This window comes from Canis lupus, chromosome 5, assembly GCF_003254725.2.
Source record: "Canis lupus dingo isolate Sandy chromosome 5, ASM325472v2, whole genome shotgun sequence".
NCBI lineage: Eukaryota > Metazoa > Chordata > Mammalia > Carnivora > Canidae > Canis > Canis lupus.
This window is the reverse complement of record NC_064247.1, coordinates 66,300,400-66,357,878: the sequence shown is the minus strand read 5'-3', so window position 1 is coordinate 66,357,878 and position 57,479 is coordinate 66,300,400. Positions and strand designations below refer to the sequence as shown.

The 57,479-nt window shown below is 51.8% G+C and overlaps 2 long non-coding RNA genes across 6 annotated transcripts; both read left to right on the top strand.

The window, feature by feature from the left end:
- The first annotated feature begins 281 nt into the window (after positions 1 to 281).
- On the top strand, positions 282 to 8,970 carry LOC112646786 (uncharacterized). 2 transcript variants are annotated; one of them, XR_003127887.3, is made up of 3 exons: positions 282 to 1,237; positions 3,698 to 3,843; positions 4,971 to 8,970. It is a non-coding gene; the product is annotated as an uncharacterized LOC112646786 (long non-coding RNA). The 2 variants fall into 2 exon arrangements; XR_003127888.3 differs by having other exon boundaries at positions 282 to 1,248.
- A 22,090-nt stretch (positions 8,971 to 31,060) lies between these two features.
- LOC112647603 (uncharacterized) lies at positions 31,061 to 40,736 on the top strand. Of its 4 annotated transcripts, XR_004816034.2 has the most exons (4): positions 31,061 to 32,305; positions 32,521 to 32,594; positions 33,049 to 33,154; positions 34,245 to 34,773. It is a non-coding gene; the product is annotated as an uncharacterized LOC112647603 (long non-coding RNA). The 4 variants fall into 4 exon arrangements; XR_003128375.3 differs by having other exon boundaries at positions 31,062 to 32,594; XR_007410559.1 differs by adding an exon at positions 40,464 to 40,736 and having other exon boundaries at positions 31,064 to 33,154; positions 34,245 to 34,517.
- The last annotated feature ends 16,743 nt before the right edge of the window (positions 40,737 to 57,479 follow it).

Here is a 57,479-nt window from a genome sequence, read left to right as displayed (position 1 = left end):
AATCCCTGCACTTCATTCATAGGTCTGGAAGATTCTCAACACTGAGAATATATCCCTGTTCTACCCACTTGAATGTAAGCATCTCCGGTGAGTGAGGGAGGAGGAACTTGACACATGTGTTCTGGGATAGTTTGCCTTTTGTTAGGTAGGCACGATATTTTAAAACATCTTGCTGTTTCCTATTCTTTTTCTGCTTGTTGGTTTTGTTGAAAAGTTACCTGATAGGAGACAATCGATTGAAGTTTAGAATTCTGGTTCAAAGTATTCCGGTTACCATGGTTCCGGGTGGTCAATGCTGTCTACACAGCGGCTCCCGTCTGCCGCTGGACAGGATGCTGACTCCTGACTCCTCGACTGGCGTGGAAATGCTGCCTAGGCCTAGATGTTAAAATAAGCTACCGCAAGCTCTGTAAGAAGCAATAGCAATGACCGAATTTTACCCCAGAGCACAGCCCGCAGCTGATCCGTCAGGAATTCATGGGGTGATCCCAAGGTGGAGCAGAGGACCGGTGTCCATGGATGGCCACAGGGCAGCTCAGCCCAGCTCCTGGGAAAGTTCTCCCAGAGAGTGCTGCCGCCTGGGGTCTTGTTATTCCTTTGTTGACTTAGGTGTTTCCTCTGGAGTTTGAGGGTGGTCGCTTCGGGGGCAGCCCCTCATTGTGTTCACTATGGAAGGTGGCCCCAGGCACTCCGGCGTCTTCTCTGAAGGGGTGTCCACGCGAGGCCCGTGGACAAGCTGTTGGTCCGGCAGAGCCACGTCGGCTCACTGTTTCCCCCTGTGGTCTGGATTCCTGTAGGAACCTTTGACTCTTCTCATGCTTTTCCACCTTATTTACTTGGGGAAGAAGTACAGAACACATGAATATTCTGAACTGTTTCCAGAATGATTACACTCGCTGGCGGGCGATCCTTTCACGTTTCTACCACATGGAACGCCATCTGGTCACCGCCTCCCCCCCCCCCCCACCGCCGCCCACTGTGGCCTTTTTGGGGGCGATCAGGAGGGGAGCACAGAGACCGTGTACATTTCAACACAGCAAATTTGATTCCAACAAGGGAAGGGCCAAGGGCCTCCGGACCTTCTACGATTGCCTCTTTATTTTTCTGGACCATGCTGAAGTCGGCCTGGCCACATTTCTGTTCTCTGGTGCTGTGGGTTGGTTGGCGCTGGCCCTGGTCAGAAGGAGAACAGAAAAATCCTCGGGGAAAGTACAGGATGTGACAGAAAACGGAGCTGGTGAATCAGGGGTGGGCTGGTCTCCATTGTGTCAAAAGTGCAAGAGTTCTTGAAGGTTGTGGGCAGGAAATGGCGTTGCTGAGTCAGTGGAGAGGGCCTGGCTCCGTGAGTCAGGACCCATGGACAGACACACCTTGGGGCTTGGATGTAGACGCAACCCCAGACAAGGTTACAGCCGGGTTAATAAGAAAGGGGACCTGTAAACCTGTGGAGTCTTATGAAGGAATATGTCCCGAACTTTAGGCTTTTCAGAGAAAATAAGATCTTGAGATGCAGTTTCAGGTGGGTACCCTGGGAGCAGACTCTGGGACGAGATTAGCGTGAAGGGATGTATTGGGGAAGTTCTCAGGGAGGACAGGGGAGGAGGGAGGCGGAAGTGTGAGAAAGGAGGGGAGCCAGGCGAGGGTGAGGCCCACGCACAGCCTTAGCTGCCAGCGTTGGTGGCCCGGCAGCCAGGGGGTGCACAGCGGGCAGGGGGCCGGAGGGCACTGTGTTGTGCCAGAGCCAGCTCGCCAGGGATCGAAACCGCAGGCGCTGTGCTTCCCAACTCCATGCTGAGTGACGGCCATGGGCTTAGCTTGAAATCAAACATGTGGGAATATTTACACCATGGAAATTGGCAATTGCTACAATTCGGGCCTTTTCTCTTTTTTTGAGAGTCTGTTGTTGCGTGCCTCCCAGCCTGGGTGGACCTGACACTGTCCGGTACAGGCGCACACAGCAGATACTTCTGAGTGTTTCCCACATGTCAGGCACTGTTCTGGGCATTTTCTTTTTTTTTTTTTCTCTAGTTTTTTTTTTAAGATTTAAAAAAAATTTTTTTTAATTTTTTATTTATTTATGATAGTCACACACACAGAGAGAGAGAGAGAGGCAGAGACACAGGCAGAGGGAGAAGCAGGCTCCATGCACCGGGAGCCCGACGTGGGATTCGATCCCGGGTCTCCAGGATCGTGCTCTGGGCCAAAGGCAGGCACTAAACCGCTGCGCCACCCAGGGTTCCCTTTTTTTAAGATTTTATTTATTAATTCATGAAAGACAGAGGGAGGGGGAGCGGGGCAGAGACACAGGCACAGGGAGAAGCAGGCTCCATGCAGGGAGCCTGGCGGACTTGATCCTGGGTCTCCAGGATCATGCCCTGGACTGAAGGCAGCGCTAAACCACTGAGCCACCCGGGCTGCCCATGTTCTGGGCATTTTCACACTTTAGCTCATTTTATTCCCACAGGGACCCCTAGAAAGAGGACTATATTTCATCCCCATTCACAAACAAGGCACAGACAGGTCCGGGCTTTTATAAAAATAAGTCAGGCAGTTATTTGGTGGCAGAGCCGCAGCCGAAGCATCCTGGTCTGAGTTTATGGCCTTACACGTGCAATGTTCAACAGCGCAAAACATGCAAGTTTGTACCACATACCAAACGCTCTCTTTGACAGAGTACACAATGACATGGCATTCTTTCTAACTCTACACATAATTGCAAATGATGATATTTGGAAATTACCAGAATGCCCACATGTAGGAGATCTGTTGGAATGACCTATGGTACCTTCACGTGGTGAAGCACTGCGCAGCTGTAAAAAGGAATAAGAAAGTCGGATATGAACTTATGTGTGGCAATATCCAGGGTAGAGCATTAAGGGGGGGAGTCACCGAAGTGCAAAACGGAATGTACAACACACTATATTTTGCACCTAATATATATTTATTATGCATGCGTATATTTCTTATACACATATATAGATGCATGCATGTGCATGTGTGTGTATACATACATTATTATATATATAATATTTCTTCCCCCTCCCAAAATACAGGAAGGACAGACCAGAAATAACTAAGGAGGTTGATTCCCTCCAGGGTGTGGGAGTGAGAGAATGGATAGGGATGGAGTGAACCATCCAAGTGTACATTTTTGAAATTGTTTTGATTTTTGGAACTAAGTTAATGTTCATATTTTACTGTTTAAAAGATTAAATCCATAGGATGGGGGGCATGTCTGCGAGGGAGTATGTACGTCTGCTGGTGTGGGCACCTCTTTGGCACGTGTGGTCTTCACACGTTGCTTACAGATGTGCCTGAGGTCTGGATCCCTCTGGAGGAAGCCCCAGCGCAGAGCCTGGGACGCGCTCCCTGGTGGATGGCAGCATGAATGCCACAGGGTCGGCAGTGAGCTGCTGGGATTGCTGTGTGCCAAGAAAAAGTTCTCACTGCTCAGATTCGGGGGTGCTTGGAAACGACAGGAAACCATTCCAACCTGACGGCATTGAGAGAAGACTCCCCAGGTGGCAGCAGACAGCTCTTAGAGGAAGGGGACCCCCAGTGGCCGCACTCCTCTAGTGAACTGCCTTGTTGTGACCCCCAAAGCAGGGGTCAGGGGGCTGTGATGATGGGTTTTAGGTAGAGACGTGTTGTTCAGCTTTTGTTCCAATCCGGGTTTATTGTCCCCATCTTGTGCCAGACCCTCCCTCGTGGGGCCGAGGACGAGCTACAGACGGAGCCAAGCAAACCAGCAGATAAGAGAATGTGAAACCAGACTGAGCTGCGCTCCCGCTCTCAGCCGCCCCGCCAGGCTGTGGATTTCATGAGAACAGGCTCTCTCTTGAGGTTTGTGCTAATTCCTTTTCCCAACTGTGCTGGGAATACCATCAAACAGCTGTGCTGGTGTGGTCCAGGGTGTCTGCATCTATCCTGACAGCCACCGGAAACCATGCACGTCCATGGACACAGGGTGGACGTTTTGGGAATCTGCAGCCTTGTGGAATCTGAGCTCCGTAGTTAGGGAGGGGTTGCGTTGCTCGGTTTTCTGGCTCATTCTTGGGACTGGTTCTGATCTCGCATTCCTGCGTCATACGGGTAAGAGTCACCTTCTCGTCTAATGTAGAGGAAGAGGGTCATTTAGTGCAGACAAGAGCCCTGTGTTCCTGTCCCGATTTCCTTCATGTCCAAGCTGTGTGACCTTGGATAGATCACTTTCCTTCTCTGAACTCTGGATGATAAAATGAAAATACTGATGCCCACCTGGACAATAATGAATTGCACAACCCCACTGTGCAGAGGAGGCACCAGAGGCCGAGCCTCCACCCACGGTTGCACAGCAGGTAGGCAGAGGAGCCAGGTGCGCCTGCACCCCCATGCCCACTGGCCTTCTCACCCCATCAGGGTGGCTGGAGCTCTCCTTGCTCACCCTTACATTGTTTAGAGTCTGTAAACCCGCTAATCCCCGACCACGTGTCGTTCCCAGACAGTTAACGGGTCTTGCTTCAGAGCTCAAGCCAGAAGGCTGGCTCCCCCCTCCGTTCATGTAGTGTCCAAATTTCTAATTTACTGGGGGAAGCCCAGCGCATCCCCTCCAGCCTTGATAACTAGAGCCGGCGGAAAGGCGAAAGGGTCTTGGAATGTATTTTCAGATGGAAGGAGAAGGGACATCAGTCTCCCTGGGGAGATCTCAGGAGAGCTGGTTCCTGCTCACCACTCCAGCACCTGGGAGGCAGTTAACCTTCACTGGATAAACCTGGAATTCTAAACCCAGCACAGAGCTGGGACAGCTGGGGAGGTGTGGGCAGAGGCAGGGAGAGGCACCCCACGGTTGAGCCTAAGGTGCTGATGGGGAAACGATGGGGCCTCTTTAAGCAAACAGCTTATCTTTGGGTCTTAACTTAAATCCCTGCTGAATGTTCAGGACAGAAATCAGGTTCACCCACCAGAAGTCTGATTTATTATTATCATGGCAGATACTGGAAACTCCCACCGAGCGGCTGTGTCCATGCTCTGCGGCGTGTCGGCATCAATCCCACGACTGTTGGCCACGTTAGGAGGTGGTGGTCCATGGCAACAGCACCAGACTCCGTCAGCCTCGGCCTCCCAGGCACTCGATCATCCCATCCAGAGCCTTCTGAAAGGAGAGCTTCCATCAGGGGCCCCTGGCGTGAATGGGGACCATCTCCAGCCAGTCAGAGCTGCATGGGGCATCGGCACCCAGAAAGCGCCCCATGAACGTCACCTCTGGCTCTGTCCTCCTGTTCCCAATGCCGGGTCCTTCTGGACACCTTACAGCTACCAAAGTTGTTTTGCTCTGGCGGGTGACACAAAGAGGGAGGACTGCTGTTATTTCTGGGAGCAGAGGTCCATCAGCCCTGGAATGTAGAAATATCCCATTTTATTTCTGTGTCGCAGATGTGGTGCTGGACACCCCACGGGTGTGTGTGGGGGTTGCTAGCTGTTTCAGGGGCACTTCCCAGCCGGTGCACCCGCGGGGGGCCAGCGCGGCCCCTGTCCTCCTCCAGGCTCCACCGTGAGGCTCTCTCCACCACCATCTTTGAAACCACCCGTCCTTTTCAGGAAAAAGGAAAAAAAAAATCAAACCAGCAAAATGCAGTAGTCTGACATTCCAAGAAACCCCAGAAGGAGGAATGCAGAAAGTCAAATGTGCTGGGCCCCTTCCAGGGGCCACTCCGGGGAGGCGGGGGATCGCAGGGCTAGCGGCCGGCCCCCCAACACTGACATTTTCCTACAATGTTCTTAGGTCCGGTTTGTGTTGCTTTCTGTCTCCACAACAATTACCAAGATTTATTTTTTATTGCTCTGGTTAACTGTGCCAGGACCACACTTCCTTTTTCTTCTTAAAGGAACAGCCGTATGCACAGTGGGGCCTAGGAAGTGAGCATTCTCGATCGCAAACATGAGCATAAACAAGGCTGCACATCTCCTCTGGCTTCTGGTTCTTCTCTGCCCGGCAGATGGGCTCACCCGGAGACGTGGCCGCGGTCCCCAGGCGAGGCGGCGTTGTTAAACTTGTCCTCCCCGCGGGGTTCCCCAGGGCACCCACTGGGAGCTGGGAAGGCACTCAGTTCCTGACATCAGGGGCCCGCATTTCTTGTGTGCCAATGAGGATGACATCAAGGGTGCATCTTTCTCAGAGTTGATGTGGTTTTGCAAGACGAGGGTTCAGAGATGAAGAGTCCCTGTGTGGTGTCCAGGTGGTCTTTCCTGGGAAGACCTTTGCCATGAAGGCAAAGGGCCCTGGGGTTGCCACGTGGAGATGTGGGGCTATTCCAGCCAGGTGACACCAGCGTCATGACCAGGGTGTCATTCCTGTGCCTCCAGGTTCAGGTCATGTGGCCTGAAGATTCCCCTTCCTCTCTGAGCCCCAGTTACATCGCTGCAAAGCATCTGCCTCCCTGGGCTGCCCTGAGGATCCCCCGGGACCAGGGGTGGGGAGGGGCTTGCACCTGGAGTCCTGCCTGCAGCTGGCTGTCTAATGGCCCCACCCTGGCATGGAGAGATGCTCCTGGATTACCTGGGTGGGGCCACTGTAAGTAGAGGGTCCTCATAAGCAGACACGGGAGGTCACAGAGAAGTGACGCCCGAAACAGAGGTTACAGCAATGTACGGCCACCTGCCACCTGCCACCCTCCACGGACTGTAGGCGGCCTCTGGGTGCTGGAGGGCAAGGGGACGCACACTCCCCGGAACTCTCAGAGGAGGCGCTCTGCTGACACCTCGACTGGAGCCCGTGAGCCCTGTCAGGCTTCCGGCCCCAGGCTGTGAGAGAAGAAATCTGTGTTGTTTTAAGCCGAGGAGGTTGTGGCCACTTGATGCAGTGGACACAGGAAGTAATCTGGCGTCTAGAGCCACCATCACCACGCCCAACAGGGTCCGCGAGGAGAGGACTCCACACTGTCTCCCCTCCCCACCTGTCCCCCCAGGGTACATGTTGGCCTCCAGTGCCCTGAGGCTGCCGTTCATTCATTCATTCATTCATTCACTCACTCATTCATTCATTCATCCTGAGCTCCCAGGGCCTGCTAGAGACATGTTGCCCAGTGCTGACCCCTCAGGCTCCCTGCCTTTTCCCACTACCCCCCACCTCCGGTCTGCGCCCAACCCAGCAGCTGGAGTCACCCTTGGGAGCTATGTCGGGTCTAACCCCTCTGTCTCAGCCCCAGCACCAGAATCTAGAACCCAGAATCCCTGTCACTTGGCGCTCCCATCCCCTGGCAGTTTCCAGCGCTTAGTAGGTGCTCCGAAAAATCCCTCATGCATAAGGCCAGGGAGTGTCGTCCACTCTGCTTACCGCTGTGGTGCCAGGGCTCAGAGCAGCATCCGGCTCACGGAAGGACTGGGCAATACCTGACCAGCAGGGACCTGTGCCCATCAGCTCGCCCTCCCACAGGCCTGCCGAGGTGAATGGTGCGCTCCTGGCTCCCGAAAGAGAGGGAGCCTCTGGCTGCTCTTGGGTCTCTCCCCGCAGCTCCCCAACACAGGTCTGTGTGCATCAGGAAGTGTTTGACATGGAGAGAGAAAGGTGGTCAAGAGGCCACGAGTCAGCCATCCCTCACTCTTTCCAGACAAGGCAGCTCCAAACGTCTTCTGCCCAAGTGGGGCCCTGGGCTGGTTCTCCTGAGGACTGTGGGTCACCATCTCCCCATCAGGGCCTTGGGGCCAGCAGCATCTTCTGCAAGAAGAGAACTCCATCCCGCGTTGGCGACGTGTGCCCACAGCCCGGTGGAGCCCCAGGTCCAGACTGAGTGGGGGGCTGTGACCTGCGGCTTCCCCACGTGCCTCCCTGCAGTTCTTGCTGGTGACCAAGGTCCAGGGAGGAGGCTCTGCCAAGGTGTCCCTGCACATCCCACGGGCACACACACCTGGCTAATGCAAGGAGGGCCGAGCCCTCGGCACGCTCCCTGGGGAGGCCAGCCCAAGCAGCAGCTTCTTGCCGGGAGCACACGTTCCTGGGACTGTGGGTGGGCTGTCTTCCACAGTCAGCCACCAGCCGAAGTGGGAGGATTTCCCCCAAACAGGACCTTTGGCCGGGGCAAGGATGTTCCATCTCCAAGGCTCTGGGCACGTTCTGAGATACTGTGGGTTTGGACTTCAACGTGTAAATTCTGGACGGACAAAACAACTCTTACGCCCTCCTTGAGATGTATGCTCCTCCATCACCGCTGTCACAGGTGGCTCCTTCCACTTTCCAGAAGGGTTTTCTGAATTTTCCGAGCCTTTCCTGCGTTCCTCCTTCTGCACATTTGCTATAGGTGTGCAGGCCGCAGAGGCTGCGGTGAGTGTGGCTGGCATGCTGGCATGTGCCTGCACCCCCCAGAGGGGGCCGGGCAGGTGGTGGGGGGCTTGGCATCCATCGGGTGACCGATCGAGGGGCCTGCCTCCCGCCTCCCCTGTCAGGCCGTGCGCCTGCCTGGGACAGGGACGCGGCGGCTCTGGCGGGCCAAGGCCAGGCCCCAAGGTGAACGCTCAGTACATACTTGGGAATTAGAGTCACTCTGGTCCAGGGACGAAGTTTCCTGTGAGTCAGTAAATCACTGTAACTAACGAAGGAGGCGCAGTCCCAGAGGAGCAGACGTCTCAACTATGCAGATTATTCTTGAGTTTTTAAAAAGTGTCTCTTTAAGGAAAGAAGTCCCCGGGGTCTCCTAGCTCTTCATGAAGACCCACTTCCCATTCTCTTAAGTAGCTCATTTTGGCTCCGAGACAAGATCCATTTTTAATAAATAATGTTTTGTGTTGCAAAAGTTAGCGTTGAAAATCGTCACAGAAGTAGAAGGAATTAAGAAAAATAACCCATCGGCCGCAGACAAGCAGGTTGTTAATGTGACATTGTATTTCCTTCTGCTCTTTCTTTATGTGTCTATTTTTATGTGGTGATAAACAAATTTTAGTGCAAGTAGGTTGCTGCTCCAATTAAACAAAAATCCATCTTGAAAGCGTTCTCCAGTTTCCACATACTTGAGAACCCCCAGGCGCACGGGCCAGGGAGGAGGGTGGGGAGGAGCTGCGGGGCTGGGGCTGGGGCAGCGGAGGTGCCGGCCCGCGGGCCATGTGGAGGCCGAGACTCAGAGGCCCCCCGTGGAGGACACGGCTGGGACCGGGCGTGCACCTGCTGAGAAGCCGGGCTCCTGGCCTGGCCCTGTTCCCGGGGCGTGGTGGGAAACCGGGGAGGCTACCCACCCCCGCCCCCCGCCACCACGCCAGGGAGCGGCTCCAGGCCGGCTGGGATCTGGGACCAGGCCGAGGCCGCCGGTGTTTTGGAGGGAAATGATACATCCTGATGGCTGGAAGCACTGGGGCCGATTCAGGCTTTGTGGTGGCCGCTGATGTCATTTCAGAGAAAGAGCTAAGAAAGCTGTTTTGTTTTTCAGACTGTGTCTCCGAAATTGTCTTCTTTTTTTTAAAAAAAAAAAAATCTGATTTTATCCCAGAGTGGACGTTCCAAACCCCAAACCTCTAATCCAGGCTTGCCTGCCGGCCCCTGCCCTGGCCTGGTGCTGGCGCCGGGTGCGGGGTGCCGGCGGGGAGGTGCAGGGGTCGGCTGGTTCAGCCTGCCGCAGAGCTGGGGCCAGTGGGGTGAGGCCTCCTGGGAGACCCTCATCTGCTGCTGGGATGTTGGGGGGCCTGGGGGTGGGGAGACAGTGGGGAGGCCAGAGAGAGGGGCTGGTCAGGAGGCATTTGGTGAGGGGCACGTGTCTTCCAGAAGGGAGCTATTGGTATCCAAGAATGCCACAGAGTGCCTTCCAAAATTCTATCTTCTGAGTGTGTGGGGGAGGCTCACCCTTGGCTGACACGCTGGGAACGCTGTGAGTGCTGTGTCTGGGCTGGCACTCACTGCCCCAGATGAATGGTGGGGGAGTGCGGAAGGGGGAGATGCAGGGAAAGCCCCCGCCTGCAGGCTGGGGGCAGGAGGGGTGAGAGCAGGCCTCTTCCTGACCAGAGAGCGCCCCGGACCCCCTGCCCGTCCTCCCAGTCTGCTGTACAGAGAGGGACTGAGCCTCCCCTTCCAGGGACGCTGCTGTCTGCTGGATGGGCAGAGTGTGGTCGGCTGCTAATTGCTAGGTCAAAATAATGCCTGGTTGCCAGTTACTGAGGCCCTACTGTGTGGCCACGTTCACCGTGGGAGGCTTTCTAGGCGCCACCTCAGTGAGCCCTCACGGCGATGCTGTGGGTGATTCATTCTCCAGATGTCCAGATGGAAAGATTGAGGCTTTCAGAGGTGACTGCCACCTGGCTGGAGGGGGCAGGGCTGGGGGGCAAAACTGTGGGGTCCTGTGGGGCTATGAAGTCCTTTTATCTTGTACCATACTACCCTTAGTGGGTAGTGGGTTTGCACGTGTTCCCCCTAGAAGGATGTGTACCCCGTGAATGGGACCTTATCTGGAGAATGCTTGTGTGCAGATGTTATTTAGGACCTTAAGATGAAGTTGGAGAGGACCATGAATCCAATGACAATTGTCCCTTATAAGAGACAGAAGAGGAGGTGACACAGGCTCAGGGGAAGGCTATTTGAAGACCAAGGTGGAGACTGGAGTAACGTGCCTACAAGTCAAGAAGGCCAGGGTTGCCAGCTGCTTCCAGAGGCTGGGAGAGAGGCACCCAACAGACTCTTCCTCAGCACCTCCAGGAGGAACCAGCCCTACTGACACTTTCACTTTGGACTTCTGGCCTCCAGAGCTGGGAGGCAGCAACATTCTATTGCTTTTAGCTACCGAGTGTGTGGTGATTTTCTTTACAGCAGGCTTGGGAGGCCAGCGCAACTGCCTTGAGGGTGGGCAACCTCTCCATGCTCCATCTTCTTGGGTCTAGACAAGCATGGGGGGCTCTGGCTCCAGCTCGGCCCCGACGGTTGGAGAACGGGGTGAGTTCCCAGCAACCCGGAGCTCCCCCACATGCAGACCACTCCTCAGGTCCTTGGCAGCGTCTGGGTGCCTATATGCGTGCGTCACCCCCTTTATTCTGCCTACGAACATCCCAAGAGCCATAGGTCAGCCCAGTGCAAAGAAGATGGCAGCCATGATTTGACAAATTTTTACTGAGTGTCCTTGGGGTGCGAGGCCCTGATCCAGGTGCCAGGCTATGGCAGTTAAGAAACACAGAGGAGGCAAAGGGAGAGGCCCATAGGAGTGGGCAAGGAGGTGGCCAACATGCAGGGAAACTGGGGGGAAAGGGTGTGGGAACTGTGAGCAGGCATGGGGGTGATGCCCTCCAGCTGGTTCACCTGGCTCCCCCAGAAATGCTCACCAGTCAGCCTGGCAGTACTCACTTGACTGGTAGAGACCCAGAGGCCCCTGGGAATTCACTTACTGGTATCAGATGTGTGTGTGTGGGGGGTGCCACTCTTCTCCACTCATGTTGGCCACAGATCTTGGGGCGAGCGGCACATGACGGGCACTTCTCACACAGTTGCAGTTAGTTGGGGGTTGGTCTCCACCAGGGAAGAGTCATGCACACAGGTGGTGCCTGGGCAGGGGGATCAGGCAGGTGGGGACAGATCTGGATCTCTCTGACTCTCTTCTCTCTGGCTCTCTCTGCTCTGTCTCTGTCTCTGTCTCCCTTTTCCCAGACCCCATGACGTCTCTCTCTGTCTACATGTGACTGGATTCTGGACATCATCTGTGCCAGTCAAAGGCTCTCAGAGCAGGCATTCCTAGAGGCTGCCAGGCCTTCTCGAAAGCTCCCCCAAAGCCCTGCCTCCCAGAGGTCTCTCAGAGCTGCAGGGGCTGCCCCATGCTCCATCCAGATGCAGCCACTAAGGCTTGTGGGGGTTGAGGTGAGCCTCCCCCGCAGGCTGACTTTCGGGCAGAGCCTGCTCCTCCTCGCTCTCCCACAACACAGAGCCAGACCCTCTCCCCCTGCTCTCTTCCCGATGTTTGGCTCTCCAGCCTGCTGCCCTAGGACGCAGTGAGAACAGTCCCGCCAGGGAGCGGGCCCCACTGGCTTGGCTGCAGGGGCCAGAGCTCTGCACCCACGACTGCTCATCCCCCACGCATCCGCCTTGCTGTGTGAACACAACTGCCTCCCAGGGAAGGACGGGCTGGGCAAATATCCAGGGATCCATGGTCTTCCCGAGACACGGCCACAGAGTCGTCAAACTTCCTAAAGCAACACTTGTTATAACTAAAGTGTATTTTGGGTGTTGGAAATGTAAACCTCAGTGCTTGACCAGGTGTGACCGTGGACTCATCCGTAATGGGACAAAATGCACAGTCTGTGGATTTCTACCACAGGTTTATATTTTTAACATTTACAACCAATAAACATTGGTTCCAACATCAACATAAGAAAAGGAAGACCATAAATCCTTCCTTTCCAGTAGTAAAGGGAGTGGAGTCCCAGACCATAATGCTCACTGTCATCTTTTAATAGCAACTGGTAACAGAATGCTTGCCCCATGCCAGATTCCTGGCTAAGCCCTTGGCATTTATCATCTTGTGGTCCTCAAACAACGCTATTATTGTCATTGCCATTTTGGACAGAGGGAAACTGAGGCTCAGGATGATTGCTCATTTGCTCAAGGTCACACGTTAGCAGAAGGCAGAGCCAGGGCATGAGTATTCCTGCTACCAAATGGATATTGCCTGTGATCATATCCCTGTCACCAAAGCTCTTCTGTAAGGGTGGGTGCAAAATATTCTGAAATTAGATTTTACTGAATATCTGCCTGGTATGCCTCACTTTTGAGCAAATTAATGGCCAGATGAAATTTGGTGGGACCGGGCTGAGGGATCTGGAGAAATCAGCAGCCAGCAGATGAATGTGTCCTGGAGCTCAGCCACCAGCAAGGGAGGTGCGAGATGGTTGTCAGGGAATTCTGTGGGCCCCAGGCAAGCAGGAAGAGGACATGCCTTTTCCTGGAGATTCTCAACGGGAACCAAGGAGATACCAGGGAACCTGTCACTTGTTCTTTGAGAAGATCCACATGATTGATAAACATCTAGCCAGGTTGATCAGAAGAAGTGACACTGGTCACTGATATCAGAGCTGAGACTATAGATCTCATGGACTGCTCACGGGGAAGTAGGCAAGCTGCTTGAAAGACACAAACCATCACGGCTGATGCATGGAGAGATGGATGGTCTGAAGAACACTATCCATTGAAAAAAAATGCATTTGTGGTTAGAAACTTTCCCACAGAGAAAACTCTAGTCCCATGTGGCTTTACTGGTGAACTCTATCAAGCATTTAAGGAAAATGATTCTTCCAATTTTGCAGAAACTTGTCCAGAAAATTGAATGGGAAGGAACACTTCCCAACTCAATGCATGACCCGGCATCACCCTGATACCAAATCTAGACAAAGAAATTGTAGGAATGGAGAGCTCCGGACTAATATTCTTCATGAACACAGAAGAAAAAAATTCTAAACAAAATCCAATGATACATACAAAGGACAATATCATGGCCAAGTGAGGTCTGTGCCAGGAGGCTGGACTCTTTGATTAGAAAGTCAATGAAACCCATCGTATTAACAGCCTAACAAAGAAAGTTGTGTGATCATCTCCACGGAGACAGGAAAAAAAAAAAAAAAGAACAAAAACAAAAAAAACCCAAACATGTGACAAAATCTGCCATCCATCCCTGATTTAAACCACTCTCAGAGAGCAATGAATGGAAGGAAACCTTCTTTCCCTCAAAAAATACAAATTGTCACATGTGCCAAAGTTAACTTGATACGACCGTAGATACAACTGTGAATCCTGAAACCATAAAATGTCTCAAATAAAAGGCGAAAACTTTTGTAACCTTGCTAGACAAAGATTCTTAAGTCCCCCATGTTTCGTAGCTTGTAGGTAGACACGACCTACAGATAAAGAGTTTAAAATGCTGAACTGCCTCAAAATTAAAAACTCCTGCTTCTTCAAAAGCCTCGGTGGAGACAATGGTTAAGACAAGCTCCACAATGAGAAGAGACATTTGAAAATGATGTTTCTGATACAGAACTTTTACTCAGAATATGTAAGAATGCTTGAAACTCTGTCATAAGAAAACCAGCAATGCTATATGAAAACAACAACAGCAACAAAAAATGGGCAAAAGATTTCAGCAAGTACCTGTCCAGAGAAGATCTGTGGATGGCAACGAAGCACGCGAGAGATGCCCAACCTCATGGGCCGCTCAGGAAATGCACACACACTTAGGAGGACAGTCAGAAGGAAGGTTTGACCGCCCACGGCTGGCCAGGTGCGGAGGGCCTGCCACTCATGTGCTGGCGGGAGGGAAAAATGGAGCAACTGCTTCGATTTCTAGTACTTTGTGGCGATTCTCTTGTAGAGTTTCTGCCTCTCTGCTTGCATTACACATCTGCTCTGGCATGTTGTCTGCCTTTGTCTGTTGGAGCTCTTAGCACACCCATGATAGTTATTTTAAGTGCCCTGTTTTGTAATTCTAAAGTCTGTGCATATCTGACGCTTGCTCTGATGCTTGCTTTGTCTCTCAACTGTGTTTTTTCTTGCATTTTCAGATGACTTGTAATTTTTTTGTTGAAAGCCAGACATCATGTATTGGGTAATAGAAACAGAGGAAAATAGTGGGAAGTTTGGGGTTGATGTGACTGGGAGCTGTGCTAGAATGGGCTTCCCATTCTGCATCCCAGCTCCTGTCTCCATGCTGTGCCTGTGGGCTTCCCTAAGAATCCTCCCTTAAATGGAGTCTGCGTCTGGTAGCTTTTCTGCTGCAATCTGCCAATATTCCACTGGAGGCTGCTGAGGGTGGGAGTGGTGATGATGGTGGTGCTAAGGTTTGAGGAAGTGATGGCTCCATAGTTTTATGATTCAATCCCAGCCTTTCAGTGAGTCTGTGTCCTTGTGCTGTGACCGTCACAAGGGTTTCATACTTATTTTCCCTCCTAAAGTGAGACAGGAAGGCTAGAATAGCAGCACATCCTCTGAGAAGAGACAAACATCTGGTAGTCTCTTGTCTTGGAGGGTCAGGCTTGGTTGTGCAGAATGGTCTGGGCATGATTCAGAATGGCAACTTTCCCCCTCTCCCTGCAGAGTCATGGCAGGACCTTGCTTAGCTCTTCACAGCAAGACCCTGGTGAGGTTCCCGGAGTTAAAACCTAGGACAGTACAAGAGTTCCCGACTCCATCCCTGGGAGTTCCTCATCTCCACACTAACCAATGCTTGGCTCCCAGCAAATCGTCCTGTAGACGTTCCCACCAGTTTACAGCCCCAGCGTCTTCTGTTCCAGAGTCGCAGACCTTATTTGCAACTCTGTGATGGTTTGCCTTGTGACCCCAGTTCTCTGACATGTCCTAGAAAAGACATCGGCTTTCCCTTGCTCAGGATTTGTTAGGTAAGAATGGGAGTGATCCCAAGCTTTTTACATGTCAGAGCTGAAACCGGAAGTCAGGATATGATCACTGTGGAAAATAGTTTGGCAATTTCTTAAGAGGTTAAACATACACCTACTCTACGATCTGGCCATTGCACTCCTAGGTATTTACCCAAGAGAAATGAAAGTGTATACATGTGGCAGTTTTATTTATAATGACCTCAAACATCCATGAACACATGAGTGGCAGAGCCATGGAACAGACTATCACTCAGCCATTAGAGACAGAATGAACCATTGGCACACACAACAACATAGATGTGTCTCAAAATAACTGTGTCAAATGAAAGACGCCAGACAAAAAAGACTGCAGAGTTTATGATCCCCTGTATAGAAAATTGCAGAACTCCATAGTGACAGCAAACAGATCAATTGTTCCCCAAGGAGGAGGGCACCAGTGGGTAGGGCAGTGAGAGGGAGATATTATAAAGGGTCACGAGGAAGATTTCAGGGTGATGGACACATTCATTTTCTTGATTGTGGTGATGGTTTCATGGGCATGTACATATCTCAACTCTTAGCAAATGGTACCCTTTGAATATGTGCATCTTATTATGTACTAATGATACCTCAATGAAGCTCTTTTTAAAGAGTCTGAACTTATTTCTCCAAAGAAGACCTACACATGGCCAACAAGCATGAATAAATGCTCTACATCACTCAGCATGAGGGAAATACAAATCAAAACCACAATGAGATACCACGTTACACCATGAGGATGGCTAAAACGAACAAGACAGGAAACAACAAATGTTGGTGAGGATGCGGAGAAAGGGGAACCCTCTTATACTATTGGTGGGGATATAAGCTGGTGCAGCCACTCTGGAGAACAGTGTGGAGGTTCCTCAAGAAGTTAAAAAATAGAGCTACCCTATGAACCAGCAATTGCACTACTGGGTATTTACCCTGAAGATACAGATGTAATGAAACAATGGGACACCTGCACCCCAATACTCATGGTAGCAACATCTGCAATAGCCAAACTGTGGAAGGAACCTCAGTGTCCTTCGACAGATGAATGGATAAAGAAGATGTGGTTTATATATACGATGGAATATTAGCCATCAGAAAAGATGAATGCGTACCATTTACATCGACGTCGATGGAGCTGGAGGGTGTTTTGCTGAGTGAAATAAGTCAGTCAGAGAAAGACAATTATCATATGGTTTCACTCATATGGAGAATATAAGAAATAATGAAAGGGACCATAAGGGAAGGAGGGGAAACTTAGTGGGGAAAAATTAGAGAGGAAGACAAACCATGAGAGACTCCTGACTCTGGAAAACAAAGGGTTTCAGAAGGGGAGGGGGGTGAGGGGATGGGGTGACTGGATGACAGGAATTAAGGAGAGCACATGATGAGATGAGCATTGGGTGTTAGATTATGTGTTGGCAAATTGAATTTAAAGAAAATATTTAAAGAAAATAAAACAAGTCTGAACAAAGAAACATCACCTTTCTAGAGATTTTTTTTTTTCCTTTTCTAACAGGAAGGGACATTTGGAGTAAAATCGAGTCTGGACAGTAGAGTGTCTGTGTTTCTTGGAGCCTTGAGGCAGATGGCTGCTCTCGTATCTGGAGCTCCCACCTTTCACAGCTTGACTTGCCCTCTGTTGTCTTCTCCCCTTGAACTGGTGGCCTGTGACATCCAAAGCTAGGTCCTTACAAGCCCTGCAGCTCCCCCTGGTTCTCTGGAGACTCCTGCTCTGTGGGGAGCTGGCCACCTGACAAGAAGATTGACCCCCAGGACCACCGAGGTGGAGAGGCCATGTGTGGGCCAGTGAGTGACCACCTGGTGCTCAGGCTTGCAGCTCTGCTCCAAGCCAGGGCTCCAGTCTCAGGACATCAGTTCTGTCCCCTCTTAGTGGGTCCATGACAATCTCAACAGTCTAGACTCTTGTTGCCAATTCCAGCTGTCAATCTTCTGAAAGCAAATTTACTTATTAGGTTAGTGTACCTGGGCCTGTATTTATGAATGTTCAATGCTAATTCCAGCAATCTGCTTTTAATCTGGCAGATGAATCCCACATGTGTACTGTGTGACTATAACATTTTATTTATTTATTTATTTATTTATTTATTTATTTATTTATTTATTTATTTATAAGATTGTATTTATTTATCCATGAGACACACACACACACACACACACACAGAGACACACACACAGAGGCAAAGACATAGACAGAGGGAGAAGCAGGCTCCTCGCAGGGAACCCAATGTGGGACTCGATCACGGCCTGAGCTGAAGGCAGATGCTCAACCACTGAGCCACCCAGGCGTCCCTATAACTTTGTTTTTAAAGCATTACCTGGAGCAGCGTGTCTTTAAAAAGTTGTAGGAAGGGCATAACATGCTCACCCACGTATATTCCCTTTTGGCTTCAGTCCAAGCAGCCACAGCAGCTCCTGCAAGCATCTGCTGTGTTACTTGTTTCCTTCTTCCCCTTTGATGCCAGGGACCTCGGTAGACCAGGAAGCCGCAGCTGGGAATGCATTCAGAGACCATTAGTACAGGAAGCACTGTGGAATCCAGGGAAACCGTGAAACGGTGAGTTGGAAAACAGACTATGAAAGGCCTTTTCAGGCCGTTTCTTTCAGGAGGAGTTTGTTTTTGGATTAAAGAAGTTTATTCAGGTATTCACAAATACCCAGGCTCTCTGCACCGGCTGGAATGTGGAAACCCCTCAGCCATATACTCAATTTCTGTAGAGGGGACTGGCATGCTCTGGCTGGGGAAAACGTGGATGAAAGAGGCGTAATTAGGTGACACGCCTTCAAAGGAGATGAAAGGACCAAAACATCCTCAAAAACGCAGGCAAAAATATACCCTGAAATCACTACGCTCTTTATTTTGGAAGTAGCAGCTCCCATAAAGGGCTAGGTGTCAATGGCATGGTGTGTAGCGAGGTCCTGGACTGGGTTTCTTTCTTTCTTTCTTGTTTCTTTCCTCACTCATGGAAGAACATGATGGAATGTCATATTCCTGTGTTTCCTCCACCCCCAGCAAACGTGGAATGGCTCCCTCCATAGCCAGAGACCCTGAGCTACGCAGCCGATGCCTTGCTGGGTGCCTTGCTTGACGAGAGGACCAGCGACCAATGGCGTATCTATTTAAACCCTCTCCCCCGTGCTCTCCACCCTAGTCTTCCCTGAATGGCTCATTTATAGTCTTCACTCCTTTGCTTAATAAACAGTGCCTTTTCTCTGCTTATGTTGCTAAGAAAGCACATAAAGTTCCATAGTCTTCTTGCAAGCTCCTTTTCCTTGGACCAGTTTTATTGTCCGATCTCATTGAATACAGGAGATTGGCAGATTCTGATGATGAAGGGGGTTTGGAGCAGGGGTCCACCTCCCCTGCTCTACTGCTCCTTTTCAGATGAGAAGATGGAGCCCCAGGAAGCTTGCATGACTTACTCTAAGGGGTGGGTCTAGAGCCAGAGCAGAGACTGGGTGGGGGGGGCGGGTTTTGACCCCCAGATGAGCACTTTTCCTACTGCTGAAGCTATTCCTTCTCAATTTCCCTTTATTTTTAATCCTTTAATGGACATACTCTGACTGTGTTGTAGCACTCATTAACACATATTTAAATAATTATGGAAAAATCCGCATTTTATGCATCCTTAAGCACTTTGACCTCTGGATTTCTGCAGCTGGATCTGACGGAGCTTTAGCTATTTGGCACATTTTAATTAGTGTTCTAACTGCTTCTTTGCTCCTGTGGTCTTGAAGCAGCCCACACAGCACACCTGCCTTATTGAGCTCAGAGTCTCCAAAAACGCTTACACAAACACTTGGCTTTTTCTTTTTCTTCTCTCCCTCACCACCCCCTTCTCTTTCCTGGCTGAATTCAAGAGTGCAGAATGAATGTGCTATTGAAGGCCACTTTGACAACACCACTAAATAAAGATTCCTCTTGGCTAGCAGAATTTTTCCAGTTCAGACCAGGGCTACACAGAAGGGGATGGCAGGTACTCATCAGCCAAGGCCGTGATTGTGGCTGGAAGTAGAAGACGCATAGGGAGGAACATACGTAGACAAAGAAGACATAATTTATCTATCTGCATATATATATATATATATGTCTTCCACCTCAAGCTATATATATCTCTCTCCAAAAGTGGAATCCCTCTGTTTTCTACCCTGCTTTTCTGTGGTGCATTACATTATACTCATTTTCCTTTTCAATGCATCTAAAGTTAATGCTGTAATATTTCACCATATGGGGATGGACCATCAACTTTAAAACCTGGTGTCTACTAATGAACATACAGACATCAAGTTTGTTATTTATTTGCTTCATGTATTTAATTGTGCTGTTCTTGACGGCATTTCATAAACATCTTTGCATACACTTCTTTTCAATCTAGTCTGAATATTTACTTGGATTAGATTCCTACAAGACTTATTTTATAAAAGCACTGGACACTTTGCATCTTAATGTGTGCTGCTCTTAAGAAAGGTGGGGGTGGCTTAGAATCCCACCACCTGTGTGAGAGGATGTGCCTACCCGCCCCCCACCACCACCCCTGCCTTCACCAGTAGTGTCCTGTTCTGTGTATTGTCCTTAAAAACAGTCTTGGTCTATAAAACTTTGAAATGCCCCATCGATTGAGGAAATGGGATATCAAGAGTAAGGAGAAGCAGGGGAAGGTTGTTTCATGCCCAGAGAGTGGGGGCAGGTGGGGGAGAGCAGAGAGGGATGGGCAGGGGTCAGACCCTGTCAGGCTTCGAGCAGGTCATGATGAGGCATACCAGATTCCATGGCAGGCCACGGGAGCTGTTCAAGCAGGAGATCTGGATTCGATTCATGGAGGTAATTGCATCCCTCATTCATCTATCCATGAGTTCTTTCTACGAATATGCTAGATGTCTTCATTTGCCCTCCAGGTGCACTGCCCTGTGCCCTAAAAGGCAGCAAGACTCTTGCTCCCTGGCTTCCAGTTGAGTTTAATCAGCTGGGCACTGGTAGGGGACCAGAAGTCAAGTGGAGTGTTTATTCCCCTGGACTTCTTCCTGCAGTACTCCCTTGGATGGAGTTTATGCCCTGACTAAAGGGACATGCTTGTTAGCCCTGTCCTGCAGATCCAGCTCTGTCCTCTGGCCCTGGAGATGATGGCTCCCCTCCATTGCTAGCCTGGGGGTGCATCTCCCTTGTCAGCTTCTTTTAGTCCAGGCACAGCCTTCTATTAAATTCTCCTCAATGACCGCATTTGATGTGTCACACATATCTTCCGGGAACCCTGCCTGGCACCAAGGGTTTGTCACAGTTGCCCTTAATTATTTTACATGCTGAAATGAAGCATATTTCAGCACAGTAAGGGGATAAACAGACAAACTGGAAAGATGAAACAGGTCAGAAGTATGGCAGTCATCGAAGTCTCCTCCCTCTCCCAGTTATCACACACCAGGTTCTGTATTTCCTGCCTACTAAGTGTGTCTCCCATTCTTTCTATGTATCCACCCCAACTGCCATGCCATGAATGAGTCGAGGCATTCACCATTGCTAGAGCCCCCAAAATCATCCTTCACCCCCAATCTGGCACCAACACACAACCCACCCTCGGTCAAGCGCCCCTGGTAATCTTTACAGGTGAAAAAACTGATGATGTTGCTCATCTGTGAAATAATCTTTAATGGCTCTGTCCTGGTTTGGGTTTCCCAAAAGCAGAGCCTGAAGCAAAGACTTGGTATAGGGTGGTTTGTTTGGAAGAAGGTGCCAGGACGCAGGAGTGAGGGATCAGGGCGGGTGAGATGAGGGAAGAGAAACTCAGTAAAGTGCATTCATGGGCAGTTACTGTTGGGGCAACTCCAGATGGTCCGGGGAGCCTGGCATGTGTCCACTGCTCCCTGCCTTCTTGGTTGAGGTTGCCCCTGGGATGTTAATGACCCTGCACTTCTGGGCAGCTGGGGGCAATTCTCTGCATTGGAGAAAGCAAGGCAGGGAGATGTGGGGTGTTGGCACATGCCAGGGGCCCTGAAATCGGGGTGGGGGGCAGAACAGATGCCATACAGGCATTGTTAGCATCTGCCGCAGCCTCCTCTTTGTGGTCAGGATGAAGCCCTTTACGACTCATCATCTCTTCTGTCTACCTTGCTTCATTTTCTCATGCCCATCCCCTTACTCAAGGCAACCAGTTGCCCACATAATGCTTGTATCCATTAGAAAGTCATCCCTTCTCAGGCAGCTTTGTATCTGTGTATCCTGATAAGCTTGGGTATCCTGGAATTCATCCCGGTGGCCTCTGGAGTTTGGGATCCTTGTGTAGTACACAGCCTCAACAACTGTATGGGGTAACCCTAATCATTGATCTCAGCCTAATGACCTGCATTGTTCCCTGAATACACCAAAATGGTTCACATTTCTGTGTCTGTGCTATTCCTTTTGCCTAGAATTCATGCATCAAATATTTATTGGGCATCTACTCTGGGCCAGTCACTATTGGAAGTGCTAGGGATATAGCAGAGAATGAGGCAAACATGGAGATGCCTACCCGTGTGGAACTCGCACTGGGAGTAGAGGCAGACCCTCAAAGAAATAAATAAGTGTACAGTAAGCTAGATGGTGGTGTGTGTCACAGAGGAAAAGATAGCTGGGGGAGGGCCCTGGGGGTGGGGCTGCAATATTAAGAGAGGTCAGAGAGGTGACACTTGAGTGAAGACCTGAGCCTGGATGAGTAGGTGTCTGGGTAAGTGTTCCAGGAGGAGGGAACAGCCAGCACGAAGGCACAGAGATGGGGCATAGCGATGAGGACACATTCAGGCCAGAACAAAGTGAGTGAGGGGCAGAGCCAGGAATCGAGGTCAGAGGGGAAGGACAGGCAGGCGGTGGATGGCATGGGACCTGGCCAGGGCTTCCACCTCTACTCAGGGTGAGATGGGAGCATGGGAGGGCTGGAGCAGAGAAGGGATGGGATTGAAGCCTCCTCTGAACAAGATCACTTCTCCTCATGCCCCTGACTCATCTCAACAAAACTGGCTTGGTTCCCATCTCTGCAGAAGCCCTTGCAAATCCCACCCTGTCCTGCCCCACTTCCCGCTGGCGCACTCCGCCCACGTTGGTAGGTTCTGCGCTGTATCCCGATGGGAGGGCAGGAGAGAGACCAGAAGTCCCTCTGTGGCCTCAGGGACCTGTTCCATGGGCCACCTTTCTGGAATGTCAGTGGCAGAACATTTTGGATGCAGTAGGGAAAGATGTGCCTTCTTGGGGGGGGAGGGCACTGAAGGTCAGCACGGATTTGAAGGTTTCCCGTGTAAGACGCGGTTTCCTCAGCTGTAGAACAGGGAGGCTGTGTCTTCTGTGTCTCTGTGTCACAAGTGGTAGCATTCAGCAGCAGCATCACACATGCTCTGCTTCACGCTGAGTGAGCACCCACATGGTTTCCCGGGGAAGCCCAGATTCCCATTTTTATCACAACACACAGCTTCTGACTTAAAAGGCAGGACTACATCTTTCTTAAACTGTCTCGTTGATATGTAAGGAGAGATGAGAGGGAAAATTACTCTAAAATGGTGTTTTAGGGGGATCCCTGGGTGGCTCAGCAGTTTAGTGCCTGCCTTCAGCCCAGGGTGTGATCCTGGGGTCCCGGGATCGAGTCCCACATCGGGCTCCCTGCATGGGGCCTGCTTCTCTCTCTGCCTGTATCTCTGCCTCTCTCTGTGTCTCTCATGAATAAATAAATAAAATATTTTTTAAAAATTGATGTTTTAGGAGAAGACAACTGGCAGGTTCTGACCCAAAACCAAAATGTGATCCCACGGCACACCCATCAGGATGATGGCTGTTATCAAGGTGGGAAGTAGTAACAAGTGTTGGCCAGGCTGGGGAGAAGCACGAGCCCCCGGGCACTACCAGTGGGGATGCAAGACGGTGCAGCTGCTCTGGAAAATGGGCAGGCAGCTCTTCAGTATGCCATATGGCCCAGCAATCCCACTTCTGGGTCAAAAAACTGGAAAGCAGGAACTTAAACAGACATCTCTATGCCCGTGTTTCCCAGCAGTACTATTCACTATATCCAAAAAGGCCGAAGCAGCCCAAGGGTCCATCCACAGAGGAACAGATACACACAATGTGGTCCAGCCACACGGGGACTACTACTCAGCTGTCACAAGGGAGGAAATCCTGACACCTGCTGCAACATGGATGGACCTGGAGGACAGAACGCTGATGCCAGTTGCAAAAACACAAATACTGTGATTCTATTTATGTGGGGAGAGCTGAGAGCAGTCAGACCCGGGGGGACGGGAAGGAGGTGGTGGGCACAGGGGGCTGGGGAGACGGAAGGGGAGCTGGCATTCAGGGGGATGGAGTTCGTGTGCGGGAAGATGAAGTGGATGGTGGGGATGCTAACACGTGAATGTAGTTAGGCCCACAGAACTGTACACTTAATAATGGTTAAAATGGGGACGCCTGGGTGGCTCAGTGGTTGAGCCTTTGGCTCAGGGCGTAATCCTGGGTCCAGGGATCGAGTCCCACATCAGGATCCCTGTAGGGAGCCTGTTTCTCCCTCCACCTATGTCTCTGCCTTTCTCTGTCCCTCATGAATAAATACATTAAAAAATGGTTTAAAGGTAAATTTCACGTTATGTATGTTTTATCACAATTGAAGAAGAAAAGCCAGCCCAGAGTCTCCGAGCGGCAAGGAAAGGAGCCGTGGGCGCTGGGCCGGCTGCCCGCAGCACGGGGGAGGCCCTGCTGTGGATCCCATCCATCTGCAGGCCCAGGTGCTGTCTTCTGAAGCCAAAAGGTCACCCAGGGGACATGCTCCTCTGGAGAGGCCTCCGGGCTGCCAATGTGTCAACTCAAAGACCACTGGCGGTGATAAGAATGCAAAGAGGTGTAACTGAAGTGTCATCTGAAAGCTACTAGAGGCTTAGCGACACTTCAAAGGCGCGACACAGGGACGGAGCCCAGGACAGCAGGGCGCAAACAATGCGGCTGGAGCGGGTGATTATGACTTCTCATGTTCCAGCCTCGGTGGCGGCGTGTGAAAAGGGCACAGGCGGGGAGTCACCCGAGCAGTGGGGTTTTACAGGGATGGCAACTGTCTCCCAGCTACGTCCCAGGAAAGCAGAGAGCACCCAGAGCGAGGAGGGCACACTCGTCCCCAGCAGCGGGATTCCCTGCAGCAGGAGCAGCAGAGCCACAAACAGGAGGGAGGGAGGAAGGTCGACTCATTCCCCTGAGAAAGAATGAACTCAGAGAATTGAAATCCCAGCCCCACGGTCACTCTTACTCCAACTGAGAAAAAGAAAGCCCGACCTCCCTGAAAGTGCCCAGGGCCAAGCAGACTCGATGCCTTCTCTGCACATGGCAAAGGAAGCCAGGAGTCCTACCATTTGCTGGTATCTTCGTTTTAAAAAATGTAGCTTTGGAAACACACTCTAAAAGCCCCTCAGGTGCACATGTTCCTCCAAGAGAGCAATCCTGCCTTGCGGGGAGGCGCCCTTGCTCCTACTGCCTTCAACCACTGAGGTAGGAGTATTCAGGGTGCCTGGGTGGATGAGCCCTGGGCACTGGGGCATCAGGGAAACCCACAATCCCGCCTTGTGGGGCCATGGCCCAGGGGATGGGGTCATCACAGGGCAGAGGGAAGCACACAGCATGGAGGGCATGTCAGGAAAAGGCACATGTCACACTTGTCATTGGTCCTAGGGGTTGGGGTCAAGCAAGGAGTCCAGCAGAGGCTGGATGGGACATGGAGTGGGTGCAGGAGGGACGCAGTCCCCTCCTGTGGCAGGAGCACAGAGTACAAGGGGCAGGTGGGAAGTGAGCCTGAGCAGCCACCCCAGGCCCCCTGGTCTGGGGCTTCTCCAGAGCCCAGGATAAGCTCTTGCATGGTTTGAAGAAGACACCATGGGTTTTGTAACTCAGGGTCATGTCTCAGGCTGAGATCCTTGGAGTGTGGATGGGGCAGGACAGGGAGGCCTGTCAGTCGCTGTTGGGACGACTGGGGCACAGTGAGGCGGTGAGACCAGGGGACCAGCCATGAGGATGCAGGAGGTGGAGGCCCAGTGAACTTCTTAATGGGCTTTCCCTCAAGTGCTTTATCAGAGCTGGCTTTGGGGGCAGCTTGTGCATTTTGTCTTGGCAAAGGGGTGGTCTAACCTGTGTTGGGAAGCAGGGTTTCTGAGAGCAGAGGACACAGATGTGCTGGCATCCCATCCCTTCCACCAAGGCTGGAAAGTGGGGATAACCCATGAGTCCCATGAACCCTCTCACCTCCCCTCTAGGATAGACAGTAACTGAGAGCAGCTACGGGCATCCTGAGGCACCAGAGTCCAGAATCCACCCTGTTGCGGGTGAACCTAGACCTGCACGGCCTTGGTGTTGTTCATCCACGTCCCTCTGAGTCTGGACACCCCACCGTTCCCATGCCAATGCAGAGCTCTGGCCCTCTGCCAGCAGAGCCCAGTAGATGCCAGGCGACCAACCAAGTAAGCCACCCACGATGTCCAAAGCCAGCATGTGCTGCTTGGTCTGCTTGTTCAGGGAGAAAGTGGGCAACCTGACACAGAAACAGGCGACAGAAATATACGGTGTCACCCAAGAGGCCATGCCTTAGCTCGGTGATTCTGATTCAGCAGAGGTGTGGTGGCGGTGCATCTGTGTGTGTAGCAGGCTCCAGGTAGCATTCTGGGGTCACAGCCAGGAGTGACGCAGCGAGCCCTGGCTGGGGGCCTCTGGCGAAGCTCATCAACTATCTGACCTCAGGGTCATGGGTAAGATGAGTGTTCCCATTGCGAAGGTCAGCGTCCATTTCTAAGCTGTGAGTCTATGGTGACAGAGGGGACCCGTCTGAAGCCCAGAGGTGGGTGGACACAGAGGAGCAGAGCAAGGTCCGAGGTCTCACCAGAGACACAGATGAGGACCCATCCATGGAGGGTGAGGTGGTGGCTTCAAACCCCAGCTCAGCCTCATACACTGCTGGACCTCAGGCAGGTGGCTTTGCCCGGCCTTCTGTGCCTCAGTTTCTCCACCACAAGTGAGGGATAATAGCTCCTGCAGTTGCGGGAAGTCACCAGCTGTATATGGAGGATGCAGAGAACGGGCGGCATAGAACCGGCCTCCAAAGCTATTGGCTCCTGGTTTTGCCTCACTATCCAGCACTTTGCTGTATATTCTGGAATCGAGAGACACCAGGGTGTCGGATGAGCTGTGAGACCCACACAGCCCAGGTTGACCTTGGCCAAGCTGCTTAAAAGCGCCTCCCATTCAACTCTGCAGAACACGGAGTGGTTTAACCTTTCGAGTTCTTTAAATAAACTCCCTTTGCTCCCACTGCGCTGTGCTCCTAGGGCCATGCCAGCAGGGGCTGGAACCAAGAAGGAGAAGGTCGGCTCCCCCGTGACTGCTCCCAAAAGCCCGCGCCATGCCCGCGCCGTGCCCACAGGAGGGGTCTCCTCTCTGAATGCGTGATGGTCCTCAACAACCATACCTCCCGGGTCAGTCGTGAGCAAAAGGCTTGGTCGGATGGAGATGTTGCCTTTTGGGTTATTCCCTTACTGGATGTTCTGCTTCCTGCTAAAGACAGTCAGGTTAGGACACAGCTCCCCATATTCAAGTAAACAACAGTTTTACAGGAAAACCCCAAAACAGCCTTTCACGGCCTAAACACGGCCCCGGCACCCCAGCACATCTGCATAAACTATAGGAACTTTTCATATTGTTGGTTTTTAGTCCAAAAAATGAAAACCCTGTGAGATGATGATCATTGTCCCCACTGAAGAGTTTGCTGCACAGAGAGGTTAAGCAATGCGGCTAAGGCCACCCAGCTGGACAGTTCTGTGTTCTTAGTGGCTGTCGCACATGGTCTCGTGTTAAATTTCCTTCTTGTCCTTACGTTACTCTTTCCTATTTTTCATCCCCTCCTCCATCACAGGGCTGCCATCTGGCAGCCCAGTGCCCTGATGACCAGGTGGTCCCTGCTCTGGTTTCCTGTGTTCCCCCACATTGGTTGCTCAAATAATATGTATGAAGTTGACCTTCCCAGGTGAACTGTGGCTCACGTTTCAGGGTTGGGCTCAAGCATAACCTCTCCTCTGAAATCTTCCCTGGTCCCTCCATTTGAAGTCATCGTCCCCTCCTCCGTACCCATCCTGGTGCCTGTTGTCTGTTCTCCCCATTGCATCTGATAAATGGTCACTAAATCTTCCTTCCCACAGAGACCATGGGCTCTTTCTCCACCCTTGAACCTGAGCTTGGCCGTGTACCTTGCTTTGGCCACTAGGACGTTATCGACAAGATGTGAATGCTCTTCCCTGGGGTCCTACCACTTGTTGCTCTTGGGACACTGAGGACTCCGTGTGGACAAGCCTGGGCCAGCCTGCTGGACAGGAAGGGCCAAAGGAGAACTGAGACAGCCCAGTCAACAGCCTGGCCTCAGGAGCACGTGAATGAAAGGATTCTGTGTCATCCAGCTTCCAGCTGGGCACAGAAACAGGAGCAAGCAGAGCCGAAATCATCCAGCCCACTCCAGAACTATGAACTAAAGAAATGTCTGTGTAAAGTCACTGAATTTTGGGGTGGCTTGTTATGCAGCATTAGCCAACTGTTACACTGATGGATCTCCTTTGCTTGGAGTGGTGCTGGACACTGACATGGATGCTCAGTGAGGGAATGAATCATGGCACTCGATGAATAGTTGAATGATGGATGGGGAAGACGCTGGAATGTGACGTGGAGGAAATGTCACCTAAGTTGGTTCTGGGAGGCTTCGTTTTCTTCTACTTTCCCATCTTTAGGCAGAATTTCCCATCTTAAGCTGCTGTAATGACACTACTAACACCTACGCCCTGGGTCATCTGCTCAGCACTCAGCCATCACTTCCTGTGCACTGTGTTACACAGAGTGGTTGGTAATTGAAACTTAGAGCTTGCTTAGTTGCAGTGACAAATAATCCCAGAATCCTGGTACTTTACATGACAAAGATTCGTGTTTTGTCCATGCTACAAGTCCACCTGGATGCGGCTATGGCTCTGCGCACATTCAGTCTGGGACCCAGGCAAGAGGGGCAGCTTCCATGTGAAGCATCACCTTGCAATCCAGTGCAAGAGACAGAGAGACAAATGACAATCTAGTGTGAACTACTTATAGGGAAGTGCTGGGAGGAGAAAATCAGGGACAGAGCTTTTTTTGGGGGGGGGGTGGTTGGGGAGTGGGTTAGTGAGGTTCATGTAAAGTCAGGGAGGAATAGAAGGCTAGCTAGAGAAGAATATTCTGGGCAGAGGACACAGCCTGGATAGAACCAGCTGGAAGTGGGGGTGTTTCAAAGTGGTGGAATTGCAATTCATTCAGAAGGGATGAGGAGAGAAGTGCTGAGCAAGGAGCCCGAGAGTGGGGCTCAGATGAGAAATAATGGGACATGCCTCTCCCAGCTCCAGAGGAACATGCTGTCAGCTGTGATCTCCTTTCTGCCTGGAGAATCCCCTTCAGGTTCTTTGCTTTAACCAGGAGACCCTCCGCTGCCCCAGCCCCAGGGACACACTCAGTGGCAAGGGTGGGCCTTGCTTCTCTCCGTGATGCAGAGAACCTCTGGCCTTTGATATCTGCGCTGGACTCCTGTTTCCTGCTCTCCACAGTCTGAGGCTGAGCAGAGAAGGGCAGGCTCCTCCCTGGCCACCCCTCCTTGATAAGGTCACCCATCAAAGGCCTGATGGAGGAAAGCGTCCGGGCGCACAGCCCCTCACTGCTGCTGACAGATTGATCATGCACGGAAGTAGCTAATGATCTGGCCAGCTCCAAGCTGTCACATCACCATGCCTGGCTCGCCCGGGGCCATGGCAGGAGAGGCTCAGGGGAGAAAACCCTCCCCGAACACACTGCTGACAATGGGGGTTGGTGAATCCCTGAGAGCAGTGGCAGTGGTGAAAATGGCCAGGGAGGTAGTCCGCAAACTCTTCCCCGGGGCAAGGTGGGCCAGAAGACTCTGGGCCCTCACCAACCACCTTCCCAGAGACCCAGGCCAAGGGGACAAAGGAACCTGCTACAACTTAGCAAGACCCCCTTCCCTGCGACATCCTCTTTCCGCAGGGCAGGAAGATGGAAGCAGAGGGAATGTGAAATGCACACTGCACACCAGTTGAGCTCTTTGCTGTTTGCAGCTCCATGTTTGCTAACTTTGGAAACCTCACAAGAGAGAGCTGTTTTGTCAAGACGGTAAAAAAAATTATTTGCAAGGGAAATGAGAGGGCCCTTCCTGGAGGGCAGGAGGCACGCCCCTCGGTGCCCGTGCTCCAGTAGCATGACGCAGTGAGCAGGGAGGCTGCTGGGAGCGTTTGTCCAGGCTTGGCGCGATTTTGAAGCTTTGAAGTGTTTCTCTGTCTTCCCCCGACCACCCCTCTGCCAATCAGCACCAAGGAGAATTACCTCCAGGTGCAGCCTGGCCACTACCTCTCCTTCAGAGTGAGTCGCTGGCCTCAGGGGCAGAGAGTGCCCTGCCATCCTTCCACTCAAGCTGGGAAGTGGGTGCAGCACGCCTTGCCCCGGGGCACGAGGTGGTGATCCCAGGACAACATCTCACCTGAGCACCTCCGTACCCCACTGCTGGGGCATGGAATGCTCTCCTTCCAGAACTCTGCATTGCTGCCTTCTTCCTGCCGTTCAGGTCTGGCCCAGGTGGCACTTCCTTCTGGGGGTCTCTCCCCTGAGTCCCTACATCTAAAACTAGAGCCTCCTCCCAATGGATCCTCCATCTGGGAAAGTGCTGAGACTCCACAGGTGATGGGGACACCTGAGGGGAGGGACACAGTGAAGGCCAGAGGCGCCAAGGATAAAGGAGAGTGAAGGCAAGCTCAGGGACTGCTCCGAGGGTATGGGCTTAGCTCAAGACCCCGGCCCCAGCAGAGGCTTTGCAGCTCAGCGTGAAGCTCCGCCATGAAAATGAGGTGAGAAGAGGCTTCCCTTCCCCTTCCCTTCTGCATCTGCAGTCTTGCCTGCTGCCCCGTAGGCAATGGGGCCCCACGGGGTGCTGCCACGGATCATATCCACAGCTTCAAAATTTATAATGTGAATTCCATTGCGAAGGGGCCAGGGCCAGAGAGGAAGCACTGTGGGCTGCTTCTGGGCCTCATGCGGCAGACAGAAAACCTGAGGAGAGGTGGGATTCCCAGGTGGGTACAGTCAGGCTGGAACATAAGGACTTGGCCATGTCCCGGGTCTTGTTCACCAAGGCCCATCGGGAACATGTCTCCTGAGATCTGGAGCTCTTATTTCATGGCACACGTTGTCAGGCATTTCAGATTTATATCAAGAATAGGCTCTTTCCATTCCCCCACATGCACACCTCCCTTGTGTGTTTGGTTTAAAAGGGTGCAGTGTTTTTCCGTGAGGGACGTCCTATGATTCCGGTTTTGCAGAAGTCAGAGTTCTCAAGGTCTACAGCTTTGAGGACAGCAGGAGTTCACTCCGTTCAGACTGGCCTCTCCCTCCATCCAAACAGATCATTTTATTGGTCCTAAGATCAAGAAAGATCCTCAGGGCAAGTTATTAAATCTCCTTCTCTCAGCTTCCTTATCAGCAAACTGGGCAACGTAAGAAGGCCCATCTCAGAAGGCTGTTGAGGGGATTAAACCAGATACGCGTGTAATGTTCTTAGTGTTGTGCCAGGCACACTGCAAATATTCAATAAATGGCAGCATTATGATTGTCACCAACCACCACCTGCGGACGGTGTTTTCTTTATACCTCACCTTTTGAATCAGTCAATTCTGCAACTAGCTCAGAAAGTTCCCTTCCCGGGGCTGGATTACAACACAGGAGGCAGGAGCCAAGACAGCAGGAAGGCAGGAACCAGCTCTTACCCCAGCAAGGGGGGAGGTGGGAACACCTGGGACTCCAGGATGGAGCCGCCGCACCTGTGATGCCCTCTAGTGGAAGGATGAGGCTTCGGAACCCAGGTGTGCAAGGAGGCAGGTGGACCCCAATGTGCTGCAAGGGCCAGGTGCGTTTTCCCGACATCCAAACTCAGTTCTCCTGAAACACAGCCCGGGAGCAACGTGATCGGAATCGCAGGCAATGCAAACAGGAACGTGTCTTCAGGTATTTACATCGGTGCTGTCCTTTTCCTGCTTTGTGGCTTCAGTCTATACACTCAGGAGTAAAGAGCGAGGTAAGGATGGCCGCTAGTCAGTGAGGGAAACGTCCTGAAGTTAGTTGTGCTGATGGCTGCCCACCTCGGCGAGCCCACTAAAAGCCACGGAACTGTACACCTCAAGTGGGTGAATTGTATGGGATGTACATTTTATCTCAGTAAAGCTGTTCTGAAAAGTTGATTCTTAAAAATGTTATGTTGTTTTTAGGCATTTCCCCAAATACTCGCTAATTACGGAGAGAGAGAACACACTCAGAAGGACAGATCATGCTCTGATTATTTCACTGCATTGTCCATTGCGGATGTGTCTTGTCGCCTGCCCTGCCAGAGGAAAAATCTACGCGTGGGCACAGTGGGGTCAGGGCGGTGCCGGGCACGGTGGGACGACAGGAGGTGTCCAGTCCCAGAGAGGGAACTGGCCTTTCCAGACTGACCCTCAGGAACAACTGGACAGCAAGAGAGAAGATGATTCATAATAAGGAGCTAAGTTATTTGTCGAGTGAGTTTAAAGGAGCAGGATGTGAATGAGGGTTCAGGTAATCCAGGATGGCTTTGTGGAGGAGGCACCTGAGCCAGAGCTTACTAGGTCTCATAAAAATAAGAAGCAAAATACAATTAAAAAGAAGCAAACTAAAATAAAAGGAACAAAGAGTTACAGTAACAGCAACTGCTCACACCCCTTGGGCTCTCCCAGGTGCTGGCAGTCCGGAAGACAAGTGTATCATGTGCGCCCTCTCGAAGTCTCACTAGTGTCCCCACTGGCCAACCTCAGCCAGGGCCCAGAGCACAGTGGGATCTGCTCCCTGGAAGACAGGAAGGAGAAAAAAGACGGAAGGGTGACCTGGAGAGCCGGACCGCAGGTGGGCTAGAGCATGACGCGAGCGGAATCCTAGAGGGAGAGACGGTTAGCAGGTGGACTGTGAGGGGAACCCTGACCGGCGCTCCACCACCCCCAGCTTGTGAAGAGCTGAGGGGGCAGATAGATGACTTTTACCGTTAGACTATGCTGGCCTCTCACTTAACTTCTCTTTCTTCATTTGCTGTAACATCGTGTTCCCTGACACGTGGTCCTCAGACCCCCCCCAGGAGCCACCATTAGACATGCAGAGCCTCCCTGACTCGGAACCTGTGTGGCAGCCAGACCCCCAGGTGATGCATATACAGGTTGTCCTGGGAGAAGCAGTAGTTTAAATCACCCCCCAGGTCATTGAGCAGCTGGGGGTGCAGGAGGTTGGGAGCAGTTTTTTTTTTTCTTTAAAGATTTTTATTTATTTATTCATGAGAGACAGAGAGAGAAGCAGAGACATAGGCAGAGGGAGAAGCAGGCTCCATGCAGGAAAATCCTACAACGCGTTGCTCCCCCGGCACCGTGGTCACCACGGACAGCTCTGTCTGCACAAGTGATGGAGCTGCAGGGAGGAAATGGCCTTGGCCTGGGTCTGGGAGGATGGGCCCGCGTGTGGCCAGGACGAGGCAGGGAGGCAGGGCGTGGTTCCAGGCTTGGAGGGCTGGGCTCCTTGCTCAGCAGGCTGTGCTCACGGGACAGAGGGTGCTGGCGTTTGACACTGTGGAAAAGCACTGTGCCCTTTCTTTGGTTCTCAAGCATACCGGAACCAGCATTTTTATTTCTTAAACCTGCAAGAGTGAAGCTCAACAGAAAAATGGCAATACTGATAACCCCGTGAACTTGACGATCTTCTGGCCAACAGGTGGGTTCAAGTTGCCCCCTTCTCTAAAGCGCTGTGCTTGAGTCTGATGTGCCAGCCGCCGTGTATTTTGAGTGGCTGTGTTGGCAAAGGCAAAGGTCCCCCGCCTCCTGCACCCCGCCCCCCCAGGTCTTGCTTCTCTGGCTTTGGGCAAACGGGGCAGACTGACAAGCCGTCATTCTGGCTCCTGGCAGCTCCATGCAGCTAAGATGGCTTTGTGAGTGGTAGGTCTGGAATGTCCAGATACCCAGCCCATCACGGGGCCTCGGGGTGACGGAACAAAGGGATCTGAAGCTGCTCTAACTGGATTGCCCTCAGTGCCAAGTGCAGTGGAGACATGAACTAATGGTGTGAGCAGCGTGAGACGCTGAGGCAGTGATACTACATCATGTTGAGGCTCCAGCCTCTAGAGTCAAAGAACACTTCTCTCCTGGTTTTGCTGTGTACCCGAGAGTAAGCTGGAGGGTCTGGGGTGCTTCCCGGGCCCCGGGGGTCCCCCTCTGCAGGGAGATAATAGCACTCAGCGCAGAACCCAGCCCTGAGGACATGCTCAGTGCAAGCGGGCTGTGCTCGTGGTTACCCAGGTTACCCTCAAACTGATGTTGGTGTATCTCACAGGCAGTGAGCTACAGCTGCGTCATGTCACGTGTTTCATGTGAAATGGCGGTGGGGGGGGGCTACCCTTGAGGATGATTTCACTCATGACACAGGAAATCTTGATTTAAAAATCAACTATGGGACCTTTTGTACTCTTGAGTGTGCACCCTATGTCCCTGCATGTGTCATGTCATCAGACGTGACACATGCTTCACATTGACATGTTCTCCCATTGATCAACAGGTGCAAGGCATTCCAGCCGTTCTGGGCCCTGGCCACTCCCAATGTTGACGTGGTGGGGGGGTGCCTCTGACACTTTGGAACAGGACCCTTCTTGCGCGTGGGTCTAGGGGAGCCTCCACGGTGGCCCATGTTGTGGGGATGGTGCTGCAAGTGTTCTCCTGGACCCAAGGGCTCTGGTCTAAGCTGGCAGGTGGGCCACAGACCCTTCCCACTTCAATGCCCTTCCTGAGTTTGTGGTCTCTTTTCTCCACAGGTGGCCCTGAGAGCACATACGCTTGGCTTCGGATGTGGCTTCAGACTTATGGAAGAGGAGCACAAAAATTCTCAAGATCCCTCCACCTAGGTTCCCCACATGTGAGTGAATCTTTACCTTGCTTGCTGGACCCGCCCTCCACGCCACACAGAGACACACGCACAGAAAACCGCAGACAAGATCCACCTCCACCACTGAACACTACCCTGTATGCTTCTTGAACAAGGGGTTCTCCTCCGTAACAGCAGCACAACTGTCAGGATCTGGGAGCCAGTGAGTACGTGGTCCCGTGGGCTGATCTGCAGACGCTGCTCAGGTTCCCCTGTGACCCTGGGAAAGCTCAGGCTACTGGAAATGGGTGCAGCTCCACTTTCATCACCCACCTGCCCATCTTCTCGGCGCCCTCCCTGCGGTACTGCTCAGTTTGGGTCCACTTCTGATGTCTTATTTCAGAACCAGGAGGAATGCTGAGGACAAAGTGTTGTGTACGGGCTTCTCTTTCTGTAATAAAGCTCAGTTTCGTGCAATACTCGAAAGCCTCACCACTGAGCCGCCTTGACACAGAGCTGTGAATTATTACCACTGAGACCTGCTGTCACAGGAGACTTTGCTTCTGAGCCTAATTGAGTGTGTGTGTTGGGGGCAGCGCGTGCACCCTTGTATGTGAACACAGCATAACACAAGGGCAGCTGAGTTAGTTGCAGGGTATTTGACTGGTGCTCTTGACTTTGTACAGCCCCCGCCCCTGGACCTGGGGTGAGTAAATTCAGTTCTCTGGGGCTTTATTTCATCACCTGTTAAGTATCAGGTAAGATCATTATTATTTAGAGGAATCTGTTTTAAGATTGTGGTTCAAACTCCAGAGATAGACGGAGTGTGTGTGTGTCTGTGAGTGTGACCATGTACATGTGTCTATTTGGACCCGCGCATGTCTATGTGTTCATAAGTGTGATGAGGTCTGTGTGTGTACGTGTGCTTGTGCATGTGCACACACATGCTGGGCAGGGGTGTAGCCAGGCCTCCAGCTCTGTCTCCCTGACTTCCTCTGGCCAGGGCTCTGTCCTCGTGCTGGTTCCCCTCGTGGTGGCAGGATGGCCCCCAGCGACAATGGAAGAGCCAGCCTCTCTGTTGGTCCCCAGGCAGAAGGGACCCCTTCTGTACTTCCCCTTCCTCTGCCTGACTGAGCCACCCAGGTAGAGCCTGCCCCAACCCTAGCAACAGTTACCAGGGGCCCGCCGGGATGCGATTGCCTGAAGGCTGGCCCCCTGAACCAATCATTGGCAAGTGGGAGGAGCTTGCTGTGCCACCTTACCACTTGGGCTCCTTCTGGGGATGCTTGGGGATTCTCAGCCCCTGTGGGCCTCCTGGGAGAGGGGTAGAAAGTTGAGAAAAATCCAGGTTCTCTCAGGATGTGTGGATGCTGGGTCAGCAACCAGTGGTCCCCACAAAATTTCCCATTTCACAGCTGAATAAGTGACACTTGGCAGGATTAGACTTGCCTAGAATCATAGCACGCTAGTCAAGCATTTGAAGCCAGGTATGTTTCGGCTTCAAAGGCCATGAGATTTCCTTTTTACCTTGATCCCTCCCTTGAAATTGAGGACACTGTGCCAAGCAGTTTCAGTAGGCTGCTAATTATCCCACCAGGAGGAGTACCTGCTGTCTAAAGTCGTTCACGGCAGCGTTGCTCACAATAGGAACCCAAAGGTCCACAGGCAGGTGATGGATACACAAAACGATGTCCATCCACACAACAGAATATTATTCGGCCTCAGGAAAGAATGAAGTACTTGCATACCCTACCACATGGGTTAACCTTGAGGACACAGTGCTCGGGGGATATGCCAGTCGCAGAAAGACCAACACGGCATGATTCCCTTGACATGAAGCACCTAAAGCAGTCAGATCCACAGAGACAGAAAGTAGCTGGTGGGCGAGGGCTGCGGAGGGTGGGGCTCTAGCTGAGGAGGATGAGAAAGTTCTGGACAGGTTCTGGGCGGTGATGTTGCACACCGTGGATGCCGCAGGACCACACGCTGAAACGTGGTGAAAGCAGTAAATTTTATGTCACGTGTATTTTACCGTGATTTTAGAAAATTAATAGTTTTTTTTTTAAGTTGTGTTTCTGAGGAAGTCGGCCTTTTAACCCCTTGTGTGTAGCAATTTTGCTGCAGTGTTTACGCCTGTCATTACTCTGCTCCCTGAAAAGCCTTCCTAAACTCATTAGCCACACCAGTGTCAGCTGTCCCTAATTCCCTTGAACGTTATCCAGAGTGAGCAGGGGACACACTTGTCCATGTTCCTCCCGACAGTACCACTTGGCCTGTCATTAGAAATGAATTATTTTCCATTATGCCACTGACCCTGTTGTGTGTTCTATGAACACCACATGTTACACGGCTCTATTTTTAGTAAAGCGTGGCCTTGTGTGTTCTCTGCCTCCCCCCCACGCCCCCCCTCCCGGCACGAGCACTGCCCACGTGGTGCCCGCAAGCCAACGGCCTCCCCTCAGTCCGCGTGGCCTTGCATCTCTTCCCAGCCAGAGAGCACGCACGAGCAGAATTCACATGATCAGGGAAAGGTGGATTTTATCAGCTCCACAAGGCACAGTAGAGTGGGTCCATATTTTGTAAAACATGTGTTTGGCAAATGATTCCCTGTGGGTTGCAGAAATCCAGATGGAGGAAGTTTCCTAAGTGCGATGTCAGAATTTTACATCTGCTGATCCCAACAAGTGCATGGGGCCAATGAGAAGTGAATTGTTTGTTCACAAAATCTGACAGCACGGATGTGGTTCTGGGGGCGTGTACAGATGGAGCAAGCAAAGGCCACGGTGTCCACAACCCCCACTGGGCCGGGGCATTGCTTGAGCTGGAAGAAGTCTTAGCATCTCCTAGGAGAGTCCTGATTTCATGGATTGGGGAGCTGAGATATACCTACAGTGGGCTGCCCAAGGTTGGAACTTGCATCTGGGGCTCTGTAGAGCTGGTGCAGTGTCCTTCAGCCTCCCCCATGTTGGACAAGGTGTTGGCAAGTGGCCCTTGGCAGCGTGGGTGTGCTTCTCTTGGCACAGCTGTTCGTTGCTGTTACTAAGTCTGTGCGCTTTACCCCTCTGACTCCTGACCTCCCTGTGCACAAAATGGGAGTGATAATAGGAGCTCCGACATAGGGCACTTAACTGACATGGAGCTTGGTGCATAATGAGTGGTAGCACAATGAGGAGAGGCCTATAGAACACAACCTGGATGCACATGAGGGGTCAGAGGGAGAGCCAGGGGGACCAGCTTGGGTGGAAGGGTTGGGGGAGAGAGGCCTACAGAGCCCACTGCCACACTCGTTCCAGAGCCTGTCTGGAGGCCACAGTGACCCTCTCCCACACTGCCGTCCGGACGGAAGGATTTCTGAGGTCTCGAGACTGGTCTGGGACTTAAATCTGAGGTCACTCTATTGTCTTACAATATTCCCTTCTATTGCATTTCAGCCTTCCTTCTTCCCCGCATTCTTCATGAAGCACAGAGCTGAAGAAAACAGACATCAACCCCATTCTGGAGCTTGTAACTCAGCTCTGCAGTTATTGGGCCTTGGGCCCTGGGGGTTGTGAGGACCCCTTCAGGGGATCTATGAGGTCATACTACTTTCATAATATTAACATGGTAGGCACCTTGGTGGCTTAGTCGGTGAAGTGTCTGTCTTCGTCTCAGGTCATGATCTCAGCGTCCTGGGATCAAGGACCACATTAAGCTCCTTGGGGAATCTGCTTCTCCCTCTCTCCACTCATACTTTCTCTCTCTCTCTCTCTCTCTCTCAAATAAATAAAATCTTGAAAAAATTCATACTAACATGTTACTTGCCTTTTTCAGTGTTGATATTTGCTCAGAACCAAGAGTGGGCAAAATTGCTGGTGCCTTAGTGTAGATCAAGGCAGTAGTACCAAAGTGTACTTACTGGGTGCCATGTTTACCACCGTCGTGTGGTTGCACTAAGTGCTTCATTTAGAAATGTCCTTGAAGAGGCGGTGAGATTCTTATGACTAAATCCTGACCCTCTTAATAATACTCAGTTTGATGAACTGGGAACTGCACAGAGGGCACATCCCCTGCCATCCGATCCCCGACAGCCACATCCAGTGGGATGGAAGAAAAACACTTGAGCCATCGAGTTACGTGCTGAACCACCCACTTTTCCCAGGGAACGCTTTACTGAAAGAATGACTGACAGACTATGGTCATTCAAACCAGCATCCTTACACATTTTTTCTTGAGAATGAACACAAAGCCTGTCACTTCCAGGAAAAATTCAAACTTTTAAGCAAAAATCAGAATTTTGGAAAACTGGTATCTGTTGTGGTGACCTTAACCACTTCTTAGCCCTCAAGAGATCTTTCTAATGAGATCTTTCAAATGGAAGTTTTCAGATTGTATAGTGGGATATGTCAACATTTGAGAGTTCTGCATGACCCAGTGAACCCGTACTAAAGGACCTGTAGGGAATGTTACAAAATCATATGTGTGTGAGAGATCCATGCAAAGTACAACAAGATGGATCAATGGGTTCAAATGCAAAGAGCAAAAAGTTCATTAATTTGGGTTCAGGTTTCACACTGTGACAAATCTTTAAGGAAGTACCTCTTGATGAGTTTTGGTGTAGTATTAAAGAATAATACCCATGATCATCCAGAAAAACAATGAAGGTACCTTTCAATGGCCAATACAATATCTACATGCAGCCAGGTCTTTTTCATATGCTCTACTAACAGAGCATATTGCACCAGATTGAATGCTAGAACAGATGAGAGAATCCAGCAATTTTCTACTAAGCCAGAGAGCAAACGGATCTAAAAAATGTAAAACAATGTTAATCTTCTCACTGCATTTTTATTTTGCGAGATATAATTATTTTTCTAAAATATGTTACTTGCATTAACATCACAGGTTTACTTTTGTTCTTGATTATATGAATTAATGGATGCTGTATTTTATTTTATTTTACTTTTTAAAGATTTTATTTATTTACTTGAGAGAGAGAGCCTGGTGTATGTGTGCACGCACAAGACAGGGGAGAGGCTGAGGGCAGAGCCTGACGTGGGGCTTGATCCCAGGACCCTGAGATCATGACCTGAGCCAAAATCAGATGCCTCACTGACTGAGCCACCCAGGCACCCCAATGGATGTGATATGTTAAAAATTTTACCAGTTTTAATATCAGATTCTGTAAATATCCATAGATCTAAGCCACATAGGCAAACTCTTTGGGATCCTCAAGAAGTTTTAAGAGGATAAAGAGTCCTGAGGTTCAGAGGTTTGAGAGCCCCTGTCCTAGGAGTGGTACAGCGGGTGCTCACATCTATTGAGCTTGAATAAGGGGCAGGTGATGCTCAGCAGCCACCCTGTCATTGGATTCTCATGAAGCTTGTCCCACCAGTAAATGGTGCAATAGAGATTAAGGGTCTGGTCACACAGAGTCACCACCCAGGGGGCTAGGCTTTGATTCCATCAGTTTGAAGGCTTTGGGCAAGTTCATTCCTTCTCTGAGCCTCACCTGGAAACGGGTTACATGGCCCCACCTGACAGGTGTGTGTGGGAGCTAAATGGTAGCAGAGGTGCTGGTGGTGAGCGCATGACAAGCAGATACGTGTTCCTGTGTGAGTCTTCCCTGTGCCATCCATGCAGCCCCTAACCCGGGTAATTGTCACCCCTTCCTGTTCGTAACAAGGAGGTGAGGCTCCCTGCAAAGGCGAATAGGGCTGCCTGTTACATACAGAGACCAGAAACCCCACACCTCTTTGGTGCATTTCTAGTGCAAAGCAAAAGGACTCTGAAGGGTCAGGATGCTCCTTGGACAGCAGGGAGCCTCACATCGGGAGGGAAGAGGTGTCTCTGCTTTCCCGGTGGCTGTGGGCCAGTGGCTTATTTAGAAACCTCCGGGGCTGGGGTGGGGGTGGAGGAGGAAGACGCAGCCCACCGTGAGACTGCCCTTCCCGGATCCTTGAGAAGCAGGTATTTCAAGCTGTGTTTGCACACAGGAGCCGCCAACAATCCCTGTGCTTGTCTGCCTGGCAGTTGGGTAATTTTACAAATTGGCTTTTACTGGCAAGGGAGGTGGGCGGATGTGGGTGGTGGAATATTCCGCTAGGTCGCAGGTTCAGATCTGGCCTGGCTGCTGGAGACTCCTGGGGTGTGATCCGCCCTCTGAGAAACTCTTCGTTGTCCATTTTGACAGGGAACCTGGGCCGCGGCCTTTGGCCACCAAGTATCTGTAAAGACCTGTGAGGTTCCAGGCCCTGGGCCATGTGCTGAAGACACTGGTGGTAAGCAAGACGGACAGAGTTCATGTCCTCAGGGGAGTCTCCGTCTCGTAGGAAAGAGATGATTTATATATGCTTCAACAACGAAGATTTAAGGTGCCAGAGTCACCCCTTCCTTGTCTGCTTTCTCGTGGTTGAGAAATATTTAGCAAATTTTAAATACATGTCTGTAGAGCTGAAGCTGCAGATCACAGCCACTGGGTTTTTTGTTCTGCTTCTTCCTTTCATTTTCTGGAGCAGTGCTCCTCAAACCTGGGTCCTGTGTCAGCCCACCTGGGGAGGGCCAGGGATTCTGCATTTCTAGCACCCTCCCAGAGGATGCCCAGGCTGCTGGACCACACCTCGGAGGGCAAGGCTCTAATGGGCATGTTTCCTTAGAATGTCTGTTCAGTGCCTAGAACAGAGCCTGGCACATAGAAGGTGCTTTTTTTTTTTTGATTTTTTATTTATTTATGATAGTCACAGAGAGAGAGAGAGGCAGAGACATAGGCAGAGGGAGAAGCAGGCTCCATGCACTGGGAGCCCGATGTGGGATTCGATCCCGGGTCTCCAGGATCGCGCCCTGGGCCAAAGGCAGGCGCCAAACCGCTGCTCCACCCAGGGATCCCGAAGGTGCTTAATAAACACCCCATGGTCATTCCACTTCTAAGGGCCAAGATCTTGCGTGTCCCTCTTGCCCGTGTTCCCCCTACTAACTTTGGATCTCTGACCAGAGAGCCTGAAAGGCACCCAGGGTGCATGAGGAGTAATGGGCCGGACAGGTAGACACGGGCTGCCTTTCCTCCGTAACTCTCTACCTCTATTAGTTATGTACAATTTCATTTGTTAATGTGTAACCCAAAACCTCCTGTTGTCACACCAATCCCACTGCATCTCCCAAAATGAGGGTCGGTGGAGTGGGGTACCCCCCCTCAGGCACAGGAAGGAGCATTTGCCCAGCTACTGTTAGGCCTCCAAAGCTCAGCTGGAACATCCCCCATCCCCGCCTGGGACTACAGGTCAGCCCACCACTCAATGTGGGCTCTGTTTATTATTCCAGAGAAGCAATTTTCAAGGGGGTTGAAATAGTTGTTAAAATTAAGGTAAAGAATGTAAACCACAGCCAGGCTTGTTCACCTTATGCTTCAAAAGCCTCTTGTTTCTGCAGGCACCACCCCCTGCAAACCTCCTGCAGGTCCTGATCAGCTCCACTGAAGAGTAAGGCAAGGCCAGCAGCCCCAAGGATGCACAGAGTGGGGCAGAGAGTGTGGCCCGTCTCCGGGGCCTCACAGCTGTCCTGGGGCTGCAGGCACCTGCTGGGCTCAGTGCAAAAAACTGCTTGGAACAGGCAAAGACACCAGCCAATGAACTTGACTGGAGACTTGAGGAGAAAACACGAGTCTGCAAAATGCACACGTGTCTTAGGGACCTGCGAGCCTCATGGGGTTCACTCTTATCTCCCAGAAAGTGGGGTACACATTCCATTCTGGGCTGACAAGTCTCCAAGCTCAGAATCTTCAGGGTGTCAGAGGGCAACAGGGAAGCATCTTGACAACTTCGAAAACCAATACTCAGAGCTTTCGAGGAAAACCATGAGGGCTGCTTCCCCCACACAGAATGCCACTTTTTCCAAAGAACTGCTACTCCCAAGCAGCTTTTTATCTTCTGCAGATGTTTTCCTTAGAAAAAAATAGTAACATGGGAGGGCTATCCAGGGAGCACTGAGCCTGGGGGGTAGGGTGCCTGGGAGGGACCTGGAGGGGACCTGGAGAGGACCTGAGGGGGCCTGGAGGGAGTCTGGGAGGACCTGGTGGGTCTGGTGGGGGGCCTGGGGGGAACCTGGGAGGACCTGGAGGGAGCCTGGAGGGATCCTGGGGGGGATCTGGGGGGGGCCTGGTGGGGGTCCTGTATGAACCTGGGGGGACCCAGGAGGGACCTGGAGAGGACCTGGAGGGGTCCTGAGGGGGACCTGGGGGCACCTGGGGGGTCTGGTAGGGGACCTTGAAGGGACCTGGGGGGTCTGGTGAGGGACCTGGAAGGGGACCTGACTGGACTTGGGGGAGACCTGGGAGGGACCTGGGGAGCCCTGTGCATAGAGCTGTGCCCACGAGCAGCTTGTAGGGAGTGCTGCTCTCAATATGTTCCATTCACACCAGTAAAGGCAGCTTTGAAAACGCTCTTCCCAACTTCCTCTGGAGACCAGATCAATGGGGAAAATGGTTAAGTTTTTTTTTTTTTTTTTTTTAATTTATGATAGTTGCACAGAGAGAGAGAGGCAGAGACATAGGCAGAGGGAGAAGCAGGCTCCATGCACCGGGAGCCCGACGTGGGATTCAATCCCGGGTCTCCAGGATCACACCCTGGGCCAAAGGCAGGCGCTAAACCGCTAATAAACACCCAGGGATCCCCAAGTTTTTTTTTTTTTAATTGGCAAATCTGAGCTTTTCTCCAAAGTGGGCACAGATTCAAGTTCAGGCCACATCTTTGACAGCTATTCCTGGTGGAGGAGGTTTCAGGATCTGGCTTCAGCAGCTCTTCTGCTGTTTGGGAGCTCGATGCTCTGCAAACCACAGCCCCTTGGTGACATCCTGACTTTGGAATCACCTTCCATTTCACTGCTTGCGTGCAGACGAAGGTGGGCAGTGTGGGGCAGTGGGCAAGGTACTCAGGACTCCAGGCCAGGCATGGCAGCCAGGTGGGTGGGAGCCCAAACCCCCGTTACCAACTGCTGAGGGGGTGCTGACCCAGTACTGAGCCTCTGACGTCCCAGGATGCCTCTCTGCGCAGGACTGAGTGTGGAGCATCTGGGCGGGACTGGGTCCTTGGAAACGGTTTGTGTTCCCATCTCTGACATCATTAAAGTCTGTTTGCCCCCGATTAGAAATAAGATGATATATCCAACAGGATTTAGGGAAGATTTCAGATCATAGAACGTTCCTCTTCAGCCTCAGAGCTGTACATATGCCCACCAAGTCAGAGGAGCCTCCGGTGTGAATTCCCATCTGAATCAGAAAGCCCAGGAACCAGGAAAGCCAACATCTGAAGGAAGGCAGGAGATGGACGTCCCAGCTTGGAGAGGACAAATTCACCCTTCCTCCAATTCTCCATCCTCCTTGGGCCTCAGCAGACTGGGTGATGCCCGCGGGCACTGGGGGACCCTCTGCTTTACTCCACACACCAACTCAAACACTAGTCTCTTGCAGACATGTCCAGAAAGACCGCTTCACTGGTGATCTGGACATCCAAGCCTGGGCCGCTTGGCAGATAATCAGCATGTCTACACATCAATCCCCGGCTTTTCAAAATGCCATCAGCAACTCCTCTTGTGAGCATGTGGAGCCCCTTGCTCTCTGCTGCCTGGGGAGGAGCGTGCCCTGTTGGGATGTATGGTAACTGCTCACCATTTGCAAGTGATGAATGTGGATTTGGGTTTCTGCTAGTTTGGGGCTGTCACAGCAAGGTGCAGTGGATCCCCTGATGTCTTTACTTTGGGAGCCGATGGCGCAGGAAGGCTGATAAGCTTCCTGGGACTAGGCCGTGGTCACTTGAGCTGTGCAAGCAGGAGCTGGACAGGGGGTGGGGGTGGGGTGGTTGCAGACCTCACGGAGGTCTAGGAGAGACGAGACGCCAGGAATTCAGCTCCAGACCAGCACATTCCTCCTTTTGAGGAGCTGCGAGGCCAGGGCTTAGCAAATGGAGGGTAATTTAGGATGGTGGGTGGTCTCATAATCGTCAGGCAATTAGATATAAGGAAGCCCTTCCCCCAGCAGACCACGGATGTGCGCATTTATCCAGCTGCTGGGTGAGCTCAGTGCCGCGCCCTCCTTACCCTCTGAAGCCATGTCCCAGTCTCCATGTCAGGGACTTGAACACGCCGAGAATTCCCCTGCAGCGGCAGCAGCCACCATTCCGATGACTGGCAAGAGGAAGCTAGCATTTTACTCCTCGAGGGGGATATGGCAACTGTTCCACCAGAAGCAAAAGTCACTGTGGCACGTACTTCAATAGCTGGAGCATTCCATCTGTGACACTGGGTGTCAGGGAAGTTCTCTTGACTTATCTGATTCACCACTCTGATAAATCTAATTGCAACTGCCCCCTCCCGCTCCATCCACCATGCCTCAGGGTCTGTGAGAAATATAATTTGGGTTGTTCTAACTTTTGGGTGGGGAGGGGTGAGGTGGGGGGAGGTCAGTCCTCCAGAGCCAGTTAAGCATCTTCATGGGTCTTAAGCAATCCAGCACACAAGGGAGGGGTCTCGCTCACCCTTCACCATGGCTACAGTGGGAGACCAAATGCAAAGAGCCTGTGACTGGCCGAGTGCAGGGCAGACAATCCCACCATAGTCCAATCAAGGGTAAGGGGGGCATTGGTGGTGGTGCAGGTGGTGGTGGAGGGGACAGGGACAGGACAGCCTGCCAGGTGCCCACCATCGCCTGAGCACTCAGCAGATGCCATGGCCACGTCGCACACTGGCAGGTCTGAGATGCTAACCAGGCCATTTTAACCACTCCTCTGGAGTGATGCTCAAGTAGGGTCGTCAGATCTAGCAAATAAAACTACGAAATTCCCAGGTAAATGGGGATTTCAAGATTCTCATTTCCTGGGACGGCCAAAAGAAAGCATCACAAAGTGGGGGCTTAGAACAACAGACATTTATTCTCTCATGGCTCTGGGAAGGCTTCACCAGAAGTCAAAATCATGTTGGCAGGACTATGCTTCCTCTGGGAGCTCCAGGGGAGGGTCCTTCTTGCCTCCCACTGCCGGGGCAGTCTCGGCACCCCTGGGTGCTTCTTGACTTTGGGCTTCCCTATGTTCACATGGATGGCTTCGATGTTCTATCTTCACATGTTGCTCTTATAAGGACACTGGTCACTGGATTTCCGGCCTATCCTCACCCAGGCTAACCTCACCCTAACTTAGCTAATTACATTTGCAAAGATCCTATTTCTAAGTAAAGTCATTCTGAGGGTTCAGGTGGACACACTTCAACCCACAACAGCAATGAATCTTTTTAAAAAGATTTTAATTTTAATTTATTTTATTTTAGAGAGAGAGCTCAAACAGGGTAGGGGAGCAAGCAGAGGGGAGGAGGAGGGAGGGGGAAAGAATCTCAAGCGACTCCCTGCTGAGTGTGGAGCCTGATGAGGAGGTTGGTATCACAACCATGAGATCACGACCCCCTCCCCTTTTCTTTTTTAAAGGTCTTTATTTTCATTTACAATGAATCTTTTTTTAGTTGCACGGGACATGTTTTATAGTAAAATTAGTCAATTTTTTGGAAACTAAAATATTGCAGAAGATCTGCTTATCTCAAAGTTATTCATTTTTATCTGAAATTCAAATGTGGCATGGGACATACTTAGATGAAAAATTACTCCTATTTGATCTATCGGCCCCATCCCTGAGTCCCATGGCATCTGTGTCCAGCCCCATGGGAAGAGTGGCCGCCTCTGGGGTCCCTGCACTCCCAGGAGGGAGCCTGGCCACCTTGCTCCTGCTCTGCTCAGGTCCCACCTGCCTGCCTGGGGTGGGAGGCAGAGCTCGGACTTTGGGGGCTGAATGGTGCTGTTCTCTCCTTCCTGGACGAGGGAAGGGAAGGAAATGCTTTACTGAGGTTGCAAAGCAGGAAAGAGAGGTCAATCTGTCATTCCTTTTCTTCTCTCCATCAGGCTGGGGTTGAGCTTGCTGCTTGAGCAGAGGCTCGAGAACTGGCAGCACCAAAGCTTTAGTGCCCCTGCCCCTGCAGAAACCAGGGGCCACGAGGGCAGAACAGGCCTCCTCATTAACTCAGCGGAATGCACTAAGCATCGCAGGTCGCTGGAGGCAGTGAGAGGGTGCAGACATGCACAGTCGTGCACTCCATCTGCCTAGCACAGCTGCCCATCAGATGGAATGCAGTCACCGTGGTCCGTGTGCCCTGCTCTGCACTGTACCCAATGTCAGCACTGTCGGTTTCTGTTCTTACAACAACCTGGTGGGCTCCCTGAGCATCCCTCTCTACACCTGAGGAGCTCAGAGAGGTGGGGCGACGCCCCCAAGTTCAGTAAATGAGTGAGTGGGATTTGAATCTACTCCCCCGTGCCTGACTCCGATCCCACACGTGCTTATAAATCCAGGCTCCCGAGACTGTCCCAACGTGGTCAGGCACGCATGTGTCCATTCCGCGAATGGCCCTGCGTTTGACCAAGTACTAGAGGCCGTGCAGGGCTCAAGCGATACACTCCAGCATTGCACACCGTCCTCGGGCTTCCGGAGCCTCTGTTCTATTGGCAATTGGTGCTGATTACCATGGCTGAAAACGAAGTATGGTAAACATGCAAGAGGAGTGGGTGAGTGTGTGCACGTGTGTGTACATGTGTGCTATCTTAAATGGATTGGTCAGAGAAGCTCTCTGATAAGGTAACATTTTGGAAGTCATCCAAAAGTGAGGGGGTGAACTATGTGGATATCTGATGGGAAGAGTGTTTAAGGTGGAGAGAGCAGCAAGGGCTGAGGTCCTGAGGCAGGATCGGGATTGCTGTATTGGAGGCTCAAAGGCAGGGTGGCTGGAAATGCATTTATATCTCATGGCTTCAGCCTTTTTTTTTTTTTTTTTTTTTTGACAGTGGCTTTGTGCACCCCATCAGATCTTTGGGGAGGCATGGCCTAGCCAGGGAGCCAAACAGTTTGTACTTGACTGGGTGAATCTTGCATTTCCAAGCCAGTAGATGAGAGGAAGGTCAGTTTGTAGAGCAGAGATTCAGAAAGAAACCCCCAGAGATACCCACGACACTAGCTAGGAACTGCATCTCTATTCTTACAGATACAGGCTCTTTGTGGGGGCACCGGATACACATATCACCTAGAAACCTAAAATGTAGTGGCAGCTCATTTTTCTGTAATGAAAAACGCCCTGCTTTCCACAGCAGTCTTCTCTGACTTCCAATCTTCAAAATCTGATAGAACAAGACTTTGGTCCCACTGGCTTCTGCTGGCTTGGTCCCAGAGGGGACTTGGGTAGAGATGATCTCTGGTTGTGGACTTGAGAACAGAATATGAGCCGTGGGCGATGGGGAACGGCAGGTGGGCCGAGGACCAGCTCAGGGATAGACTGGCGCCCTGAATGAAATATGGGTCCCCGATATTTCTCCCATCTGTGGAGTGCAGGATCATTTACATCTGTTCTTGAAGCTGTAAGTTAAGAGTGGATATATTCCTTCAGAATCCGAGTTTCTGGAGCTGAGCAGTGAGTGGTGTAGGCTGAGAACCCAGGCACTGGAGTGACCGGCCCAGGAGCAGAGCCTCAGCTCCCACCCCGGGGCCCTGGCCGTTACTCTGGCTGACACACGGGGAGAGCACCACTGTCCGGCTCTCAGGCTGCTTCGGGAAGCAAGGAACAGAGTAGCTGTGCATGAGGAGCAGGACAGAGGAAAGGCCTGGGTGGTTGCCGGGAAGGGGGAGGGAGAGCCTAGGAGACAAGCATGGGGCACACGGGGAGATGGGGGTAGATGAGGGCAGGCAAGGGGGCACTGCCAGAGGAGCAGTGAGTGTGTTCAGGGCACCCTCACCCCCCCGCAGGGCTGGGCATGTCAGAAGTGCCCACAGAAGTCCCCCCCCCCCAACCTGCACCACCCATCAGGAAAGCCACAGACAACATGACACCATCTGCCCGCATCCCTGGACATGACACGTGGCCCTGAGGGGAGAAGGAAGGCTGGTCTGAAACGTGGGGAGATGACTGAGCAGTTTCTCCAATGTTCTTAGGGTAAGAAAATTGGACAAAGGTTAGGAGGTCCAGGTAAGTCGTCTTTCAACCACTGAAGCAGTCAGACAGGTGTTTTCTGAAACAACAGGAGAAAACTATGGACGTTGGGCTCATCGGGCTCACGTGGGGTGTGGGGGGATTATTGGATGAAATGGAGCTACGACATGAGATTTATAAAAAATAAAAAGAACAGAAAACTGTCATAAAGGATGGTAGAAGGTTTGAGATCCGTCTGAATGTGGGATTTTGCACACTTGGGGCAGGTGTTGTTGCAGAAGAGAACGCGCATCGTACAAACCTTGAATGTGGGGCTCCACACCCACGTGGCGCACAGCGCAGCTCCTGAACCTGCCCAAGTGCACAGACGCGGTCAGCAGGCCTTGGGGCCCCTCTTTGCCACCGGGAAGGACACACAGCGCCACCTTAAGGGCGTGGCGGACGGAACCACTGGGCGCACGTCTTCGCTTAGAATGACTTCTAGAAATTATCCTCTTGTGGTAAAGGATTATTTCAGCCCCTTCCCTCCACACTACCTTACATGGTTTTCCAATTAAATTCAAGTAAAATGAATACATTTTAATTTAAAAATAGCACGGATTGGTGTTACTCGTGTGCATGACATTCTCTCTCTCTTCAGCTTTCTACTTGTATATTTAAGTGGGAAGATGTTTGGAAAGACAGCCATGCTGATACGATTTTGGATGAGTCAATACATTTTGGGCAATTGGTTGCTTTCTTAGGAATTTCTGCTTAAGTTTTTTTTTTTTTTTTAAAGCAAGCATGAGTGACATTTATAAAATAGCAACGAAGCCAATATTTAAAACTATGCCACTCAACGCCTTTCTTGGAGGAAAAAAAATCAAAATGGAGTATATATTGCAGCTCCCTGAGAGATAAATCTAAATTAATTAATTACAGGAAATAAGTCCATAATTAGGCAGAAAACAATGAATCACTAAACTGAATTACACTTAAATAAGCTGGAGTCTGGGGACCCCTGGGTAACTCAGCAGTTGGGCAGCTGCCTTTGGCTCAGGTCGTGATCCCGGGATCTGGGATCGAGTCCCACATCAGTCTCCTGCAAAGAGCCTGCTTCTCCCTCTGCCTATGTCTCTGCCTCTCTCTGTATCTGTGTCTCTCATGAATAAATAAATAAATCTTTTAAAAAAATAATCTGGAGTCTGGCCTAACACAGTGACACAGATGTCAGAATGATTCCTTTTTTCTACTTTTTAATTTAATGATTTATTTAACAAAGCGTCTGAGTACCTACTATGTGCTGGGCACATTTGAGGACCATCCCCTTGGATCCTACGGATGAGTGACAATATTACATTTAGACAAAATAGAAACAAAAGCCAGAGTCATTAGAAGGTTCCAGGGTCACTTGGAGGCCAAAACAAGGCTTCTTGGGGATCCCTGGGTGGCTCAGAGGTTTAGTGCCCGCCTTTGGCCTAGGGCGTGATCCCGGGATTGAGTCCCACATCAGGCTCCTGGCATAGAGCCTGCTTCTCCCTCTGCCTATGTCTCTGCCTGTCTCTCTGTGTGTGTCTTTCATAAATTAATAAATAAATAAAATCTTAAAAAACAAAAACAAAAAAGCAAGGCTTCCAGAAGGTATCCTTTTACAAAGAAGGTATGGTTGGGATTGCCATGAATACTCATGCCCCAAATAATGTCCCCTACTCTTTTTATAAGAAGCAAACTCTGTTAAAAAGTGTAATGAGAAACACAGAAACACAACGGTAAGAGAGTGTCTAAGCTTTCCAAAGATGGGGCAAGTAGAAACGTGCACGGTTCTTCTCTCAGATTGACATATTAGATACACAATAAAAGTTGTATTAGAGCAATTCCACGCTGGTGTTAGCCCAGACGACACATTCTCTTCCTTCTTCCTAAGGATCAGACCTTTGCTTTGACCTTGACCTTCCTGGGAATCTAACTGAAGCCCACCCAGCACAAAGTCCCCTTGAATTCCCCGCTGCCCCAGCCTGAAGTCCAGTCCTAGGGCTGCCTTCCATAAGGTGATCAGGCCACCCTGCAGGGGCCCCTTCCAGGCTATGGTCCTTAAACCATGCCCATCATCATCCTATTGGATGGAGCCACTTCTCACTGAGATCCCAGGAGGAAGCTGGATTCCAGCAGCTGGATCGTCAACCAGACCTGGTCCAGAAGCTCGGGAAAGCAAGCCTTGAGCATCTCAGGCAAGTACTGACAAAGCATTCCTTACCTTCACTGCCTTCAGATAGCACTTTGGTTCTGGCTGCAGCCTCTTGGAGTCTGTGGACATCTGGGTGACAGCCAGCATTCCTGGCCTGTGACCTCCCTCTGCACCTCCCTTATAGGCAATGTGGGTGGATGGTCCACCGCTCCAGTCTGACAAGAGTCCCTAATGTCACTCTGAATCAATGGGCAGATTTGACCTTCCCAGACCTTGCCACACACCAGCCTCTGTGACACGTGGTACAGAGAGAATGGGCTTGGTCTTCCATCCAGAGGGCTATCATTTAGGTCATTGAAGCTAGGAAATGTCACAGCAAAGACAGAGGTCGTGCTTGGAGGCAAGGTGGTATTCACTTCCAACTCCATATGCTCCTTGGGTAAATGGCGGCTTGATGTCTGGCCTCAAAAGAGCAAAGAAGACTTTGCTCTTTTACTAGAGGCTGAAACTGTCCCTGAGTGCCTGCTGTCGTGTGCAAAACTTGGGCCACGGCTTTCACTCTGACTTAACTATGGGTCCAGATACAGATGTGCATTCATTGTGAGTAAACTGAGGCATGACTGTGTCCCTGCTGTGCCTTCGCACAAGGGGTGGGAAGGGGCAGGAAGCCCAATGTTTTTCTGCCATTTCAAGGGCTTGCTTTAGGTCCGGTTTCCAGAACAGACCGCAAATGTTTGTCTTCAGCTTCACTTTGTTCCCAGTGCCGTGAGTCAAGGCTTCTAGGTGAAGCTCTTATGCGTCAGATGGAGGTTCACTCTTGATTCCTATGGACTCGGGTTTTCACACACCAAAGAGGAGGATCATCTGCCTGGGGAGTGGCCTTTCGACTGACCGATGAAAGGGACCCGACTATCTGGCTCGGAAAGGACCGGGACGGAAGGAGGCCAGGGCATGTAAACACCTGCAGCAGGCAGGGGATGCTGGCCTGGCCCGGGGTGTCAGTGAGTACCTCCACTGTGTCTCTCCAGCTGCAGGGTCCCTGAGGGACTCCTCCTGGGGTCCAGAGCACCCTCCAGGGTGAACGTTTCCAAGCTTTGGATGTTTCCAGCTCCTCCCCCAGGCTGGGAAAGCCCACTTGACTATCTTCATATTGTTTATTTTCTTCTATTTTATGGCACTATTGCTTTTTATGCTTATTTATATAAACATATCCTTATATATGCACTTAGGGAGGTTTGTTATATTTGCTGCAGAGGTTTCCTCTCTTTCTTTCTGGTCTGCCAGGCCCGCCCTGGAGCACTGGCTCCAGAGAGAAGGGACTGTACCTATCCCCAGGAGCATCCCAGGGCCCAGAGTGGAGCCCACGGCCAGTTATCCGTGGGCCTTGCTGTCCAGAGCCTGCAAATGTCAGGACCACGCAAGTACATGAGGAGTGAGAGAGCCTCAGAGACACGGCTGGCCCAGTCGTCCTTGCTACATAGACAGCATGAAGAGAAACAGGGAGTAAAACTCAATGAAATGGAAGAATTTCATGCCAGCTTTCACCTTGAGGATGAGACAGCTGCCACCGTGCACTGGGGCCCCCACTGAGAGCAGGGGCTTGGGGAACACCTGCTGGCTTAGTGACATGGCGTCTCCAGGGTTGTGGGTCCTTAAACAATAGGTGGAGTGTCTAAGGCCGTGGGGGAAGGAGGAGGGAGGAGCAAGGTAGATTTGGGGGGCTCCCTGCACACTGACATGCTCCCTGGCCCAGAAAGATGTGGCCAGGAACCCGTTCTTCACATGTGGGGTGTCCAGGAAGTTCTAGCACGTGTACATTCATTCAGGCATGCATTTGTTCATCCACAAGTATTTCTTGACCATGGTACTAGTTGGCCAGGGTGATTGTAGCAAAGCAGCACAGGCTGAGTGACGTATGCAGCAGACACTGGGAGCCCCAGATGAGGCATGGGCAGGGCTGCTTTCTCCCGAGGCCTCTCTCCTGGTGGGTACACAGTCCTCCTGTCCCTGTGTCCCCATGTGGCCGTCCCTCTGTGTGTGTCTGAGTCCTGGTGTCCTGTTCTCAGAAGGCACCAGTCATCCTGGTTTAGGGCCCACCCTACTGATCTTACTAAATACTCACTTAAAGACCCAATCTCTAAATATAGTCACATTCCAAGGTGTTGTGCCCCTCGGGCCCTCCCCAGGGAGAAGACAGTCGGCCACATGAACGGATGGTGCCGATCGTGTGGAGAAGGGGAAGCGGGGGGCGTGTGGGGGTGTGTGGTTTGCAGTTCTGGAGGCCATGGTCCAGGCAGGCCGGACATCCAAGAGGACACTGGAGCCAAGGCCAGAGACGGGTGAGGGTGAGTGGGGGAGAAGAAGTGCCCAAAGTCAGGGGCCTGCAGGCCACGGTGAGGACCTGGGCTTTTACTTCACTGCTTTTATCAAATGTTTCCTCGCTCAGTATTTCCTCCTATGGAAATCAGCAGCCGGCAGGAACAGCCTGCTCCTTCTGTCCCCGTGGGAAGCCTGCGTGCAGTGTGCAGGGCCTGAGTGTGGGACCCTCACCGACGGAGCCTCTCGGGCCCCTGATGGGTCCCGGGCTGGTGGCAGCCATCCCAGCTGCTTGACATTGTCGCGGTCACTGCCATGAAGAACAGGGTAGCTGACGGCCACCATGACCCCGACAGAGCGTGAGGCAAGCTGCAGGTCACCAGTCATCGTGGCGGCAAAACAAAAGCAGAGAAAACACACACAACAGAGAAAAACCACCCTGCGTGAGGCCAGCTGTGTAGGTTCTCCTCCAGTGTAGTTGGCTGAAAAATAAAACCAAAGTCGCAGGGATGGGGGCTACTTAGGGTCCAATGTGGGATTGAAAGAAGTCTGTCTGGGGCATCGGCGTGGGGCGGCCCCGTGACGCATTTACCGCAGTAGAGGCTCACAGAGGCAGCGTTCATCTCCTGCGAGTTATAGGACCCTGCGACTTTTGTTCTAGCTCAGGGTCCCAGGGGCTGGGGGACCCTGTCCACGAGCAGCTGCTAGTGGGGCCGTGCTCAGGGTCAGGGTCTGGGGCAGGGGAGCCCATGGGACGCTGCTCGGGGGAGACGGTGTGAACAGTGGACCGTTCAGATGCGGCCCGTCCCTTTCGGATTCACGACTCAGGCAAAGCGCCCGTTAATCCAGCAGCGGCCCCACTTCTATTCATAGCGGGCCGGGGTCAGGGGAATGGCCACTGGAAGTGGTTTTGAGCAGCTTCCTGTGCTTCCTCCCCCCCTCGCCCCACGGGGGTGGGGCTTCTATTTTTAGAGCGTGTCCAGGGCGGTGAAGGTCCCGGGCCCCTTCCGCGATGTGGGGGACAGTGAGGGACCAGAGCAGATGGAGTGGGCTCTCCGTTTAGATGGGGTTCTAGCAGAGAAGGCCACCACTTCTTCTGAAGGGGTGAGAGGAGACGTCCTGGCCAACCGATGCTAGGACATGTGGCCATAAAATGTGTCGCTGTGGTTGGAGAGCTGGTGACATGAAGCTCCCCACATGAAGCTGCAGAGCTACTGCCCATCGGACACCAAGGAGTTCTGCTCATTGGCATTTACCTTGTGCCTTCCCCGGACACGATCTCACGTTGCAGGTGTTTTTCAGGATGGCTCCATTTCAGATACTCTGTTCTCTTCCGGTTGGTAGGTCCTCATTTGTGCAACACGCCCTGACACCAGGGTTCACGTGGAAGGCATTTTGTGGGAGGCCATCTGGGCGACACCTGTTAGGGAGCAGGGGGGTGAGGCAGGAAGGCAGGGGCCGAGGCCATGGATGAGCAGAAATTCTCAGAATGTTCACAGAGGCCAGCCGGTCCTACCCTCCTACCCTCCGATGCAGCAGGGTCTTCCAACAGTAAGGGACCTTCCCTGAGACCACAAGGTGGCTTGAACCACCAGGTAAGCCTTGGAAGAGGGAGCCAGGATGCCAGGAACCGAGCAGGAAAAGGGATTCACGGGGATCCAGGCTGCAGAGGGTTGTGCTGACCCCTCCGCTGTCACTTCTCCTGGGTCTTACTCTGTCACAGACGCCCTTACTCACAGCGTAGTGCTTGCACAGCGCTCATCTCGATGCAGGGCCAGGTGCCCGATATATCAGACTCTTGTTCCTTTCTCTCCCTTTGTTTGCTCTCTCTTTAAAGTTCAGACTTGGCATATCTGATTTCATCCTAAGCACTCAATGAACCCCAACCACCTCCACAAGGAGACACCCTGGCAGGAGGATGGCTGGAGTTAAGAAGACTGGCAATTCCAAGTGCTGGCAGAGATGGGGCAACAGGGACACGCGTGCATCTCGGAGCAGCCAGGATGGCTGTCTCCTCCCTCTCTTAATGGGAGTCAGGCCAGGCCGTCGGGCAGTGGTCTTACAATCCAGTGTGGGAGAGTTAGCGCAGCGTCAGGACGCCTGCCTCTGCTGCCCTAGAAACGCCGGCCTTGTGGCTCCCCTGCATCATCGCCGGGGCCCAGCTAGGAGCTGAGCATGCTGTTCTCTGTCTCTCCAGATGGGGACACTGAGGCACGGAGAAGGCATGTAAGTTTTGTGTGATGGCAGGGCCAGAGTGTAGACAAGGGGATGGCAGAGTCGCAGGTAATGTCAGTCATTTACACACTAGTATAAAGCTTGCATGCTGTATGAGCTTTCCCTATGGACGGTATACCCTGAGCTCTGAGGGCTCAGGGGAAACAACCACCTGGACTTTATCCCATGGGGGATGGGATCCCCAAGGGCTTTCTCAGAGTGCTCAGTGATGAGAACCAGGTTCAGGGGCATCCCTGGCCAGCAGAAGGCCAGGAATGAGGCTCAGCTCACCTGTACCCTACCTGGGCCTGGTCTTAATGGGGCTGACCCTGGAAGTGCTGCCAGCATCTTTCACAAGCACACATTGGGGCGTCAGCTCACGGCCAGGTGAGTGTACACACACACACATATGCATGCATGCACACACAAGCAGCAGTGTGTATCAGAGCACCTGGAGACGCTTTCTCCCAGGGGAGACACAGAGATGCAGACACGTGGCACCCCATCAGAGGGGAGCAAATATCTGGGGCCATATCTGAGTTATATTAGCCAAAACCAACCCCCAATTCATTATTGCATTCCTGAAAATAATAATGTTTTTGGTCTTGTGACGTGCTGTGCTTCAAGGAAAAGGCACCATGACTTGAGGAACTCAGAGTCCTTCCTGGGCTTCTGGTCCTGGCCCTCCAGGACACAGGGAGAGGGACAGCAGAGCCCACACTGGTCCTGGAGCTTTCGCTCCTGCCGCCCCACCTGCCTCATCCCCCTCGTCCCCTGCAGGCAGCTTTCCACTGCAGCATAAGGCAGTGAAGAACGCATTTGGCTTGGGGAGCAGGTGCATCAACTGGGAAGGCATGTCTGAAAGGGGTCACCGAAGTTGTGCTTTGGGGATTATCTTAGGAGGAGAGAACCCCAGGAACACATAAAGAAACCGGGCACCAGGATGGCCCCCAAAACCAGAAGATGCCCAGCTAAGTAAGCACAGTTAGGAGAGAAGACACAGATGGGTCTCCATGCAGACTGAAGTCATGATAAGCTGCAAGCTACTGCTTGGCCAGTGTAAGAATGGATGAGGACGCTGGCCTTGCAAACGGTCAGGGCTAGTGTCAGGACAGAGAGCAAAGTCTCTCCCTAGACCTACATACATCTTTATCTCTTGGTGCTTCTTTCTCTCTTACATGAATGCAGCTCCCTTTCCTGCTTTAACACACCTCGAACCCTCCCGTCCACCCACCCAACTGTGACCTTGTGCTCTCTCAGTACCCCTGCACTACCAAATCCTGATCCAAAAAACTTATGTCAGTCATTTACTCACTAGTCTAAATAAGCGGTGGATGGGCTCCTTTTCTGGGCTGGGAGTGGTAGGTAAGCCCCAGCTGGTTCGGTGCTTGCGCCAGGAGCTGGGCTGTGGCCCACCTTACGTACAGCTCACATTGCTCCTGCCCAAGATAGACGACGTAAACATTCTTCTAGATGCATATTCAGTGGGGGTACTTGTGCACACACACTCTTTCAGGCCTCCAGGGTGGAATTCAAGTCACATTTTCCAGATGTCTTCATGGGTATTCCAGCACTGGGAAATTCTGTCCAGGATGCCCTCCACGAAGGAAGCAAGCGCGTGTTTACACGTTGGAACAAGTTGGCTGTATGTATCTTCAATGAGGGAGGAAGCAAGGCCCCCAGGGATGCTGATGACCCCGAGTATAGGGTTTTGTGGCTATTACATGGTCAGGCTATAAACAGGAGACTTTCTTCTTCTTCTTCTTCTTCTTCTTTTTAATGGTAGTGGGCACCAGCTCAAAGATGTCTGCTAAAAAAACTGTGTTCTCTCTGCTGACTCATTTGGTGGGAATTACAAACCCAAATGCCAACATGTGGCTGACCCACATGACCCTCCACTGGAAAATAAAGACAGGGTCATTTTAGTTCTTGTGTGAACAAACAATGGATATGCAGCCAGATTTTCTCTCTCTGGCTGTTTTCATCCCTACCTACAGCTCTGCACCAGGCATTCATGGGTGGCCATGTGTCAGGGGCTCCAGGTTCCAAGGACAGGAGAGTTGGTCACAAACGGGCACCTGTTTTCTATTTTTGAACCAGGGAAAGTCTTGCTATGCAGCAGGGAGAGAAACACCACGACTCGGAGATGTCTGTCTTTCCGGCCGAGTCTGCAAGTGCCAGTGTGATGTAAGCAGAAAGGAGACAGTCTGGAGGAAGAAACCTTGGACGTTGGCCTTGCTCTGTCACCAGCTTCCTCATCAGAAAGAGCAAGGGGGCTGGTCTGGGCCAGGCTGGCAGCTCCAAGGCACAGGCAACCCTGGCCAACAACCATCCCAGGCACTACTAGTTGGTCACCATGGCTGTCGGATCCTTCCTCTGGGCCCTTGCCGACCCGGCTGTCCCATAGCCATCAGCAGTGCTTCAGAGACCTAGCGGCCGTGTGTGCCTCTGGTGCTCACATGAGGGGTGCTTGTTGGTGGTTTCCCATAGATTCTTGTCCAGGCCTGGTGATGG